Source organism: Musa acuminata, chromosome BXJ3-6 (genome assembly GCF_036884655.1).
Source record: "Musa acuminata AAA Group cultivar baxijiao chromosome BXJ3-6, Cavendish_Baxijiao_AAA, whole genome shotgun sequence".
Taxonomy (NCBI): Eukaryota; Viridiplantae; Streptophyta; class Magnoliopsida; order Zingiberales; family Musaceae; genus Musa; species Musa acuminata.
In genome coordinates this window covers 36021661-36079357 of record NC_088354.1, presented here as the reverse complement: position 1 = coordinate 36079357, position 57697 = coordinate 36021661, and the positions used below count along the sequence as shown (strand labels likewise).

General features: G+C 43.0%; 4 protein-coding genes across 4 annotated transcripts; all 4 read right to left on the bottom strand.

The window, feature by feature from the left end:
• Positions 1–9164: 9164 nt before the first annotated feature.
• On the bottom strand, positions 9165–10364 carry LOC135640332 (probable carboxylesterase 18). Its single transcript, XM_065154656.1, has one exon. It carries the CDS (start codon positions 10317–10319, stop codon positions 9285–9287), a length of 1035 nt encoding a protein of 344 aa, XP_065010728.1. The 5' UTR covers positions 10320–10364; the 3' UTR covers positions 9165–9284.
• A 12805-nt stretch (positions 10365–23169) lies between these two features.
• Positions 23170–23631, bottom strand: LOC135641450 (probable carboxylesterase 18). The gene has a single exon (XM_065156811.1). The coding sequence runs from the start codon at positions 23629–23631 to the stop codon at positions 23170–23172; it is 462 nt and encodes a 153-aa protein (XP_065012883.1).
• An 800-nt stretch (positions 23632–24431) lies between these two features.
• Positions 24432–25533, bottom strand: LOC135640250 (probable carboxylesterase 18). Its single transcript, XM_065154522.1, has one exon. It carries the CDS (start codon positions 25476–25478, stop codon positions 24444–24446), a length of 1035 nt encoding a protein of 344 aa, XP_065010594.1. The 5' UTR covers positions 25479–25533; the 3' UTR covers positions 24432–24443.
• A 4012-nt stretch (positions 25534–29545) lies between these two features.
• On the bottom strand, positions 29546–30800 carry LOC135640098 (probable carboxylesterase 18). Its single transcript, XM_065154232.1, has one exon. It carries the CDS (start codon positions 30746–30748, stop codon positions 29672–29674), a length of 1077 nt encoding a protein of 358 aa, XP_065010304.1. The 5' UTR covers positions 30749–30800; the 3' UTR covers positions 29546–29671.
• Between the last annotated feature and the right edge of the window lie 26897 nt (positions 30801–57697).

Sequence of the window (57697 nt, the reverse complement as noted above, 5' to 3'; positions counted from 1 at the left end):
CAATCAGTCTTAATGTGCCCCATTTTATGACAATATCTGCATTCCAAATTTCTACGTCTGGATTTAGATCTAGATTTAGATCTACTACTGTCAAATTCTCTTTTATCCATTTTACCCCTGACAACCAGACCCTCAGCCTGATTCCCTCTACTTTCCCCAGTGATATTCCTGTCTATCTGCTCCTTAGATTTCAGTGCAGATTTAATTTCTTGATACGAAACTGTTTCTTTTCCATAAATCAAAGTATCACGAAAATGCTTAAAAGATTGGGAAAGAGAACATAAGAGTAACAGGGCCTTATCCGTCAACTACCGCCTCGCGCCGGAGCACCGGTGCCCGGCGCAGTACGAGGACGGGGTTCATGTGCTCCACTTCCTGGACGGCGGCGACCTCTTGTACGCTGACCCCTCCGCTACAGATCTTGCCGACCTATCGAGCTGCTTCCTCGTGGGTGATTCCGCCGACGGAAACATCGTCCACCACGTAGCCCGACACTTGGCAGCGGACGCCGACGGCGGGTGGAAGATGCTCGACTCTGATTCTTCTAGTGAAACCCCTCCAGGAAAATTCAGATTACTAATAGAAATTTATGACTCAACATTTACTTTATTTATTTCAGATCCTATGAATTTTGAGGAAGTAGTTGAAAAAGAGGAATGACGAAATGCAATGAAGGAGGAAATTAAATAAATTGAGAAAAATGAAACTTGAGAGCTAATAGATCTACCGAAAGAAAAAAAAAAAAACTATTGGATTAAAATGGGTGTTCAAAACAAAGTTTAATGTAGATAGAAATATCCAAAAGCATAAGGCTCGATTTATAGCAAAAGGATATTCACAGCAACAAGGTATTGATTTTGATGATACTTTTTCTCCGGATGCTAGATTCGAAATTGTGAGAACTTTTTTGACTTCGCAGCTCACTTGAGTTGGCATGTTTATCAATTTGATGTGAAATTTGTGTTTTTAAACGGAGATTTACATGAAGAGATTTTTGTTACTCAACCTGAAAGTTTTTGGTTAAAGAATATAAAGAAAAGGTGTATAAGCTAAAGAAAGATCTTTATGGGCTTAAACAAGCTCTTAGGGTATGGTATAATAAAATTAATTATTATTTTCATCAAAATGGATTTAAGAGGAGTAATAACGAACCTACTCTTTATCTAAAAAAGGAAGGTAAACATAATATTCTGATGGTTTGCATTTATGTTGATGATATTATATATATGGGTTCATCTAACTCTTTTATAGTAGAATTTAAAATATGCATGATGAATAAGTTTGAAATGTCTGATCTAGGTCTATTACACTATTTTTTTGGGTTGGAAGTGAAGCAAGGATCAAATATAGTTTTTATTTCATGAAGAAAGAATGCAATGGATCTACTCAAAAAATCTAATACGATTAATTGCAAAGTTGGAACAACACCCATGAATGTAAATGAGAAATTGAAACTTGAAGATGATATATGTTTGACAAATTGAAGATACTATAAAAGTTTGGTTGGAGGTTTGATTTATCTAACTCATACTCGACCAGATATTACCTTCTTTGTTGGTGTAGTATCCAAGTTTACGCATAGCCCAAGCAAACATCATCTCAGAGTTGTTAAAATAATTCTACGTTATATTGCTGGAACTACAAATTATGGTATTTGGTATTCTCATAATTTTAAATATAAATTATTTTGTTTCGTTGATAGTGAATAGGTATGAGCTTTAGATGATAGAAAAAGTAATTCAGGTAATATTTTTAGCCTCCAATCAGGAGCTATATCTTGGAGTTCAGAAAAGCAAGTAACAATTACGTTATCAATATTGAAAGCAAAATATGTTACCGCAACATCAGCAGCTTGTCAAGTAATATGACTTATAAGACTTCTGGAAGATCTTCATTAAGAACAAAAAGAAGCAACGAAAATATTTTGTGATAACAAAGCCACAATTGCAATGACGAAGAATCTAACATTTCATGGAAGAACGAAGCATATAAAGATACGCTATCATTTCATCCAGGATCTTATAGTAAATAGAGCCATAGCAATCAAGTATTGTGGAACAGATAAATAAGTTACGGATATCCTCACCAAGCCGCTTCAAATTTAAAAGCATGTTTATTTAATGTCGTAAATTAGTGTATGTAACTATGAATCAAGGGGGAGTGCTGAGAATTGATTCATAGTAGTTATTTAGGTAGTTATTATCTTCTAAATAGTTATAGGCATGTTCTAAATAGTGACCCATGATCTAGAAGCTATAAGGTAGTTCCTTCATTTAACTCAATCATAGGTGATATGATGAAGTGAGGTAGTTACCACTAAACAACTAAATCCAGATGTTCCAGTAAGGATTTCTTTTTTCCTTTTTTTTGCAGTAGCTTAATCCAGATGTCTCTACGTTCGCTAAACAACTAACACAGTACTTCAAAGATGAGAGAGAGAGAGAGAGAGAGAGAGAGAGAGAGAGGGTTAAATACTCACATCTAAGTTGGTAAGATTCTTGTGAGGACCAAATCTGGAGAGGTTACATGTTGGTGAGCTCGTTTCAGTTCTTGTATGTGGTGAGTAAGATGGGAACGAAAGGGAAAGGGGTAGAGGAAAGAGCAAGGTTTCAAACTGATTGATACACACTGGCTCAAAAGAGATGGCTTTCCGTGTATGACTCGAACTCCACTCAACATTTACTTGCGCTAGAAGGACCTTCACGGAACCCACGACAAGTGTTGTTGTTGCTGTATGTGGGATCAGAACCCCTCCATACAAAATAATGGAACGCAAATAAGACAACTCTGAGTCATTCAGATCAAAGAGTTGTCGATGCCAAATCCTATGGACACCAAGTGTGAAGACATCTCATCTGATTTCATGGACCCAAAACCCATCGTGTGATTAATTCGAATAAAATGGTGAAACTACGAAACGAAACGAACCATCCAAAACCTTTTTATGATCGAACAGCGGAATACCTTGTGCGAGCCCTCACTCCGCCACCTTCTGCTTCTGCTTCTTCTTCTTCTTCTTCAACAACTGGTCATCGTCGATGGAAACCAAGAGCTCGGCATCGAAGCAGAGGGGCATTGTGTTGGCGTCCGTGAAAGATCTAAAGGAATCTGATATTCCATCTTGGAAGGAGAGAAATGAAGCGTGGGGGGCAGTCAGTCTGTTTGCGTCGAAGTATCTAATTTAGACAAATTTAGTAAAAGGGGACCGAGTCAGCAAAGACAGAAGAAGCGGGAAGGATCGATGACAGATTTCAGAGGTTGGGTTTGTTAAGAGTCAAAACAGTAATGATAGATTCGAGAGGTTGGGCTCCATATATACTCTGTTTGTTAAGTCAAACCCAAGCAGATAAAGACTTCATAATTTGGGATGAAGGAAGAAGTCGTTTTAAATGTCGATATAAAACCGTTTGGGACAAATCAGAAAGGATGCCGTTGTTGTAATATCATGGATAAATCCCAAGTCAAAAGTCAATATCATGTGCCAATCACATGTAAACTATGTGGTAAGATTTCGGTATCGATCATATAATGGTAAGGTATGACTATATAGTGTTCGGGTGTCATCCTAACAATGTCGATCATATGGTACTAAAGTATTGATCATATGATGCTAAGGTGCCGATCGCTTAATGTTTTGATATGTTCTCTAAATTATATCTATACTAAAATTTGATGAATATATTATTATTATATTTGAACTTAAAAATTTTAGCTTAGTGGTATGTATTAGATATCCTATCACACATCAAAAGAGATGAATGTCCACTAACTAAAGAACTTAATAATTGTGACATTACCTCATGTATATACTTTATTAGTAAGTGGAATGATGCTGACATAACAAAAGCAAGCAAAGGTTTCATTGTGATGTGGCAATCAATTAAAAAAAATCATGAGATTCTAAAATCTATCTTTTTCAAGAATTATTCTAAATTAAATTGATAGTATTAAGACACTCTCTTGTTTTATGTAAATTAACAAAATTTAAAATACTATTTATTATATTATGTGGTCATACGTAAGATATATTATAGATCTAATTAAAATTTGATAATTATTATCTATCAATATAAAGAAAATCTAATTATAATAAGATTTATTAGGAGATAATCTTAATGGAGACTCTCTTAATTATTATAATAAATATTTTGCTGTCATATAACATGACATCTTAAGAATGAATTAACTAATTATTGATATTACAGTTCAATTCTTAATCTTTTTTGGTCCCTAATGCATTACTTTGTTTAGTGAAAGATAAGAACAAAGGATAATGCATCGAAGTATCTAATTTAGACATATTTAGTAAAACGGGACTGAGTCAACAAAGACAGAAGAAGCGTGAAGGATCAATGACAGATTTTAAAGGTTGGGTTTGTTAAGAGTCGAAACAGTAATGATAGATTCAAGAGGTTGGGCTCCATATATACTTGGTTTGTTTAGTCAAACCCAAGCAGATAAAGACTTCATAATTTGGGATGAAGGAAGACATCGTTTTAAATATTGATATAAAACCGTTTGGGACAAATCAGAAAGGATGTTGCTATTGTAATATCATGGATAAATCCCAAGTCAAAAGTCAATATCATGTGCCAATCACATGTAAACTATATTGTAAGGTTTCAGTCACATGATAGGTATCGACCATATAGTGTTCAGGTGTCGTCTTAGCAATATCGATCATGTGGCACTAAAGTATTGATCATATGACGCTAAGGTGTCGATCGCTTAATGTTTTGATATTTTCTCTAAATTATATCTATATTAAAATTTGATGAATATATTATTATATTTGAACTTAAAAATTTTAGCTTAGTGGTATGTATTAGATATCATCAAAAGAGATGAATGTCCACTAACTAAGGAACTTAATAATTGTGACATTATTAAGTTCCTTAGTTAGTATATACTTTGTATATACTTTATTAGTAAGTGGAATGATGTTGACATAAGAAAAGCAAGCAAAAACAAAAGGTTTCATTGTGATGTGGCAATCAATTAAAAAAAAATCATGAGATTCTAAAATCTATCTTTTTCAAGAATTATTCTAAATTAAATTGATAGTATTAAGACACTCTCTTGATTTATGTAAATTAATAAAATTTAAAATACTATTTATTATATTATGTGGTCATACGTAAGATATATTATAGATCTAATTAAAATTTAATAATTATTATCTATCAATATAAAGAAAATCTAATTATAATAGGATTCATTAGAAGATAATTTTAACAGAGGTTCTTTTAATTATTATCCTAATTGTTTTTGCTGTAAAGACATAACATCTTAAGAATGAATTAACTAGTTATTGAGATTACAGATCAATTCTTAATCTTTTTTGGTCCCTAATGCATCACTCAGTTTAGGGAAAGATAAGAACAAAGGATAATGCAAGTCTAATTTTTATTTGTATCGTTGTAACTTTTGGACCGAATGGTGATATGCCTATATATTATATAAGGATTTATTGAATAGTATTGAAAGGTACATATCATAAATTTAATATATTGTTATTTGATTTTGATTCTAAATGTTAAGATTTTTTTGTATAGCAAATATATAATTATAAATTTTATGCCCACTACAATTATTTCATTGAGAATATCTCTAATTAATAAATCAGTATTAAATATTAGAAATCAAGAATCTAGAAATTAGAATATTTTGGCAAAAGTATCTAGTCGATCCTTCAGTTAGTTTCCTTTTAATATAAGGGAAAATAATAATAACTAAATTTAAAATGCATAGAATCTATTTTACTCCAATAATTTGTTGTTTAAAGTGCGTCAATTCTTATAATTTTCAACATAAACTTATGATAAATGATTTTACGTGATTTTCTTGATGCATTAACGAATTAAATTTTATTTTAAGTATTTGATTTGCTTTTAGCATGTTTTACGATAAATATTTGCACTAGAAAATAATAATAAAAAAATACAGTTTAAGATTTTTGTAAAAATCTAAATGAGTTATATGTGTTACTGACAAAACATTTACTGCAGATTAATGAAGAACACTTCAATATGTGTCCCTCTATACTGTAGACTATAATATTATTTAAGCAACATATACATGTAATACTACAATTTTCATAATTAATTCTTGTAGTTATGATTTTACTGCTTAGATATATTTTTTGAATAATATGTGTTAGATCAGAGTTGAAAAATACAGGTTTGCCCAAAACCTCCCAAAACTACCATTTTATGATTATTTTTAGTAAAATAATAAAATGAAACATTATTAATTATTATTCTTTGATATTTATCATATTCTTGGTACATTAAATGCAAGAAATCTTGGCTATTAGTTTATAATTGTTTTATCATTAGCCAGAGTTGTTTTTTTTGGGGGGTAAAATTTAGTTATATTTGTTTGGTAGCATCAATTGTTATAAATTTAATTTGTTTAAATCAATCCAAAGTCCAATCATTACAATCATCAAAGAGTTGAATATTGCCCTCAAGGAGAAAAATAAAACCCCAAATTGGGTTACTCTATAGCGAAAGTCTAAAACAAGTGATTTTCTATTAAATTTTCAAATAAAATATTTTATAAAAAATTATAAAAAAGATCATTATTTATAATATATGAATTAATCTTGAGGAGAAGGAAGAGTTCTTATGTTTTGTCCATTACTAAGATTCGTATAGAAAAGAGTAATTAAAAGTATTTAATTTTTTATTTATAATTTTTATTAAATTTTATTTTTAGTTTTTTTTATCATTAATAATAATTATTTTAATAATTTTAAACAATTAAAAGAAAGAGTAAAAAACTAAGTTATCAAACAACATAGAAGGAGAAGAAATTTGAGATCATAAATGGGGTAACGAGAAAGAGCAATGGCGTCAACCCGACAGAAGTCAACGACGCCCGGTCAAATATGATCAAAACGAACCGAGTTAACGTGTGTCGACATCGATCTCGCCACAACCTCCAACTCGGAGACACACATCGATATCGATCTCGATCCCCGCTTAACGTGTGCTTCACCTCCTCGTACTCAACTCACGCCATATCGACGACGTGGGAGACGAAATAAGGCTCTAATGCAAAGTTGGATTGGTATTGTCGATCGATTGCATACCATTCCATCGCAGTTTTCAGAACACGACTTTGACCGAACGATGCTTAACCAATGGGTGATTGGTTCGGAAGTGGGGCATACGAATACATTGGGGGAGCAGCTTAGCTTACTTGCACTGGTCATGGAATAGAAGTTGCGTGCGTACTAAATCGACTTGGTTTCAAGAGTTAGAATTGTCTCTTACGATGCTTAATGATTGTTGTACACGTTTTGCTAAACCACCTTCCTGTTCAAACTTCTTCACCTGATGATTTGTTCTCGAAAGAGAAAGGATAACGAAGTTTCAACGAGTTTGTGTGTTCCACAACATAATTGATAGATGTGTGAGAGCGAGTAATTCCATATAGTTTATGGGTTGTGATGCGGAGGGCATCTGTTAAAGCCATGGCCTCGGGACCGACGCGGCTTGGTTCGGGGGTCCGGATGTCGAGGATCTCGGGCGACGTCCCTCGGGGTTTCTCGGTGGCCGAGCACGATGGTTCGGGTCGGGGCGTCGGGTCGGGAGGTCGGGTCGGCGGGTCGGGTCGGGAGGAAGCTCCACCGCAGCGCCGGGAAGAGGCGACACTATCTCGCACCTGCAGATAGTGTCGCCTCTGAGTTGCCTCTGAGTGCGTTGTGCCTTTTTTCCCCTCCCCCCTAGTTCGTTTAGAACTTTGTGGTATTTATAGATGAGTTTGATGTTACCTGATGTGGCTGCTTGCAGGAGGCAAGCTGATAGCGTTTGACATGGGGTTGGCGTGGCGTGAAGAACCAACCTTGAGTTAGGTGTTAATGTCGACTTCCTCGGGCAGGGTGTGGTTCATGGCTGACGTCATGGCATGTCACATCGCCATTTTTACCCTTATCAGGTTGGAATTAGATGAGAATGTTCGTGTGTGCATAGTGAGTAGAAATGATTTGAATACAACTCCATCGTCTTGGATTAACAGACCATAGTTCGATTCGAATTGGAATCAAACTAGCTTGATGATTTGAACCGTTTGTATAGAAATCAAAACTATCAGTTTCAAAATCAAGAACAGAAGTAACTTGGCATCTTTATATCAATCAAGCATCATAGGAACAGCACAACATTGGCGAACACACACTTGAGATCACATGCAATGTCAAACCATGCTTCATAGAACGTGAAATGATAGACAACCCTATATGTATCCTCCTGTCATATGATTCGAATGACTAGTGGTCAAAGTGAGATGGTCATTAATATTTCCATCTCTAAAGTTCTGCTTCACCTCTCGTATGCAAATCAAATTAGATCTCCTACGTGAATGTTATCGACATACGTTGGTTAGAGAATGCTGTTTCGTCCTTTTTCTTCGACAGTGTGTGATACATTACTTGAACCCGTCCATCGACGGGAACACACGCCCGCTTTCATGGAACGACTTAACTCACCACGTGTGGTGATATCGGCGTGCGAATACGCTGCTATCCCTTTGTCGTTGGACAAGTCAGCTTCCGGTAAGCTAAATCCTGACTAAAGTCGGGACGTGAACCAGACCTCCTCTATTCATGGATGCATGCCTCCACAAGTCGCACGTTTTACTTGAGGACAAGTTTGGCGGCCATCCGACAATCTTTCTCTCGTGCGGCCCGCGAGAAGAATAAGCTCCTTGCATGTCACGTCTCGCTTAATTTTACTTGCATTTGTAGGTAGACATCTTCAGATAAGTCACCACCAGAATAATAAACCTTGGACGGGTTGGAAGATCATTTGATGTTTCAATATTGCTCTTAAAATTAATATCAACTTCTAACTACGTCTCAAATTAATCCATCGGCTCTACGTCACTTGTATCATCTGCATTTGGATTTTGTCAAACTATGTACTCTTTGAGAAGGAAGCGCCCATATATTTGGAATCCTTTCGTTTCATTTCTATCCCAAACAAAAATGAGATCACAATAATTATATTTGTTTTCAAATTATTTATGTTCAACAACTGGTATAAATAGTCAACTCACATCTTTCTCGTTTCTATCAGAAACAAAAGATGAGATCGCATCAATTATGTTTGCTTCAATAAAAAAAAAGAGCTTTATTTATGATGAATAACTTGTGTAAACAGCCGGCTCATATCTTTTTATACATTAAAAGGAATAATGTGCAATCACAATTACTGTTATATTCACTGAATAAACAACTACCATTCTTCAATATTACTGTGCTTGTCACCACCACCACTTCATTCTCCGTCCTCCTCCTTCCGAGATCGGTGGCTGTCGACGAAGCTCTTGATCTCCTCCATGAGCACTGTGGATTGCTTCAGATCAGGGAAGGCGTAGAAGGAGTGGCAGGCCTCCGGGTACTCCACCAGCCGCGCCGACTTGCCCCTCGCCCTCAGCCCCTTGTAGTACCTCCGCTGCCAGTCCTGCAGCGGGTCGAAGCCCCCTACCACCACCATCGCCGCCGGCAGAGCCTCCTCGAGCTCCCCCACCGCCCGCGGCCCGAACACGTTCGACGCCTCGTGGTCCCGGTCCGCTCCCTCCGGAAGGAACGCCCGCCACAGCCAGTCCGTCCTCTCCACCGACACCAGCGGTGCACCGACCAGCCTCAGCTCAGCCTCTGTGCGCTCCTCGCCACCGAAGTAGGGCTGGATCAGCACCATTCCCGCCAGTCGCAGCCTCTTCCACCCGCCGTCGGCGTCCGCTGCCCAGCGCCGGGCTACGTGGTGGACGATGTTTCCGCCGGCGGAGTCGCCCACGAGGAAGCAGCTGGATAGGTCGGCAAGATCAGCAGCGGAGGGGTCAGCGTACAAGAGACCGCCGCCGTCCAGGAAGCGAAGCACGTGAACCCCGTCCTCGTACTGCGCCGGGCACCGGTGCTCCGGCGCGAGCCGGTAGTTGACGGATACCACGACGGCGTGGACCGTGCGGCAGAACCGGCGGCACACGTCGTCGAAGAGGTAGGAGTCGGGGGACAGGAATGCGAACCCGCCTCCGTGGAAGAAGACGATGACGGGAAGCCGTTCGCCATCAGAAACGGAAGAGGGGACGAAAAGTCGGAACCACAGATCACGGGAGAGGTCAACGGGGACGTCGGCAGTGCGGACGCCACGAAAGGGTTTGGCGGAGGCGGCGACACGGGCGTCGAGGAGCGACACAAGGCGGCGGTTGACGGTGCCGTCGGAGCGGCAAGCGGCGTCGTTGATGGCGGAAACGGCGGCGATGACGAATCGCTTGGTGCGCGAGAGGGGGGGAGCCACTGCGGCGGGCGACATTTCTGCCTTTTAGACGAGCTCGTCTCGGGTGAAGGCCTCCGGAGCCGCGAGAGAGCGAGTTGGAGGAGACGAGAGGATTCGAGCTCGGATATATGGACTGCGACAGAGCACGAATGAGGTGACGTCACGTGGTAGACCAATATGCGAAATCCGACGCTTATTTAGTCAAAATGGTAACAGAACTACAATAAATTCCGTCCCCAACTCTGTCACATCCTCTCTCTCTCTCACAAGTGGGGCCCCCGTGACTTATGTGAACCCTTCCGCTCTGTCCTGGACGTTTCACACGTTACCCGAGTACGAAATCGAGTAACACGCCGTGGACCAAACGTGTCATGCCAATCCGTCACGTGTGCTTGAAGTCTTGCAGTGCCGTATGGATGCAGCACAAGAGAGGAAACACGCATGACCATGTATTCCAATTCGTACAAGTATACGATACTGCATGGCAAGTAGCCACCCAAGTCGGTAAACTACTCGTGTATTGAGGCTTCGTGCATGCATGCATGAGGAAGTTGGACGTCAAAGTTCGGTTGGGGCCGACGATTCCGTATGACGCCATCATAAGATTCAGAACAGAACCCTCCTTGCCAGTTTGACCAAACGACCAGCAAATAAAAACGTGAGATCACTGCAATGCACACGAAAAACGCAACACCAATTTTATGTGAAGGAACAAAAAAGAAGTTGTGTGTTCAAACGTTTTCTCTTCAAAGGTTGTTCTTAGAAAGGCCAACTTCTTGACTTTGCCAAACCATCGCTCCACCATTCTCTCTCGTGTTTTGGTTCCATAAATCTGACCATAAATACGTGTGATTGAATATATCAAGTAGTTAATAAACGAATAACATGCATATAGATTATGCTAAGTCAATGATAAATATTTGTTATATCTTTTAGCTCCCTAGGAAACAATTCATGGGGTTAGCTCACTTTGTTAGAAGCGGCAAACATCATACCGTCAACCCCTACACAGGCAGGCAGAATGTTGGACGATTTTGAATAGATTCACACGAACAGAACAAGTTTGACGAGTACGACTCACATCAACGGACAGCTCAAAACGAGGACTTTTGTATCTTGGGAAGCTGCTACGGCCTCGGTTTGACTGATTAGAACAACATATGTCGAGCTTTCAAGAAGCTTAATTAGGACAGCATTTGAAGAGCAAAGCAAGAACAGTTGAATCGCAGATGATCCATCCACTTACACACAAGCAAACAAACTCACTCGAGAACGCGTGGTAGGCATTACATTGTAATTACAATATGAGAGGCTTCCTATGACGCTTGTTCGATGCCGATGATTGCTATCACGTCATCGCCAGCCCGGTAAGGCGCGGCCGTCGTCTTTCCGAGCCACCGCCGCCGCTCTCAGCCATCAACTTGATTGTCATTTTCCTCTTGGTGCCCGCCTTGGAAGACGACGATGGCGGCGGCAGTCCTATTTGAGCGCAGCCTCTCAGTCTCAGAACGTCATTAGTGTGGAGAGGTTTGATGATGAAATCCTCGGCTCCAATAGCTCGGCACCTAATTTGAACACAAACACATGATCATTTAGTTTTGGAGAAGAAACATATCATCTCTCCCGGCAATAGATGTTGGGGATGGAGGAGCAAGAAAAAACAGAATACTACGATACGAGTAAAAAGAATCCTTTCGACTCAAGAAAACTGATGTAGTATTAAAAGCAGGAGGAACACTTACAAGATACCAAGTGCACACATACTCTCTATCTATCTGTCTCTTTCTCTCTATCTCTTGCTAGATGAACTACGGTCCTATTTATAGGACCTAATGACAACCACCCTATAACTACTAGATCATAAGGTAGTTATTGAAACCACCTTATAACTACTAGATCATGATTGAAGTGGTTATTGAAATCATCATGTAACCACTAGATCATGATAACAATCTAGATAGATAACTATGAATCATATCTCAACACTCCCCCTTGATTCATAGTTGCATACACTAATTCACGACATAAGATAAATATGCTTTCGAAGCGGAAGTGATTTGGTGAGGATATCCGCAACTTGTTCATCCGTTCCATAATACTTCATTGTGATGGCTCCACTTGCCTGAAGTACTTTTTAAAGCTCCTACACAATCACTATCAGTGAAACCAAATAATTTGCATTTAAATTTTGTTTTGAACATCCATTTTAACCCAATCACTTTCTTTTCTTTCGGTAGATCCATTAGCTCCCAAGTTTCATTCTTCTCAGTTGACTTGATTTCCTCTTCATTGCTTTTCTCCATTCCTCTTTTTTAACTGCTTCATCAAAAGTTGTCGGATCTGAAATAAACAAAGCAAATGTTGAGTTATAAATTTCTGTCAGTGATCTGAAATTTCTTGGAGGGGTTTCATCTGAGGAATCCGAATTTAAACTGCTATTGGGTGAGGTTGATGATGAATTTGTTGGAGCAGGATCTGTCACTTGATTCTGCGGAGTGTCTAGTTCTGTTGGAATCTGCATTTGTGTTTCACCTTTATTGGTCTCCCAATTCCAACTTGCCCTTTCATCAAACATAACATTTCTGTTAATAATAACTTTGCCACTAACAGTATTATATAATCGATATACTTTAGATTATAAAGAATAACCAATTAAAATGCATTTCTTTGATTTTTCATCAAGCTTGTGATGATTTTGTGAATTCACCAAAGCATAAGCAATACAACCAAAAATTCTTAGATGTCTAACACTTGGTTTTATACCATACCAAGCCTCAAAAGGAGTTCGATTCATAACAGCCTTTTTGGTGAAATATTCAACAAATAAACTGCTGTTGCAACTGCTTCTGCCCAAAACTGATTTGGAAGATGTTTTCCTTTAAGTAAACTTCTTGCCATTTCAACGACAGTCTGATTCTTACGCTCAGCTACACCATTTTGCTCCGGTGTATATGGTGCTGTCAATTCTCTGTGAATACCATTTTCTTCACAAAAAGAACTAAACTCATTAGATAAAAATTCACCACCTCTATCTGTCTGAAGTGTCTTTATATATCTACCACTTTGTCTTTCTACAAGTGCCTTAAACTTTCAAAAATTATCAAATGTTTCAGATTTCAATTTCAAAAAATATACCCAACTCATGTGACTATAATCATCCGTAAACAATAAAAAATATTGACTTTCACCAAATGATTTTGTATTCATAGGTCCACATAAGTCAGCATGAATTAATTCAAGACAATTAGATGCTCTCCATGCTTTTCCAATAGGAAATGGTTTTCTACTTTGTTTGCCATAAATACATCCTTCACATACATCAAGTGTTTTAATCTTAGGCAATCCAAAAAACATTCCTTTTTGACTTAACAACCTTAAACCTTTAATGTTAAGGTGTCCATATCTTAAATGCCATAGACTAGACTCATTCTTTTGAGTTGTGATAAGCGCATGTCTTTCAATATTTGACACATCAAGTGGAAACATCTTGTTTTGTGTCATGCAAACATTTACTATAATCAAACTAGATTTCTTATCTCTAATAGTGCATGAACCATCATCAAATATTACTGAATATCCATCATTTACTAATTGTCCAATGCTCAACAAGTTATGTGATAAAGTAGGAACAAAGAAAACATTATCAAGGTATTTTACCTTTCCTTGATTTGTCTTCACCTCAATTGTTCCTTTCCCTTCCACTTGGATCTGCTTGTTATCTCCAAGTCTAACATTCAACTTGTGAGTCTCATCAATATCTCTAAATATTGATTTTATGCCTGACATATGATTAGAACATCCACTATCCAGAAACCAAATATCATTTGAGATGTTATGAACATATGAATGAGTCATAAACAACTTACTATTTTCTTTATTTTTCTCCACATAGCTTGCTTGCTTTTCTCTTTTCCAGCAATCTGCCTTCATGTGACCAAACTTTTTACAATAGTGACATTGAATTCCACTTTTGTAATTTTTTTGATCATAATTTGATTGCCCTTGTTCATCATAGTGTCCTCTTCCTCTTCCATTTCTTCTACCACGAAATCCTCCTCTGCCACGTCCTCTTCCTGCTGATTTTTTGTCTTCTTTTGAAGTAGAAGACTCCCCCTTAACCTGAAATGTTTTTTCTTCACTTTTTTCAAGTGACCTGTTCAACATTACTTCATGTGCTTGCAAGGAACCCATTAGTTCATCAAATGAATAAGTAGATAAATCTTTTGATTCCTCAATTGCGGCAACAATATGATCAAATTTCAGAGTTAAACTTCTCAAAACTTTTGCAACAATTATATGATCAAGAAGATGTTCACCATAAGATTTCATTTGACTAACAATTTCAGTCACTCGAGAAAGAAAATCTTACACCGATTCATTGCTTTTCATGAACAAAATTCCAAACTCACGACGGATGGTTTGAAGTTTTACCGTAATCACCCTTGATGAGCCTTGAAATTTATTTTGAAGTATTAACCAGGCTTGCTTTGAGGTTGTCGCTGCTGCAATTCTTGAGAAGATCGTCTCATGTACAGCTTGTTGAATGAAGAACAATGCCTTTGAGTCCTTCTTTCTATTCTCCCTCAGCCTGATTTTGTCATCTGGATCTGCATATCCATTCTCTATTAAGTCCCAAAGATCTTGAGACTTGAATAGAGTCTTCATCTTGATACTCCAAAATTCATAACATTTGCCCGAGAAGATGGGGATAAGGGGTTGAGACACGGAATTACCATTGAAAGCCATAATGCCCAGTTCAGATTGAAACCCGGGCTCTGATACCACAAATGTTGGGGATGGAGGAGCAAGAAAAAACAGAATACTACGATACGAGTAAAAAGAATCCTGTAGTATTAAAAGCAGGAGGAACACTTACAAGATACCAAGTGCACACAGACTCTCTATCTATCTGTCTCTTTCTCTCTATCTCTTGCTAGATGAACTACGGTCATATTTATAGGACCTAATGACAACCACCCTATAACTACTAGATCATAAGTAGTTATTGAAACCACCTTATAACTACTAGATCATGATTGAAGTGGTTATTGAAATCATCATGTAACCACTAGATCATGATAACAATCTAGATAGATAACTATGAATCATATCTCAACAATAGAACGACCACATCTCATTCAGCAATGCACAAACCATTGGTTTCTTTGACCGGGAAAAAGAAAGAAATAGAAGCAAGGCATGAAATATCGGATGGATGCCCACAAGACTAATGTTTGGTTTGTTGACAGCTTAAATGATGATGGTGCAATCAGCAGATTTCATCTTTGCAGTGAACAGCATCGAAAGATTACTGTGGAAGGAAGCTACAAGCCTGTTGATTCCCTGTGGCTCGTTTTCTGATGACATTACAATCACAGGAATGGGTTTTTGGCAGCTCTGTTCCTGAAGTGTAAGATGCAGACATGATTAACAGGAAGATGACGCAGAATGAAGATTGTTCTGCACAGCTTTCATACCTTGACAGCCTTTAGGAGGTCATAACCAGTCATCTCCGGCATGCAGTAGTCTGTGAGGATTATGTCTACCTTCTGGTCTTAGCAACAAACCATATATCCTAATTGAATTCTATCTAACGATAAATGAATTTTTTGGATTTTATATTTTGTCTACATGTGTTTAATCCTAGCAACAAACCATATATCCCATATGTTTTCATTATGTATTATGCATTTCTTTTTTAAGGGAGGGGGGATTGACGAATAACTAAGACTGATATTATTCTTGACTACTGCCCAACAGGAAAAATATGGTGTCGTCAAGCGGTAAGACAGTGGGTTTTGGTCCTCTTGTTGGGAGCTTCGAATCCTTCTATCTCATTTCTATCAGAAACAAAAGATGGGATCACAATAATTGTGTTTGTTTCAATAAAAAAAAATTATTTGTGTTCAACAAGTACTTTAAACAGTTAGCTCATATCTTTCGAATCCTTCCGTCTCATTTCTATCAGAAACAAAAGATGGGATGACAATAATTATGTTTCTTTCAATGTAAAAAAATCTTTATTTGTGTTCAACCACCGATATAAACAGTCAGCCCACATTTTTCTAATCATTTTATCTCGTTTCTATAAAAAATAAAAGATGGGATCACATCAATAATGTTTGTTTCAATAAAAAAAATTATTTATAGTCAACAACGGGTATAAATAGCCCGCTCACATCTTTCAAATCTTTCCAAGAATTGATTGATAGTAGTTATCTAGATAGTTATCATGTTCTAGTTATAGATATATTCTAAGTAGTAATCCATGATCTAGAAGTTATAGGGTAGTTCATATTGAATCTCGGATTTTGATGACGAAATCAATTGGTAAAATATTTGATCAAATCTATATATTGAGAAAAGTGTACAAGATTATCTACGATAGCAATCAAGGCATAAAGCAAAACGAATTGCCGGAGTTAAGATCGAGATTTAGTTGGGAGTTTGAGAGTTCGTCGGAAGTTTGAACGTTCATCGGAAGTTTTGCCAGAATTGACCGAGAAGTCCAGGAGCTTACTAAATAAGCTTGCCGGAACTCGTCAAGGAGATTGTCGTGAAGTCCAGAAGCTTGCCGGGAGTCCGCTAGAACATTGCCGAGAGATCATCTAAAGTTCGTTGGAAGATTGCTGGAAGCTCCCCGGAAGAAACCTAGACTAATCAGACTTGATTTACTTAGTGTATGCCTTAAGAATCGTAGTTAGCACGTAATTAGGATTAGGTTTGGGAGGTAATCCTACTAACTTAGTTAGGGGCCAATTGGGCTCGTAATTTGATTGGTTTAGGCTAGATTCAAGGCCCAACCAGGTTGCTGGACCTTGTCTAGCGATGGAACCGCCAAGGGAATGGTCTCCCAGGTGGTATAGGCGATGATACCGCCGGCAGTTATTACTTGCCAAGCGATGGTACTGCCCTGTTAGGTAGTGGTACCGCCAAAGCTCAGTATCCGAGACTCTATCAAGCGGTGGTACCATTAGACTAGGTGGTGGTATCGCTCAGTGTCAAAGTGTTAGGCGGTGGTACTATCAGTACCCCGAAAATCCGAAATGAGATATTTTTTTACTCCAATTTTGAAGTCATTGGGGCCTATAAATACCCTATCCTTTTCTGCATGAAAGAGTAACAAAGTGCAATCAAAGTGTGAAAAAACTCTAAGTGTTGGGGTGTTAAAAGTATTGTAAAAGTGAGAAGAGTCCTCCTCCTGCCTCTCTTTAACTTTGTAATCATCCAAGAAGAGGTATGAGGCTTGTAAGGGTTATCTCCTAAACCCATGAAAAGGAGAAAGCACTGTAAAGAGTTGGTTAGTCTTCGCATATTAAAGGAAGACCATTAGTGGACGTCGGTGACCTCGATTGAGGAGGAATCGAAAGTGGAGGATGTAGGTCACAACGATCGAACCACTATAAATTCCGGTGTGTTCATTCCTTATTACTTAATTTTTTTACTGCATTCAACTTTACTTCATTACAAACTGTCCAATCCCCTTTTCTCTATTCATTCAAGAAAAATGAAACAGTTTTCGTCGGAATCAAATTTTATCGTATGAAGATTTTCAAATTGATGTAATTTTTCCGCTGCACTAATTCATCTCCCCTCTTAGTGCCACACTTGATCCTAATAGTTCCTATACCTAACTCAATCATGGGTGACATGATGGAGTGAGATAGTTACCACTAGGTCCTATAAATAAGACTATAGTTCATGATGCAAGATAGAGTGTGTGCACTTGGGAATATCTTGTAAGTGTTTTATGTTTTACCTATTATTTAAATACTACATCAATTTTTTTTTATCGAAATGATTCTTTTTAATTGCATCGTAGTATTCTATTTTTTATCGTTTCCTTCCTCCTCCATCCTCAACATTTATAGTATCAGAACTAAGTTTCAATCTGAACTAGGCATTATGGCTTTCAATGGCAATTCCATGTCTCAACCTCTTATTCTCATCTTTTCGGGTAAATGCTATGAATTTTGGAGTATCAAGATGAAGACTCTATTCAAGTCTCAAGATCTTTGGAACTTAATAGAGAATGTATGTGCAAATCCAAATGAAGAAATCAAGCATTGTTCTTCATTCAACAAGATGTACATGAGACAAATCCAAATGAAGAAATCAAGATCTTTGGAACTTAATAGAGAATGTAAGGGAGAATAGAAAGAAGGACTCAAAGGCATTGTTCTTCATTCAACAAGTTGTACATGAGACAATCTTCTTAAGAATTACAATTGCGATAACCTCAAAGCAAGCTTAGTTGATTCTTTAAAATGAATTTCAAGGCTCATCAAAGGTAATTACGGTAAAACTTCAAACCCATCATCGTAAGTTTGAAATTTTATTCATGAAAAGCAATGAATTGTTAGTCAAATGAAATCTTATAGTGTGCATCTTCCCGATCATATAATTGTTGCAAAAGTTTTGAGATGTTTAACTCCAAAATTTGATCATGTTGTTATTGCAATTGAGGAGTTACAAGATTTATCTATATTTTCGTTTGATGAACTAATGGGCTCCTTGCAAGCACATGAAGCAAGGTTAAACAAGTCACTTGAGAAAAGTGAAGCAAAAATATTTCAGGTTAAGGGAGAGTCTTCTACTTCAAAAGAAGACAAAAAAATCATCAAGAAGAGGACATGACTGAGGAGAATTTCGTGGTAGAGGAAATGAAAGAAATAGAGGATATTTTGATAGGCATGATGAACAAAAACAATCAAATTATGATAAAAAAAAATATATAAGAGTGGAATCCAATGTCACTATTGTAAAAAGTTTGGTCACATGAATGCAAATTGCTAGAAAACAGAAAAACAAGCAAGCTATGTGGAGAAAAATGAAGAAAATAGTAAGATGTTTATGACTCATTCACAAGTTAATGATATCTCGAATGATATTTGATTTTTGGATAGCGGATATTCTAATCATATATCAGGTATAATATCAATGTTTAGATATATCGATAAAACTCATAAGTTGAAAGTTAGAATTAGAGATAACAAGAAAATCCAAGTGAAAGGAAAATGAACAATTGAGGTGAAGACAAGTCAAGAGAAGGTAAAATACCTTAATAATATTTTCTTTGTTCCTAGTTTACCACATAACTTGTTGAGTGTTGGCTAATTGATAGATGATGGACATTCAGTTATTTGATGATGGTTCATGCACTATTAAAGATAAAAAAAATCTGATTAGATTATGGTAAATAAAATGTTTCCACTTGATGTTTCAAATATTTAAAAACATGCTCTTGTTGTAACTTAAAATAATGAGTCTAATTTGTGGCATTTAAGATATGGATACATTAACATTAAGGGTTTAAGATTGTTAAATAAAAAAAATAGTTTTTGGATTGTCCAAAATTAATATACTTAGATGTATGTGAAAGATGCATTTATGACAAACAAAATAAAATACCATTTCTTGTTGAAAAAACATTGAGAGTATCTAATTGTCTTAAATTAATTTATATTGACTTATGGGGACTTGTGAATATAAAATCATTTAGTGGAAGTCAATATTTTTTATTGTTTATTGATGATTATAACTGCATGAGTTTGGTATATTTTCTGAAACTGAAATCTGAAACATTTAATAATTTTTAAAAATTCAAAGCACTTGTACAAATGCAAAGACACTTCGGACAGATAGAGGTGGTGAATTTTTATCTAACGAGTTTAATTCTTTTTGTGAAAAAAACGATATTTATAGAGAATTGCTAGCACTATATACACCGGAGTAAAATAGTGTAGTTGAACGTAAAAATCGAACTGTCATTAAAATGGCAAGAAGTTTGCTTTAAGGAAAATATCTTCCAAATCAGTTTTGGACAAAAGTAGTTTCAATAGTAGTTTATTTGTTGAATATTTCACTAACAAAGGCTATTATGAATCAAACTCCTTTTGAGGCTTAGTATGGTATGAAACTAAGTATAAAACATCTAAGAATTTTTTGTTATATTGCTTATGCTTTGGTAAATTCATAAAACTATCACAAGTATGATAAAAAATCTAAAAAATATATTTTAATTATATTGATTGTATAATCATATTAGTGGTAAAGTTATTATTAACCAAAATATTGTATTTGACGAAAGGACGAGTTGGAATTGAGAGACCAATGAAGGTGGAACACAAATTCAGATTCCAGTAGAACTAGATACTTTATAGAATCAAGTGACAAATCATGCTCGAACAAGTTCATCATCAACCTCACATAGTAGTAATTCAAATTCTGATTCTTCTAATGAAACCCCTCCAGGAAAATTCAGATTACTAATAGAAATTTATGACTCAACATTTACTTTATTTATTTCAGATCCTATGAATTTTGAGGAAGCAGTTGAAAAAGAGGAATGACGAAAAGCAATGAAGAAGGAAATTAAATAAATTGATAAGAATGAAACTTGGGAGCTAATAGATCTATCAAAAGAAAAAAAAAACTATTGGATTAAAATGGGTGTTCAAAACAAAGTTTAATGTAGATGGAAGTATCCAAAAGCATAAGGCTCGATTTATAGCAAAAGAATATTCACAGCAAAAAGGTATTGATTTTGATGATACTTTTTCTCCAATTGCTAGATTCGAAACTGTGAGAACCTTTTTGACTTCACTGCTCACTTGAGTTGGCATGTTTATTAATTTGATGTGAAATTTGTATTTTTAAATGGAGATTTATATGAAGAGGTTTTTATTACTCAACCTGAAAGTTTTTTGTTAAAGAATATAAAGAAAAGGTGTATAAGCTAAAGAAAGCTCTTTATGGGCTTAAACAAGCTCTTAGGGTATGGTATAATAAAATTAATTATTATTTTTATCAAAATGGATTTAAGAGGAGTAATAACGAACCTACTCTTTATCTAAAAAAGGAAGGTAAACATAATATTCTGATGGTTTGCCTTTATGTTGATAATATTATATATATGGGTTCATCTAACTCTTTTATAGTAGAATTTAAAATATGTATGATGAATAAGTTTGAAATGTCTGATCTAGGTCTATTACACTATTTTTTTGGGTTGGAAGTGAAGCAAGGATCAAATAGAGTTTTTATTTCATGAAGAAAGAATGCAATGGATCTACTCAAAAAATCTAATATGATTAATTGCAAAGTTGGAACAACACCCATGAATGTAAATGAGAAATTGAAACTTGAAGATGATATATGTTTGACAAATTGAAGATACTATAAAAGTTTGGTTGGAGGTTTGATTTATCTAACTCATACTCGACCAGATATTACCTTCTTTGTTGGTGTAGTATCCAAGTTTACGCATAGCCTAAGCAAACATCATCTCGGAATTGTTAAAAGAATTCTATGTTATATTGCTGGAACTACAGATTATGGTATTTGGTATTCTCATAATTTTAAATATAAATTATTTTGTTTCGTTGATAGTGAATGGGTAGGAGCTTTAGATATAGAAAAAATAATTCAGGCAATATTTTTAGCCTCCATTCATGAGCTATATCTTGGAGTTCAGAAAAGCAAGTAACAATTATGTTATCAATATCGAAAGCAAAATATGTTGCCGCAACATCAGCAGCTTGTCAAGTAATATGACTTATAAGACTTCTGGAAGATCTTCATTAAGAACAAAAAGAAGCAACGAAAATATTTTGTGATAACAAAGCCACAATTGTAATGACAAAGAATATAACATTTCATGGAAGAACGAAGCATATAAAGATACACTATCATTTCATCCATGATTTTATAGTAAATAGAGTCATAGCAATCAAGTATTGTGGAACAGATAAATAAGTTACGGATAGCCTCACCAAGTCGCTTCAAATTTAAAAGCATATTTATTTCATGTCGTAAATTAGTGTATATAACTATGAATCAAGGGGGAGTGCTGAGAATTGATTCATAGTAGTTATCTAGGTAGTTACTATCTTCTAAGTAGTTATAGGCATGTTCTAAGTAGTGACCCATGATCTAGAAGCTATAAGGTAGTTCCTACACTTAACTCAATCATGGGTGATATGATGGAGTGAGGTAGTTACCACTAGGACCTATAAATAAGATGATAATTCATGATGCAAGATAGAGTATGTACACTTGAAAATATTGTTATATGTCTTACCTCTTATTTAATTACTATATCGATTTTTTTAATTGAAATATATTTTTTAATTGCATCGTAGTACTTTATTTTTATCTTTGGATCATAACAATTATGTTTGTTTCAAGAAAAAAAGAAAAAACCTTTATTTCTATTCAACAACGGGTATGAACAGTAAACCCATATCTTTCTAAATCCTTTGGTCTTGTTCTATAAAAAATAAAAAATGAGATCACAACATTAATTATGTTTGTTTCAATAAGAAAAATCTTTTTTTTTTATCAACAACCGGTAGAAATAGTCCACCCACGTCTTTCTAAATCCTTTCGTCTTGTTTCTATAAGAAACAAATGATGCGATCACAACAGCAATTATGTTTGTTTCAATAAGAAAAAGCATAATTATGATTGCTCTAATAAGAAAAATCTCTTTTTTTTTTATTAGCAACTGGTACAAATAGTCAACCCACATCTTTCTAAATCCTTTCTGCCTGTCTTGTTTTTATAAGAAACAAAAGATGATATCACAGCAGCAATTATGATTGCTTCAAGAAAAAAACCTTTTTTTTTCTTTATCGACGACTAATATAAACAGTCGACTCACATCTTTCTGAATCCTTTTATCTCGTTTATATCAAAAACAAAAAAAAGATGATACCAATTATGTTTGTTTCAATAAATAAAATTTTATTTGTGTTCGACAACAACTTGTATAAACAGCCAGCTAATATTTTTTTTGTATATTAAAAAGCATTGTGGGATATGGCACATACAATAACCAAATACTGTGCAATCACAATTACTGTAATCTACACTCAATAAACAACTACCATTCTTCAATATTACTGTGCTTGTCACCACCACCACCACTTCGTTCTGCGTCCTCCTCCTTCCGAGGTCGGTGGCTGTCGACGAAGCTCTTGATCTCCTCCATGAGCACTGTGGATTGCTTCAGGTCAGGGAAGGCGTAGAAGGAGTGGAAGGCCTCCGGGTACTCCACCAGCCGCGCCGACTTGCCCCTCGCCCTCAGCCCCTTGTAGTACCTCCGCTGCCAGTCCTGCAGCGGGTCGAAGCCCCCTACCACCACCATGGCCGGCGGCAGAGCCTCCTCCAGCTCCGCCACCGCCCGCGGCCCGAACACGTTCGACGCCTCGTGGTCCCGTTCCGCTCCCTCCGGAAGGAACGCCCGCCACAGCCAGTCCGTCCTCTCCACCGACACCAGCGGTGCACTGACCAGCGGTACATTACTTGAACCCGTCCATCGACGGGAACACACGCCCGCTTTCATGGAACGATTTAACTCACCACGTGTGGTGATATTGGCGTGCGAATACGCTGCTATCCCTTTGTCGTTGGCCAAGTCAGCTTCCGGTAAGCTAAATCCTGACTAAAGTCGGGGCGTGAACCTGACCTCCTCTATTCATGGACGCATGCGTCCACAAATCGCACGTTTTACTTGAGTACAAGTTTGGCGGCCATCCGACAATCTTTCTCTCGTGCGGCCCGCGAGAAGAATAAGCTCCTTGCATGTCAGTCTCGCTTAATTTTACTTGCATTTGTAGGTAGACATCTTAAGATAAGTCACCACCATAATAATAAACCTTGGACGGGTTGGAAGATCATTTGATATTTCAATATTGCTCTTAAAATTAATATCAACTTCTAACTACGTCTCAAATTAATCCATCGGCTCTACGTCACTTGTATCATCTGCATTTGGATTTTGTCAAACATGTACTCTTTGAGAAGGAAGCGCCCATATATTTGGAATCCTTTCGTTTCATTTCTATCCCAAACAAAAATGAGATCACAATAATTATATTTGTTTTAATAAACAAAATTATTTATGTTCAACAACTGGTATAAATAGTCAACTCACATCTTTCTCGTTTCTATCAGAAACAAAAGATGAGATCGCATCAATTATGTTTGCTTCAATAAAAAAAAAGAGCTTTATTTATGATGAATAACTTGTGTAAACAGCCGGCTCATATCTTTTTATACATTAAAAGGAATAATGTGCAATCACAATTACTGTTATATTCACTGAATAAACAACTACCATTCTTCAATATTACTGTGCTTGTCACCACCACCACTTCATTCTCCGTCCTCCTCCTTCCGAGATCGGTGGCTGTCGACAAAGCTCTTGATCTCCTCCATGAGCACTGTGGATTGCTTCAGATCAGGGAAGGCGTAGAAGGAGTGGCAGGCCTCCGGGTACTCCACCAGCCGCGCCGACTTGCCCCTCGCCCTCAGCCCCTTGTAGTACCTCCGCTGCCAGTCCTGCAGCGGGTCGAAGCCCCCTACCACCACCATCGCCGCCGGCAGAGCCTCCTCCAGCTCCCCCACCGCCCGCGGCCCGAACACGTTCGACGCCTCGTGGTCCCGGTCCGCTCCCTCCGGAAGGAACGCCCGCCACAGCCAGTCCGTCCTCTCCACCGACACCAGCGGTGCACCGACCAGCCTCAGCTCAGCCTCTGTGCGCTCCTCGCCACCGAAGTAGGGCTGGATCAGCACCATTCCCGCCAGTCGCAGCCTCTTCCACCCGCCGTCGGCGTCCGCTGCCCAGCGCCGGGCTACGTGGTGGACGATGTTTCCGCCGGCGGAGTCGCCCACGAGGAAGCAGCTGGATAGGTCGGCAAGATCAGCAGCGGAGGGGTCAGCGTACAAGAGACCGCCGCCGTCCAGGAAGCGAAGCACGTGAACCCCGTCCTCGTACTGCGCCGGGCACCGGTGCTCCGGCGCGAGCCGGTAGTTGACGGATACCACGACGGCGTGGACCGTGCGGCAGATCCGGCGGCACACGTCGTCGAAGAGGTAGGAGTCGGGGGACAGGAATGCGAACCCGCCTCCGTGGAAGAAGACGATGACGGGAAGCCGTTCGCCATCAGAAACGGAAGAGGGGACGAAAAGTCGGAACCACAGATCACGGGAGAGGTCAACGGGGACGTCGGCAGTGCGGACGCCACGAAAGGGTTTGGCGGAGGCGGCGACACGGGCGTCGAGGAGCGACACAAGGCGGCGGTTGACGGTGCCGTCGGAGCGGCAAGCGGCGTCGTTGATGGCGGAAACGGCGGCGATGACGAATCGCTTGGTGCGCGAGAGGGGGGGAGCCACTGCGGCGGGCGACATTTCTGCCGTTTAGAAGAGCTCGTCTCGGGTGAAGGCCTCGGGAGCCGCGAGAGAGCGAGTTGGAGGAGACGAGAGGAATCGAGCTCGGATATATGGACTGCGAGAGAGCACGAATGAGGTGACGTCACGTGGTAGACCAATATACGAAATCCGACGCTTATTTAGTCAAAATGGTAACAGAACTGCAATAAATTCCGTCCCCAACTCTGTCACATCCTCTCTCTCTCACAAGTGGGCCCCCGTGACTTATGCGAACCCTTCCGCTCTGTCCTGGACGTTTCACACGATACCCGAGTACGAAATCGAGTAACACGCCGTGGACCAAACGTGTCATGCCAATCCGTCACGTGTGCTTGAAGTCTTGCAGTGCCGTATGGATGCAGCACAAGAGAGGAAACACGCATGACCATGTATTCCAATTCATACAAGTATACGATACTGCATGGCAAGTAGCCACCCAGTCGGTAAACTACTCGTGTATTGAGGCTTCGTGCATGCATGCATGAGGAAGTTGGACGTCAAAGTTCGGTTGGGGCCGACGATTCCGTATGACGCCATCATAAGATTCAGAACAGAACCCTCCTTGCCAGTTTGACCAAACGACCAGCAAATAAAAACGTGAGATCACTGCAATGCACACGAAAAACGCAACACCAATTTTATGTGAAGGAACAAAAAAGAAGTTGTGTGTTCAAACGTTTTCTCTTCAAAGGTTGTTCTTAGAAAGGCCAACTTCTTGACTTTGCCAAACCATCGCTCCACCATTCTCTCTCGTGTTTTGGTTCCATAAATCTGACCATAAATACGTGTGATTGAATATATCAAGTAGTTAATAAACGAATAACATGCATATAGATTATACTAAGTCAATGATAAATATTTGTTATATCTTTTAGCTCCCTAGGAAACAATTCATGGGGTTAGCTCACTTTGTTAGAAGCGGCAAACATCGTACCGTCAACCCCGACACAGGCAGGCAGAATGTTGGACGATTTAGAATAGATTCACACGAGCAGAACAAGTTTGACGAGTAGGACTCACATCAACGGACAGCCACTCCTTAATCCTCGTCGTCAAAACGAGGACTTTGTATCTTGGGAGGCTACTATGGCCTCGCTTTGATTGATTAGAACAGCATATGTCGAGCTTTCAAGAAGCTTAATTTGAACAGCATTTGAAGAGCAAAGCAAGAACAGTTGAATAGCAGATGATCCATCTACTTGATAACAGATAAAGATTTTTTTCAACTGCACGAGGAAATCTCGTAGGATAGTTAAGGAAAATCCTTCCTTCCCATATGTATAAATAAGCCATTGTACTCAACTATTCATAAGTACTTTTCATCATTACAATACAACTTATCATGGTATCAGAGTCATATTGCCTTAGAACAAGGTTTATCCTTCTTTTTTCACTGACCGCTGCTGTCAAATCTACCGCTCAAGTGCAACGCCACAAACAACTAGCCTTTTAAGCCATAGCTTAGACAGCGAAGCCATTAGATGACCTTCAAAGTCCTCGAGCTCTACCACTGTCGCACCAGCCCCAGAGCTACTGTCAAATCCACCGCTCAGGTGCAGCGCCACCAACAACTAGCCTTTTAAGCCATAGCTTAGACGACCTCCAAAGTTCTCGAGCTCTACCACTGTCGCACCAACTCCAACAAGCAACGACGCCACTCCTCTTCGCCTATCAAGAAACTCAACGTCAACTCTATCTTTCCTCCTACAATATATTGTGATAATATTAGAGCTACATATCTATGTGTCAATCCGGTTTTCCATTCACGCATGAAATATATTATAATCGATTTTTCATTTCGTGCGAGAGTAAGTTGTTAGACATCAACTATGTGTTTCTCACATCCATACGGCTGATCAACTAGCAGACTCACTCATGAAGCCTCTCGCTCGTAAACTATTTTCGTTACATCGTTACAAGATTGGCATCCTTGACAGGAGCTCAATCATGCGGGGGCCATGATAACAGATAAAAATTTCCTCAACTGCATGACGAAATCTCATAGGATAGTTGAGAAAAATCCTCAACTGTATAAATAAATCATTGTACTCAACCATTCATAAGTACTTTTCATCACTATAATACAACTTATCACCACTAACACCACAAGCAAACAAACTCACTCGAGAACGCGTGGTAGGCATTACATAGTAATTACAATATAAGGGTCTTTCGTGTGTGCATCGAATTTTGCATCGGATAAAGCCTTGGTCATCAGCATATGGAGGCTGTATTCCACCAATGGAAAAAGTTCGAATGCAAGTACCAGTGAGTCCCATGGGAGGGACTTGATCATGCAGAGGTATGATCGAAGTAGCTGGAGAGTTAGACTGCTCCAGAGCCCATATTCGCTTAAGGGAGCCCGACAAGTCAGAGGACAAGGTCGAGTAAGCGAACGTTGCTACCAAGGAAGCTAAGGAGAACAGAATCAGTGCAAACCCTATAACGTGATGGCAGAGGCCATGCATGGGAGTTGCAGTCTGTCTTCCCATCGACTAAAGGGATCTGCTTGGAGAACACCGAGGTGTTGAAGCAGGGGGTCGAAAGGGGCGAGAAAGCGACGACAAGTCTAGAGGCACTTAGCTATCCAAAATCAAGCATCAATTAGAATGAAAGTGGACTCAGAGGAGTGCCACAGAGACATATCTACTGATCGTGAAGAAAAAGGATGCAGATGTGAGGCGACGGATAGTAGGGCCATGGGCATGGCAGCACCATGGTACCGCAGAGGTAGGACTTCCGTGAAAGTCATTGATCCCTTGCTCTCATGGAGGGAGAGTGCTTGGTCGTGAAAGGACCGAGGAGGTGGAGCATTCAGAGGCAAACTCCAAGTACCGAGACAAGGCTGAAGGGCAAAGGTCAAGGAACTTCGTAAGACCGGTGTCAACGAACTTCTCATCAAGATAGCCGAAAGTAAAGGACTTCGGGTCAGGCAAGAGTGCATGACCAAGGAACGAAGCAGGCAGTACACGGTGTTGTACCTTTGTTACTCAGTAGAGTAGGCGGCAGGGTTGATGGAGAAGATGGTACAATCCCAGAGGCGACCAAACCTATGAGAGAATTACTCCAAATCGGGATGAAAACTTCCTGCATTCCAGAAGTTCGATGGTATTGAGAATGTGAATCACAGTAACTTACTCAACACAAGGAGTGTAAACACTAAGTGCTTCAGAAGTGTGAGCAAAGAGTAGGCGAGCTTCCGGCGAACACACAAGGGTGCCGCAACTCGCTTGTCATTTTCCTCTTGGTGCCCTCCTTGGAAGACAACGATGGCGGCGGCGGCGGCAGTCCTGTTCTAGCGTAGCTTCTCAGTCTCAGAACGTCATTAGTTTGGAGAGGTTTGATGATGAAATCCTCGGCTCCAATAGCTCGGCACGTAATTTGAACACACACGCATGATCATTTAGTTTTGGAGAAGAAACATATCGTCTCTCCCGGCAATAGAATGGGCACATCTCATTCAGCAATGCACAAATCATTGGTTTCTTTGACCAGGAAAAAGAAAGAAATAGAAGCAAGGCATGAAATATCGGATGGATGCCCAGACAAGACTAATGTTTGGTTTGTTGACAGCTTAAATGATGATGGTGCATTCAGCAGATTTCGTCTTTGCAGTGAACGGCATCCAAAGAAGTGTGGAAGGAAGATACAAACCTGTTGATTCTCTGTGGCTCGTTTTCTGATGACATTACGATCACAGGAATGGGTTTTTGGCAGCTCTGTTCCTGAAGTGTAAGATGTAGACATGATTAGCAGGAAGATGAGGCAGAATGCAGATTGTTCTGCACAGCTTTCATACCATGACAGCCTTTAGGAGGTCATAACCAGTCATCTCCGGCATGCAGTAGTCTGTGAGGATTGTGTCTACCTTCTGGTCCTACAATTATTGTCATTGTTTCAGCAACACAAAATTAAAAACCTTTTTTTTATCTTTATCGACGACTGATACAAACAGTCGACTCACATCTTTCTGAATCCTTTCATCTCGTTTATATCAAAAACAAAAAAAGAGATGGTACCAATTAAGTTTGTTCCAATAAATAAAATTTTATTTTTGTATAAAAAGCCAGCTAATGTTTTTTGTACATATTAAAAAGCATTGTGGGATATGGCACATACAATAACCAAATACTGTGCAATCACAATTACTGTTATCTACACTCAATAAACAACTACCACTCTTCAATATTACTGTGCTTGTCACCACCACCACTTGGTTCTCTGTCCTCCTCCTTCTGAGGTCGGTGGCTGTCGACGAAGCTCTTGATCTCCTCCATGAGCACTGTGGATTGCTTCAGATCAGGGAAGGAGTAGAAGGAGTGGAAGGCCTCCGGGTACTCCACCAGCCGCGCCGACTTGCCCCTCGCCCTCAGCCCCTTGTAGTACCTCCGCTGCCAGTCCTGCAGCGGGTCGAAGCCCCCTACCACCACCATCGCCGCCGGCAGAGCCTCCTCCAGCTCCCCCACCGCCCGCGGCCCGAACACGTTCGACGCCTCGTGGTCCCGGTCCGCTCCCTCCGGAAGGAACGCCCGCCACAGCCAGTCCGTCCTCTCCACCGACACCAGCGGTGCACCGACCAGCCTCAGCTCAGCCTCTGTGCGCTCCTCGCCACCGAAGTAGGGCTGGATCAGCACCATTCCCGCCAGTCGCAGCCTCTTCCACCCGCCGTCGGCGTCCGCTGCCCAGCGCCGGGCTACGTGGTGGACGATGTTTCCGCCGGCGGAATCGCCCACGAGGAAGCAGCTGGATAGGTCGGCAAGATCTGCAGCGGAGGGGTCAGCGTACAAGAGGCCGCCGTCCTCCAGGAAGCGGAGCACGTGAACCCCGTCCTCGTACTGCGCCGGGCACCGGTGCTCCGGCGCGAGGCGGTAGTTGACGGATACCACGACAGCGTGGACCGTGCGGCAGATCCGGCGGCACACGTCGTCGAAGAGGTAGGAGTCGGGGGACAGGAAGGCGAACCCGCCTCCGTGGAAGAAGACGATGACGGGAAGCCGTTCGCCGTCAGAAACGGAAGAGGGGACGAAGAGTCGGAACCACAGATCGCGGGAGAGGTCAACGGGGACGTCGGCAGTGCGGACGCCACGAAAGGGTTTGGCGGAGGCGGCGACCCGGGCGTCGAGAAGCGACACGAGCCGGCGGTTGACGGTGCCGTCGGAGCGGCAAGCGGCGTCGTTGATGGCGGAAACGGCGGCGATGACGAACCGCTTGGTGCGCGAGAGGGGGGGAGCCACTGCGGCGGGCGACATTTCTGCTGTTTAGCCGAGCTCGTCTCGGGTGAAGAGCTCGGGAGCCGCGAGAGAGCGAGTTGGATGAGACGGGAGGAATCGAGCACCGATATATGGACTGCGAGCGAGAGACAGACAGGGAGAGAACGAATGAGGTGACGTCACGACGTCACGTGTTACACGAACGTACGAAATCCGACGCTTATATAGTCAAAATGATAACAGAAGTATAATACATTCCGTCCCCAACACTGTGACATCCTCTCTCTCACGCACACGTGGGGCCCCCGTGAGTAATGTGAACCCGTCCTCTCCGTCTTCGATGTCATACACGTTACCCATGTGGGAAATCTAGTAACACGTGGTGGACCAACCGTGTCATGCCAATCCGTCACTTGTACGTGAAGTCTTTGTAGTGCCATACGTATACAGCACAAGATGTGGAAACGTGCATGACCATGTATTCCAATTCATAGAAACATACGATACTGCACGACAAGTAGCCACCCAAGTCGGTAAACTACTCGTGTACTGCTGCTTCGTTCGTGCATGCATGCGGAGGTGACGTCAAAGTCGACTGCAAAGGTCGGTTTTGGTCGTCGATTCCGTATGACTCCATCACAGCATTCAGAACGGAACCTTCCTCGCCAGTTTGACCAAACGATCAGCAAATGAAACCGTGAGATCACTGCAATGCACACGAAAAACGCAAAACCAATTTTGATGTGAAGGGACAAAAAAGTTGTCTGTTCAAACGTTTTCTTTTCAATGGTTGTTCTTAGAAAGGCCAACTTCTTGACTTTTCCAAACCATCGCTCCACCATTCTCGTGTTTTGGTTTCATAAGTCTGACCATAAATACGCGTGATTAAATGTATCAAGTGGCTAAATAAACGAATAACATGTGTTGGTGTAAACAATTTTATGCCGTGGCCTCGGGGTCGACGCGGCTTGGTTCGGGTCCGAATGTGCGGGGATCTTGCACGGCGTTCCTCGAGACTGCTGAGGTGGCTGATTACGGTGGTCCGGGCGGGACGTTGCATCGGGAGTGAAGCTTTTCCGTAGCGTCGGGAAGATGCAACCCCGCCCTTGTACCTGCACACAGGTCGGGTCGGAAGCTCGGCCCAACCCTTTCGACGATCAAGTTAGACGATGTGGAGGGAGTTTTTAGTGAAGAAGTGTCCTCCCCGTCGTTTAGAACTCGGGGGTATTTATAGGGCAGTTGAGTGTTACCTGATGTGCCTGCCTGCAGGAGGCAGGAACGTACCTCTGATGGCGTCTGACATCGCCATTGACGTTGCGTGGAGAACCGAACTGCCGCAGGGTATGGGCGTGCCTCGGTGGTCGTTCTCCTCTGCCTCGGTCGAGCGCGTTGGGTCAGACAACGATGAAGTCGTTGTCTGAGAGCGAGTGACGTCAGCGCACATCACGTCGGCATTATTGCCCTCTTTCGGGCAGAGTGTCGTCCAGTCATGGCTGACGTCGTAGCGCGTCATGTCGCCATTATTACCCTTATCATATTCCCCCCCGGAAGAAGCTATGCGTCGGTTATTGCAATAGGGGGGAGTCCGAGGCATGGCTTTGTCCTTTGGTGCCGCAGTAGTCTCATGCGACATGAGGTCGAGCACGTCTCGGGCGGGCAGGCCGCGGCGAGGGAGGTGGTCTCGGGGGGTGTGGAGCCGAGGAGCACGACGCAGGCGGGCTGACCGCGCAGGTGTGTCTCGGGGAGCATAGGGCCGAGGAGCACGACACAGGCGGGCTGACCGCGCAGGTGTGTCTCGGGGAGCATAGAGCCGAGGAGCACGACGCATGTGGGCTGACCGCGCAGGTGTGTCTCGGGGAGCATAGGGCCGAGAAGCACGATGCAGGCGAGCTGACCGTGTAGGTGTGTCTTGGGGAGCATAGAGCCGGGGAGGACAACGTAGGTGGGCTGACCGCGCAGGTGTGTCTCGGGTAGCATAGGGCCGAGGAGCACGACGCAAGTGGGCAGGCCGCGCAGGTGTGGTCTCGGGCACCATGCGGCCGAGGAGCACGACGCAGGCGGGTAGGTCGCGTAGGTGTGTCTCGGGGAGCATAGAGCCGAGGAGCACAACGCAGGCAGGTTGACCGCGCAGGTGTGGTCTCGGGGGCATAGACCTGAGGAGCACGACACAAGCGAGCTGGTCGCGCAGGTGTGGTCTCGGGCATCATGCAGCCGAGGGGCACAACATGGTCCGGCGGGCCCGAGAAGCTACTTGTGCTTCTTTCCCTCCTTGCCTACTTAGCAGTAGCAGGAGTCGAAAAGCTACCATATTTGATTTCCTTTCTGAGGGGGAGTCGGTTGCTTTTGCCGCACGCTTTCGGGCATCAAGATCGAGGCGCCAAGGCGTTGCCGCTTCAGCGGGGTTGCCACGTCAGCCTTTCATTAAGGCGGGCCATCTTTTGGCATTTCTGGTGTGACGGTTACGCACGTGCGTGGGTGGGCTGTCGCCCATTCTCGGGAGGCGGGCTGACCGCGCAGGTGTGTCTCGGGGAGCATAGAGCCGAGGAGCACGACGCATGTGGGCTGACCGCGCAGGTGTGTCTCGGGGAGCATAGGGCCGAGAAGCACGATGCAGGCGAGCTGACCGCGCAGGTGTGTCTTGGGGAGCATAGAGCCGGGGAGGACAACGCAGGCAGGCTGACCGCGCAGGTGTGTCTCGGGTAGCATAGGGCCGAGGAGCACGACGCAGGCGGGCAGGCCGCGCAGGTGTGGTCTCGGGCACCATGCGGCCGAGGAGCACGACGCAGGCGGGTAGGTCGCGTAGGTGTGTCTCCGGGAGCATAGAGCCGAGGAGCACAACGCAGGCAGGTTGACCGCGCAGGTGTGGTCTCGGGGGCATAGACCTGAGGAGCACGACACAAGCGAGCTGGCCGCGCAGGTGTGGTCTCGGGCATCATGCAGCCGAGGGGCACAACATGGTCCGGCGGGCCCGAGAAGCTACTTGTGCTTCTTTCCCTCCTTGCCTACTTAGCAGTAGCGGGAGTCGAAAAGCTACCATATTTGATTTCCTTTCTGAGGGGGAGTCGGTTGCTTTTGCCGCACGCTTTCGGGCATCAAGATCGAGGCGCCAAGGCGTTGCCGCTTCAGCGGGGTTGCCACGTCAGCCTTTCATTAAGGCGGGCCATCTTTTGGCATTTCTGGTGTGACGGTTACGCACGTGCGCGGGTGGGCTGTCGCCCATTCTCGGGAGGCGAAGGGGCGCTGGTTCTGGAGGGACATCCCCTTTAAATAGCGAACGCCCAGCTTCGCTTTTATCTTTCGCCGCTGAGTTTCCTTCTTCAAGTCTTGTCATTCCCTTCCCAGTTTTCTTCCTTGCCTCCTGCGTCGTCTTCCCTTTCCCCGTAGCACCTTCCTGTCAAGGTCAGTTAAGATGTCGTCCTCTTCTTCCTCCTCTTCTTCCCCTTCCCACGTAGCTGGAGGGGGATGTCCTCCGACGTCCCCCGTGGAATCCTCAGATGGGGAAGCGGCGCGGGCCCTGGAGGCATTGATGTGGCCGCACGACAATGATTCCACCGTGAGTGGGTCTCTGTTGGGGGGACTCCGGGAGCGCTATAGTATCTTGGAGGACCACATCCTTAGTGCCCCTGAACCGGGACAGCGGGCGTATGACCCGGTCCCGAAGGGTTTCGCGATGACCTTGGACGCCCTGGAGGCGGGTCTGCGTTTTTCCCTTCATCCCCTCATTGTGTCCTGCATATCTTTCTGGCGGATTTCGCCGTCTCAGGTGGTGCCGAACTCCTGGCGCTACCTAGTGGTATTCCTAGGGGAATGCTACTATGCAAATATCACCCCCACCCTCAACCTCTTTCTCTCCTATTATCGCCTCTCCAAGGGTTCGGGGGGTTACTTCCTATCTGCCCGGACGGGCTTTCGAGTCGGGGGGGGCCCTTCTAATAATAAAGGGTGGAAGGGGAGGTTTTTTTACATTTGCCGCGCACAGGATTGGGGTTACGGGGTTCAGTGGTCTGCGAGGGCGATCGACAACACCACCCCACTTTTGGGCGAAGCAGAGCGCCAAGATCTGGGGAGGCTCAAGGAGATTCTCCCCAGGTCCCAGGCCCTCCGGAACATGATCGAGCAGTGGCTGGTCGAGGCGGGTCTCAGCCCGATGCCTCTGGGTACGTTAGTATGTCAGCCCATCCCTGATATTAATACTCTTCTTGTCTCTTGTAGAAATGGTGAACCTCCGGTCGCTCTTGGGGGGTAAGGCGTCGCAAGCTCCTCCCCCAGCACTGCCGGGTGACCTGCGGCCCGGGACGAAGGACGCCCCACTGGAGGTCGAGGCCGGGCGCCCTCAGAAGAATGCGAAGGCGGCACCTTCAAAGGGGGCTGAGGCGGGCCCCCGTCGGGGCGAGGTTGGGCCTAGTCGGTGGGTGGCTGGGAAGGGTCCGCGCCCTCCCTCTGTTCGTGACCTGTGCCGACTGCCAACCGGGGACGAGGAGTCGTTCCTAACGCGGCTAGTGGGCGAAATCCCGATCGGGGAGGCCAGCGACCCCCTGGTAGCCCGCTGGGGAGGCCTGTCCCGGGGGGACAGGGTGTGGGCCGGAGGGGACTCCTCCGCAGCATTCCTCCGAGGCGCACTTCATCCCGACATGGCTCGGGATTTGTACACCTTGCCCTCGGAGGCTCTGCTCAGCAAGTCCGCCCAATCTTTGACCTGGGTAAGTACTCCTCTTCTCTTTCCGTTCGGGGTCATTTGTCTGACGATGACCTTCTTGACTTGTCTTTCTTTTTGCAGGGCCTTCATTATGCGATAGCCCTGATGGACAGGGTGCGTGACGCCGGCCGGGTCATCGGGGGCCTTATTAGCCACAACGTCGAGCTCCACCGCCAGGTCGAGGAGGCCCGAGCCGGGGCCGGCCCGGAGGCTGTGGCGACCGTCGAGAAGCGCGCGGCGGACTCTGAGGCGGAGGCGGCTTGCCTCAAGTCAAAGCTCGAGGCCTCCAAGAAACCAAACGAGGAGCTCCAAAAAACAATAAGGGTGGAGCGGACCGAGCTCCGCCTGTTGAAGACGGAGGCGAGCGCCCTCGGCAAGAAGCTGGAGAAGGCGAAGGCCGAAACGAGGGCGGCCTCGGAAGCGCTGGCGGAGGAGGCCCGTCTTCGACCCGTCAAGGATAAGGAGCTCCTCGAGGCGTATAAGAAGTCCGAGGGGTTCGAACTCGGGCTAACGCAGACGGGGCGAGTGTCTTTTGAATATGGATACCGAATCACCACGTCCCGTTTTCGTGCTCGTCACCCCGGCCTTGAGGTGGAGGAGGACCCCTTCACTCCCCACCCTAAGGATCTGGAGGTAGATATGCCCGAGGACATCCCTTTTGATGACCTCCTGGACGTCCCACTGTAATAAAGAGGGGTCCTGTATGTTTTTGTGAGTTGGGGTCGGATCTTGTGAGTCGGGGTCGAGTCCTGTAATCTTAGTTTTTTAAATAAAATAAAAATTTTCTTCTCTCGTGTGTTTGCCCAGCTTCTTCTTCTTCCCTTAAGTGAAAAGCTTCTTCTTCCTCGGACGAAAAACTTCTTCTTTAGACGAAAAAACTTCTTCTTCTCTTAGGGAAAAAACTTCTTAAGGTTCTGGACATTCCATGTTCTCGGTACAGAAGAAACGTCCATCGTCGCGAGCCGGTATGTACCCGGTCAGATTGTCTCGATGACCCGATAAGGTCCTTCCCATTTAGGGGCTAGCTTCCCCCTCGCTCGAGTCGGGTCGCTGACTTCGGTTTTGCGAAGGACCAGGTCGTTTAACTTGATTGGCAGGGGTCGTACCTTCCAGTTGTACACCTTCACGGCATCTCTCTTATAAGAGAGGGCCTTCAAGTGTGCATCGGCATGCCGTTCTTCGAGCATGTCAAGGCCGGCTCGAAGCCCTTCGTTTGTGGTTCCCTCGTCATAGTTTTTTGTCCGAAGGGTGGGGATAGTTACCTCGGGCGGTAGGATAGCTTCGGTCCCGAACGTGAGGCTGTAGGGGGACTCTCCCATCGCGGTTTTAGGGGTGGTGCGTAATGACCACAAGACGCTCAGGAGTTCATCCGTCCAAGCCGATCGGGCTGCGGACACTCTTCTTTTGAGCCCGTCTAGAATGGACCTATTGGTTACCTCTGCTAGCCCGTTCGTCTGAGGGTAAGCCACCGAGCTGAACCTTAGCTGGATTCCGTGGCTTGCGTAGAACTCGCGGAACCTTCTACCAGCGAACTGGGGCCCATTGTTTGTAATGATGGTTTTGGGCAAGCCAAACTGAGTCACCAGGTTCCTCCACACAAACTTTTCCATTTGCCACTCCGTGATCATCGCCAGTGGTTCGGCCTCGACCCACTTTGTGAAATAATCCACACCCACGACGATATACTTTCGCTATCCCGAGGCTGGGGGGAAAGGTCCGAGCAGGTCCAAACCCCACTGCGCGAACAGCCATGCGCAATCGATGGGGGTGAGCGGGACCGCGGGCTGCCGGGGCGTGCGGGCGTGTTCTTGGCACGAACTGCACCGCTGTACATAAGCCTTCGCGTCGCGGCACATGGTCGGCCAGTAGTAACCTTGGCGAAGTATTTTGTTTGCCAGGGTTCGCCCGCCAATGTGTTCCCCGCAGACTCCCTCATGGACCTCAGCCAGAACCGTCCGAGCTTTGTCGGGCTCCAAGCACCGTAGGAGGGGGTATGTGAAGGACCGCTTATAGAGCCTTCCACTCACCTCGGTATACCACGCATGCGTATGATGTAGGCGCCGAGCCGTAGCCTCGTCAGGAGGAAGGGTCTCGTCCCGCTTGAAGCGTAGCAACTCTTGTACCCATGTGATTGGCGTGCCGCTGCGATTTCGATGGCACGGGCAGGGAGCTCCTCGACCTCGGGCCCGGCTTCGGGGGCTGGCTTTGACGCCAGCTTAGCTAGCGCGTCGGCTCGTTCGTTTTCTCCCTTTGGGACATTAGATAATGTAAAATGAGGGAACTTGGCGGTGAGGTTCTTTACCTGTGCCAGGTACTTCGCCATGATCGGGTCCAGAGCCTCGTATCCCCCGTTGAGTTGCTCGGCTACCAGCTGCGAGTCGGTGAGGATGCATATGGAGATCACCTGCATTTCAAGGGCCAACCTGAGTCCTGCTATGAGCGCCTCGTATTTCGCCTCGTTGTTAGTGGCTTGGAACCCGAAGCGGAGGGAACGCTCGAACGACGCCCGCCGGGAGCTAGCAGCACTAGCCCCGCGCCGGTGCCATTTGAGTTGGCCGATCCGTCGGCGTGCAGGACCTATGCTTCGGGAGGTTGCTCGAGATCCACGTCCTTGATCTGGGTTAATTTTGTGATGAAGTCGGCCACGGACTGGGCTTTGATAGCGGTCCTGGGCACGTATTGTATGTCATGCTCGTCGAGCTCCACCGCCCATTTGAGAAGACGTCTTGCAACATCAAATTTAGACAAGATTTGCTGAAGTGGTTGGTCGGTGATGACCTCCACCGGGTGAGCCTGGAAGTAGGGGCATAGTTTCCGGGCTGATAGCACGAGCGCGAGTGCCAGTTTCTCAATCGGTGGGTATCGTTCCTCAGGCCCGTTCAGGACGTGGCTGACATAGTAGACCGGAAGCTGTTCACCGGAGTTTTCTTTGACCAAAACGGAACTGACTGCGTGCTAGGAGGCAGCCAGGTAGAGGCCTAGCTTCTCCCCAGGAGAGACTAAGGCAAGTCGGGGGAGGCTGGTCAAGTGTTGCTTCATTTGTTTGAAGGCTTCCTCGCATTCCGCCGTCCATTGAAAATTTTTCGGATTCCTCAGTGCCCTGAAGAAGGGGAGGCAGCGATCACCCGATCGGGCAAGGAAATGGGACATGGCGACGAGCCTCCCATTAAGGCGTTGCAGGTCTTTGATTGTCCGAGGTGACTGCATATTGATGATCGCCTGGACTTTCTCCGGGTTGGCGTCAATTCCTCTTTCGTGTATGATAAACCTGAGGAACTTTCCTAAGGTGACGCCGAAGGCACACTTCGCGGGGTTGAGTCGCATGCCGAACTTGCATAGTGTGGCGAATGCCTCGGCCAAATCGGCAAGGTGAGCTCCTGCCTCTTGGCTTTTTACAATCATGTCGTCAACGTAAACTTCCATGTTCCGCCCGATCTGGTGGGCGAACATCTTGTTCACTGTTCTCTGGTATGTAGCCCCGGCATTCTTCAATCTGAAAGGCATGACTTTATAAAAGTAAACCCCTTGATCGGTGAGAAAGGCCGTATGCTCTTGGTCTTCGGGTGCCATTCTGATCTGGTTGTATCCCGAGAAGGCGTCCATGAATGAGAGGCGGGCGTGTCCGGCCGTTGCGTCGACCAACTGGTCGACCTTTGGGAAGGGGTAGCAATCCTTTGGGCATGCATTGCTGAGACTAGTGTAATCAACGCACATCCTCCAACTTCCATTAGGTTTCTTGACGAGACTACATTGGATAGCCATCGTGGGTATCTGGCTTCTTCTATGAAGCCTGCCACTAAAAGTAGATCCACTTCTTCTCGTATGGCGAGCTGCCGATCAGGGGCCTGCCGTCTGGGTTTTTGCTTCACCGGGCGAGCGTCGAGTGAAATATTGAGGTGATGTTGTGCGACCTCCGGGTCGACGCCCGTCATGTCAGATGGCGACCAGGCGAAGACATCGGCATTTTCCTGTAAGAAGCCGACGAGCTGCCTTCGTTCTTGCTCGGGTAGCTCCGACCGATTTTGATCGTTTGGTCTGGCCAACCCTCTAGCAGTGGCAAGTCGATGGTGGACCCCCTCGGCTCAGGATGGGGGGCTGGCTTCTTCGCCTCCCGGGGATCCGCCAATGGTGGTTCGACCCTTGCTCTCTTGTGTAACGAGACGACGGTCAGGTAGCAGCGCCTGGATTCTTGGGGGCTTCCCGTGACCTCTTCGGTCCCGGCATGGGTCGGGAACTTCACAGTTTGGTAGTAAGTTGAGACGACGGCTCTGACTTTGTTGAGGGTCGGTCGGCCGAGAATAGCGTTGTATGCAGTGGGGAGGTCAACCACTAAGAAGGTGGTCATCACTGTCTTTGACCTCGGCGGGGCTCCTAGGGTCAATGGCAAAGTGATTGCCCCCAGCGGTGAGATCGAATCACCGGTGAATTCGATGAGCGCCGAGCACATTGGCTTCATGTTGTCTCTGGATAAGTCGAGCTTTTGGAAGGCGTCGAAGTAGAGTATGTCGGCTGAGCTCCCGGTATCAACCATGATCCTTCTTACTTGCGCATTGGTGATCCTGGTTGATATCATGAGCGCATCGTCGTGCTCGGATTGTTCGGATGCTCAGGCCGGGAAAGTGACCTCGGGCTCGGGCCCATGCCTGGGAGCTTCGGCCGGGGCAGCTCAGGCGTATGCCTTTCTTCTGGTCATGGAATCCCCGCCAGATGCGGGGCCGCCAGCTATCACGTCGATGTGTCGTTCGATGGGACCCTCCGGGCGCGGCGAAAGTTCCTTGTCCGGCCGAAGGTACTGGCCGAGATGCCCTCTACGAATGAGCTCCTCGATCTGCCTCTTCAACTCCCGACACTATTCAGTGTCATGCCCATGCTGCCGGTGGAAGCGGTAGTACTTCGATCGGTCTGCCAGCTCTCGCGGACTCCTCATCGGGTAGGGATCTTTGAGCAGTCCCTTCTCCCTTATGTGGAGAAATATTTTTGTTTGGGACGATCTCAAGGCGGGGAGAGGGGGCCTCAGTGCCGGCGGGTCGGATCTGTCCAACCTACACCATGATGCAACGGGTTGCTGCTGCCGGGGCGGCTCCGGCTTGACCCTCTTGTGCTCTTCGCGCCTCCCGGCCATCCATGTCTCTGCGGCGATGAACTGGCTTGCTCGCTGGAGCATCTCGGGTACCATCGTGGGGGGTCGCTCCACCAGAGACCAGAAGAACCTGGAAGGCCGCAGGCCTATCATGAATGCCTGCATCAACAGAGAGGGGTGAGCGTCTGAGAGCCCTCGGATCTGCGTCGTAAAATGGTTCACAAAATGGGAGAGGGGCTCGTCCTCCCTTTGGTTGAGTCCGAGGAGCAACGCCACAGATGGCTTTGGTCGGGCGTAGGCCAGGAAGTTGAGCTCAAAGTCTTTGACGAGTTGATCGAAGGAAGTGATGGTCCCGGTCTTCAGGTTGCTGTACCATGCGCGGGCCGACCCCCTCAAAGTCGTTGGGAACGCCCTGCACATCAAGGCGTCATAAGTCCCATATAGCGCCATTTGGGTGCGAAAGGCGGCTATGTGGTCCGCGGGGTCAGTGGCGCCGTCATAGGCGTCAAGCGAAGGGAGCCGGAAGTGTGGTGGAATCACTTGATCTTATATTTCAGGCGCAAATGGGGACCCTTGGTGTCCGTCCGCTCCGAGCTCTCCTTTTGACCTGCGAACCTCCTGCTGTACTTCATCGAGGCGTTGACTAACGAGACGCAACTGGGCTTGCAGGGCGTTCGTCGAGTCCGCGGATAGCACCTAAGGCTCTGGGCGACTCGACGTGTCTTCCGCCTCTCGGTTCCTAGGCTGAGCTGTTCGGTTCCGAGGCGAAGCAGAGAGCACGGGAAGTGGTGCATGAGTCCGGGTGGGGGGCTCCCACTGTTGCAGAGGCTGGGTTATATGCGGGGGCGTCGATTGGGAAACGAGCGGGATGATAGTTTGCACCACTCCCGCCAGTGCTCGGACTTGATGAGCGAGATCGTGGAAGGCTTCGGGCTATACAGGCGACGGGCCGACGGGGGCGTCGGGTGGCGATAAACCCAGGTCGCTGAACAACCGCCAGTAGCGCTCCGATGTAGTGGTGGGGCGTTCGTCTCAGGGTTCATCACGCAGGGGATGTTCTTCCGGGGTGTTGACCGGACGCAACCCCATAGCTGCGGGTTCGCCAGAGTGGATCTGCAGATCGCTCGACATTCGAAGCCCTCCTTCTAGCGCCAATCTGTTGGTGTAAACAACTTTTGTTAGTCATAGGTGCCCAGCAAGCCAATCACGTGAGTGATGGCACGTGTGACTTGATACAGAATCTTTTTGCTTATTATATTTTGGCGTATATCACTTTATAACTATTGCATAAATGCATATATATATATATTGTGATGTCCTTGGATTTGTGCAATGGGAATCGGATCGTGATGAGATCACGATAATGAGATCGATTAACCTTTAAACACATATCCTAAATAATCCCGGTCATAGGTTACTCGAGAGGGACATCGTGATAACCGGATAGACTGGTGTGCTGTATACCCGTCCATATGATGGATGCAGCTGGTCTCATAGCTGCTCGTGTAGGGACACTAGGGATACAGTACAGGTGCTCATTGGAGAATGAGTTCACTGATTGATCCGCTTACGGAATGCTGGATGGTTGATGTTGCCTTATTGTCAGACAGTGATTCCGTAGTCCTAGTGGTGTATCTGGTCTTTAGACTTGAGACACCAAGGATGTCCTGTATGAGTGCTCCACTCTTTGATACCAGACTTATAGGTTTGGCTATCCCCAGATCTAGTACAACTGGTCATTGGGAGTGGTAGTCGATCTTACGAGGGCTATTGAGTGTCAATAGAGGATCATCCACTCTCGGCGTCATGAGAGGAATATCCTATGTGTTCTTGCTCAGACAAATCCCTGGCCAGGGTCATTCGGGGTGAGAGAGAAAGAGTTCTCCGGGAGAATCCGATTAGAGCGAGACTCGAGTAGAAACCATATGGGTCTGACAGCACCATGCTCGATATACGGTCTCTGGGATATTAGATGGATGAGGGACTATAGGTACATGGTAACTGAGGACAGACAAGTCCAATGGATTGGATTCCCCTGTATCGTCTGGGGACTACGGCGTAGTGGCCTAGTACGTCCGTAGTCGATGAGTCGAGTGAATTATTACAGAGATAATAATTCACTGAGTTAGAAGGAGTTCTGACAGGTATGACTCACGGCCAGCTCGATATTGGGCCTAGAGGGTCATACACATATGATAGGCATTGCGATGAGTAGAGGTTTGGATATGAGATATCCGACGGAGCCCTTGTCTTATTGGATGCAGATCCAATACCCACTAGGGAAGGACCCATTAGGGTTTGACACGGGATCTCTATAAATAGGAGGGATTCACAGCCTCATAGGCTAGACTCTTTGCTTGCCTTTCCTATTCTCCTCTCCCTCTCCACCTCAGAGTAGGCCTGGAGTTTTGAGGAGCGTCGTCGCAACCCTGCTGTGTGGATCACCGCTAGAGAGGAGGACGCTTGACCTCCTTCACCCTCTCCTAAGGATCTGCAAGGAAACAGGGATATACGATCTCCCTAGGTAACACAATCTCTATATGCAGTTTTGTGTTTTGCGGATTTTTGCGCACCAATCTTCGCACGACGACGAACATCTTTTTGGGAATCGGGGATTTTTGTTTTCTTGTTCTTCCGCTGCGCATATGATGTCGCCCCCCAATGATTTCCCAACAGTGGTATCAGAGCCAGGCTGTTCGTGCGAATGATTGGTTTTGAACTGCGTGTGTTGTGTTTAGCGAGAAAGGGCAGCAACAGTTGTTGCCCTCGATCTGCGTGCGTGAAGCACAGCCGAAGGCGGGCAGCGTAGGGGCTGCATCTGCAGCAGCCGGCCGGCGGCCTGCTTGCAGCAGGCTTGCTGCCGGCGGGGCTGGGAACCCACGGGCATAGGCTCCGCAGGGCAGCGGCACATGCCGCCGAAAGGAAGCGGCGCCTGCTGCCGCAGGGCAGCGACGCGCGACGCCTGTTGCCGCAGGGCAGCGACGCGCGACGCCTGTCGCCGCTGCTCCCGCGGGCGAAACCCCCCCACAGGGGCGGCCGCCCGGCGGGACAGCACCGCCTGCGGAGGCAGCGGCGCCCAAAGGGGGAGCCCACCCGCAGCGGCATCGCCGCCAGCGGGCGTGCCGCCCGCAGGCGAGGGCAGCGCCCCGCCCCTCGCCGCACAGGCCGCCGCCGGCAGGGTGGCGGCGGCGGCAGCAGCGAAAGGGGGAAAGGGCATTAGGGTTTTCTGGGAAAAAGACAATTTTGCCCCTCGGAATTTGAGAAATTCCAGTTTCTGTCTTTTGTCAAAATTATGAAAATACCCTTAGGAATTGAGAAATTCCCTATATGTCCCTGATTTCAGAAAATTATTAATTAATTAAAAGGTTTAGTTGATTATTATTTTTATTATTATCTAGTAGTCCTACATGATGATGATTATTTATACATGTGATGTATGATGTGTGGACGGATGATCATGGACCGTGTGATGTGTGTATTTGTAATTATTATTATTGAGGTCTGCGAACCTCTATTATATTTTTCGTTTATTGTCGGGCCTACGTGCCTATGATTAAGTTGTAATCATATGAGGAGGCGCAGCGGGAGTGTGGATGCGATAGCGGGACCCACGAGACGGACGATCGTGATGCATGGAGATGCATCAAGATGTCGACGAAACCGACGAGGACGAGATGGACGATCATAGGGCATGGAGATGCACCGTTGCACACATAGATCTTGATGTGAGTGATTAGGCCTACTGGCTCGGGCCTAATCATATTAGGTTGTGGTCCATGATCATCTGATGTGATTGCTTATACACATACTAGATATGTATATATATTTGCATGCGATGTAGATATATATTAAATATGTATATGTGTGACATGTCATATTAGGAGACCAAATTATAGAAACATCTCTCGATAATATTAAGTCGGTAAACGTGAGGCAATTAGATTGACCCACGTGGCCTTCCATCGTTATGAGTAGGAACCGATTCCCGGTGTAGGTTGAGTTGGTCGAGTCCCTCGAGACTCACCTATATCGCGATTCGCTATCTTGCTTATGGCATAGAGATGTCACCGGTGACCTGAGGGCATGGTATGCTTGGTCGAGTCCCTCGAGGGTATATCATCAAATCAGACTCATCTTGTAACGAAGGTGTTGACTTAACCGAGCATCATGGTTGGTCGAGTCCCTCGAGGCCATGGTGATTCGGAGGCCGAACATGACGGGAATCACAAGGAGTTGTGATCGGCAAGAGTTGCCTACCTTTTAGGCTTAGTGTGATTAGTCGAGTCCCTCGAGGTTACACTAAGACGTTGATTGGATCCTGATCCCCACTAGAAGTCTGCCGGAGACTTCCGTTTCACGTGCTGAGGGTGTCGCGTGACTCGTTAGTAAAATAGTGGGAGCATATTAAGATAGAAGTCCATATCTTGATAGTTTATTTCTTGCAAAATCTGCATGTTATTTATTTCTGCTACATCTTTATTTTCAGAAAATGTCGCTTTCAAATCCCTTACGTGGCATACTTGATGTCAACCACCTCACTGGTCCAAATTATACGGATTGGCTCCGTAACTTGAGAATTGTTCTCACAGCGGAGAAAATCGTGTACGTCCTTGATACAGTGATGCCTACGCCCGAAGAAGGGGCAAGCGAGGATGATATCGCTCGCTACGTGAAGTACATTTGTAATATCCCGCATTTTTAAAAATTTAATAAATGCTTATTTGTAAATATGAGGATTATTTAATAATTTTTTTATATTAAATAATATTATAATAGAAGTTTAATATGATTTATGAAAGTTTCAGATTTAAGTTATAAAAAAAAAAAAAATTAGTGGACATGTGTCACTAGCTAGCCTAATGGTGCCACCTAAGTTTGCTCTAAGGATGACACCTAGCACTTTTCATGCATGCTTGCCACCTTGAAACTTTGCAACTCTTGTGTTAACAAAAAGTAATTAAGTAAGAGATTAAAGGAGAAACTAAATGTAACCTTCAGATGCTGCATCCAACGTGAGTTTAAGAAGAGAAGAGAAGGGAAGAAGAAGAAGAAGAGGAATTGAAGAAGAAGATTTGATTGAGGTTTTGCATCAACTCCCCCCATTTGGGAATCAAATTTGTTTAAGGCAAGTGTTCTAACCTCTTCCTACAGAATTCCTAATCTTTGTTTTCCTTTTAATTCTTCATAATGCAAAATATTTCAGCTTAGTACCAAACCGTTCTTTCCTTTTGATACAAATCCATGAATCTGAAATTTTTCGGTAATCTGACCTCTATTCAATGTTTCGGTCATAACATTTTGTAATAAACTCTGATTTAGACAAAACCTATTCCATTTGAAATTAGACTCAAATATCTTTATTTTGACACTAAGATTGAATGATTCAGAGTTTAAATGCCTACTAAGACTTCTGTTTCAATTAACCCTATAGATTCTACAAAATAGGGACTGAAATTTTTGACCTTCTGTTACTAAATTGCTCATAACTCTCTAGAGAAAATTCTGAACTAAGCAAAACTTAGTTCTTTGGAAACTAGATTCGTGTATCTTTCTTTTGACACCTAGTTGGAAATTTTGAAGTATGTTTGCCTTCTGAAACTTCTGTTTAAATCGATTCTATCAAGTCTGCAAAACAGGGATGATCATTTCTGACCTTCCTTTACTCTATTTGGTGTAACTTCCTGTTAAGAAATCAAAAAATTATAAATCTGAGTTCATCAGAAAATAGATTGATACAGCTTTCCAATGACACCTATTTTTAGTGATTTAGAGCATATTTGGTCACTCAAACAATTCAGAAACTATACCATTCAAATCCTGTCATAATTGAAAACTTTGTTGGGATTTGCCTATTCAATTTTCATCCTATTGGAAAATTGATTTCTGCTAAATTCTTCTTCAATTGAGCTTTATATTAGTCCTTTGAAGTTCTTGTATTGTTCATCCTGAAATTATTGTATAACTGAAATTTATTATGTAATGCTTTGTTTGCATTTCCTTGTTTGATAAGGCACATGCATATCTTCGTTGTTCCGCATGTGTTTCTGATATGTGTCAATGTTATTGTTCATACTACCCTTTTGTACTCTGGTGTCTTGTGGGATATTGTGAACCTTTGCCAGAAATGGTAAAGGGAGTTATGCTTAGAGCTCGCGATTGCTTTGCCGGCCCCATTGACTTCACTCAGACGTGGGTGGATGGAGCTCCCAGACGTGGGAGACTTATGCTTGGTGGTCATCCAGAAATGGATGAATCACATTATGTATGTGGTCCCACAGCGCCATCTATGCTCATTGATATGATATCCAAAGTTTTGTTTATGAGTTCATATTATGCTTTGGATAAAAATGGAATGCATGCTACATCAAGAATGACATACAAGCTTGTGTTTATTATTCGGTTCACTTGTTATACTTTGAAGTGTTTCGTTTGTCATTATTATGCCCCCAAACACTCTTATACCTTTGGATATGCACCTAAATACTTCATGTGCCATTTGATACATGCCTAAATGCTTCCTTTGCCAATGAAATGCTCTAATTTCCTTTCTCCTATTGTTATGTCTAATGCCTGTTTTTTAACGAGGTAAACCTTTGTGATTTTATATCAAAAGAGATGACTTCAAATGAACACTTGTATTTCTACTTTTGTATCTTGATACTAAGCTTGCTTGAACTTCTCCTATCGCCATGGATATGTTAGACGCTTGCTGAGCTCTTTATGCTCACCCCGTTGCTATATAAATTTTTCAGGGTAGCTTGTCACGCACTGAAAAGCTAGAATTGGGTTAAAGCAGTGAAAGGCTAGAAGATTTTTAAGCTAATCTTTGTTGGATGATGGTTTTTGTTGTATAGTAAACTTTACTTCTGATGTAATGTTAAGGATCTGTTGATACTTATGTGTTGTAAAATGTCAAAGGACCGCTCATGTGTATGGAATGATAAGTTTAAGATGTGTAAGGATAAGAACTCATGGTAAATAATTATCTTTTTGTGATTGTATATACTTCTATGATTATGGATTTGTGTTGTGGTTGATGTTTAGTTGACTTGTCTTTGGATTTTGTGAATCTCTAAGTGAAGTGGATTATGATTCATGTAATGTACATGTTTATGAATTGTGAATATTGATTTTTGAATGATTCTTAGTATCCTCAAATTGTTAGATTGGATCCTGGATTGAATTGATGATCAATTATAATATTATTGATCTTTAGACAGGGTCACACTTCCTGAATGCGATAATTCAGGGGGGCGTGACATAGTTTGTATCAGAGCATGATTTGAGGATTTCTAAGAATTTTGATATGCTAGATGTGTAATAAATTTTGAGGTTTAGTGATTTTTATTTAGAGACTGATCAAAAGTTTTTTTTTTGTTATTTTTAGGAAGCAAGGATGACAAGGTCATCTGGTTCTCCTGTTGCATCTACTTCTGATCAATTGAGTGGAATTATGAAAACTCTAGAGGCGATGACACAAGTAATGCAACAACAAGTCCGACAGGGAAGAAATGATGAAGGTGGGAATTCAAACCAGACTGGGTTGGGAATTGAACAGTTTAAAAAGCTTAGTCCTCCCAGTTTTGGTGGTGAGCCTGATCCAATGGTAGCAGAACAATGGATGATGCGGATGGAGAAAATATTTGATGTTTTAAATTGCCCAGATGATAAGAAGGTTTCTCTTGCTACCTTCATGCTAGAAGGAGAGGCTGAGCACTGGTGGCGAACTATGAAGAGGATTTCTGAAGCTCGACAGGAGCCAATCACTTGGAAGGTATTTACAGAGAAGTTCAATGATAAATATTTTCCAGATTGTATCAGAGAGCAGAAAGAATTGGAATTCCTGAATCTCATCCAGGGAAATTTGACAGTAGCCAAATATGAGTCTAAATTCACCGAGCTCTCTAGATTTGCCACACATATGATTGATGATGAATATAGGAAAGCAAGAAGATTTGAAAGAGGATTAAGGCCGGCAATAAGAAGCCGGATATCAGTTTTAAAACTCCAAGTATACACTGATGTAGTAGAAAGAGCTTTCATACTTGAAAAAGACTTGGAGGAGATCCAAGAAATCAGGGACAAGAATAGCAAGGATAAGTTTGTTGGTAAAAGTAAGAGAGGAAATGAAGCAGAAAGAAGTAACAAGAAGGTAAAGGTACCTAGATTTGAGGAAGGAACTTCATCGCAAAGAACTCTATCGTGTACAAAATGTGGACGTAATCATGAAACAAGTGAGTGTTTTCGGGTGACTGGAGCCTGTTTTGCTTGTGGAAAGTTAGATCATAAAGTCAGAGACTGCCCACTAAACAAGAAGAAAGAGCCGCTACTCCCTAAGCCGACAGCCCATGCTAGAGTATATGCTATCACAGAACAAGATTCCAGAGCCTCTAAATCAGTGGTTGAAGGTATTCTACATGTTTCTAATAGAAATGCAAAAGTTTTGTTTGATCCTGGCTCCAACTTGTCTTTTGTTTCACAATATTTTGCTTGTTACTTGGGCATTCAACCTAAACCACTAGATTATTTGCTACACGTAACTACTGCTGTTGGGGATTCCTTGACTACAAATCTGGTTTATCCATCTTGTTTGATTTCTATTGGAGAACATGAACTCCTTGCCGATTTGATACTCCTAGAAATCCAAGGTTTTGATATTATACTTGGCATGGATTGGCTATCTTCCTATCATGCTAGTATTGATTGCTATACAAAAATAATTACTTTCTGCATACCAGATCAGCCTATATTTTACTTTGAGGGTATTAGGCATGATTTGCCTCCTTGCTTGATATCAACACTTCAAGCTTATCGTCTTATGCAGAAGGGTTGTTTTTGTTACATTGTGTATGTAAAGGAGCATTCAAATCAAGAAACTCACCTAAATGAAATTACAGTGGTCAAAGAGTTCCCTGATGTATTTCCAGATGAATTGCCTGGTTTACCTCCAGATAGCGAGGGAGAATTTGCTATTAATTTGGTCCCTGGGACAGCCCCAATATCTAAGCCACCCTACAGAATGGCACCACTCGAGCTCGAGGAATTGAAGAAGCAAATACAAGAATTGTTAGATAAGGGTTTCATTCGACCCAGCGTCTCACCGTGGGGTGCTCCAGTGCTATTAGTTAAGAAGAAGGATGGGACGTTGAGGCTTTGTATTGATTATAGACAGTTGAATCAAGTGACCATAAAAAACAAGTATCCCCTACCCAGGATTGATGACTTGTTTGATCAATTGCAGGGTGCACAAGTATTCTCCAAGATTGATCTAAGATCAGGTTACTATCAGTTGAAGGTCAAGAAGGAGGATATTCCAAAAACAGCCTTTAGGACTCGATATGGTCACTACGAATTTTTAGTTATGCCTTTTGGCTTGACTAATGCTCCTGCAGCTTTTATGGAACTGATGAATAGAATATTTCAGCCACTCTTAGATGATTGTGTAATTGTATTCATTGATGACATATTAGTATATTCAAGAAGTAATCAAGAGCATGATAAACACTTGAGAGATGTATTATCTATACTAAGAGAAAAGAAGCTGTATGCAAAGTTCAGCAAATGTGAATTTTGGTTGAAGGAAATTGCTTTCTTAGGCCACGTGATTTCAGGAAGGGGCATATCTGTTGATCCAAAGAAGGTGGAAGCAGTAGTTAATTGGGAAGTGCCAACAAATGTAACAGAAATTAGAAGTTTCTTGGGCATGGCAGGTTATTACAGGAGATTTGTGGAGGGATTTTCTCAAATTGCTCATCCCCTTACCAAACTGACTCAAAAGAATGCGAAATTTGAATGGAGTGGTGATTGTGAGCAAAGTTTCCAAGAATTAAAAAGAAGATTAACTAGTGCCCCTATTCTCACTATTCCAAGTGGTAATGAAGGATTTGTAGTTTATACTGATGCTTCAAGAAAAGACCTTGGAAGTGTTTTGATGCAAGAAGGGAAAGTAATTGCTTATGCTTCAAGGCAGCTAAAGAATTATGAATTGAATTATCCGACTCATGATTTGGAATTGGCAGCAATCATCTTTGCTCTAAAGATTTGGAGACATTACTTGTATGGGCGGACATTTAATATCTTCACTGATCACAAGAGTTTAAAGTATATTTTTACACAGAAGGAGTTAAATATGAGGCAGCGAAGATGGATAGAACTTCTGAAGGATTATGATTGTACCATCCGTTATCACCCAGGTAAAGCAAATGTTGTAGCTGATGCACTTAGTAGAAAATCTACAAGTTTTATGGCTAGTCTAGTTGTGAAGCAATGGAAGCTATTAGAAAGAAATTATGATTCAAATGTAATAAGGAAAGGGCAAGACTCAATAATGTTGATGGCCTCTATCCAGGTGCAAACTGATCTCATTCAACAAATTAAAGAAGGACAACTACGAGATCCACATTTAATATACTTGAGGAATGAAGTTGAAAAGGGATTGAAGTTGAATTTTCAAATTTCAGATGATGGCCTATTGAGATTTGGGGATAGAATATGTGTTCCAAATGACTCAGATATCAAGAACCAAATTTTGAACGAAGGCCACAATTCAAAGTACACTATGCATCCTGGTAGCACAAAAATGTACAGAGATCTCCAAAGTCATTATTGGTGGAAAGGCATGAAGAAGGAGATTGCAATATATGTTTCAAGGTGTTTGACTTGTCAGCAAATCAAAGCAGAACACTAGAGACCTGGAGGTTTGTTACAGCCCTTAGATATTCCTGAATGGAAATGGGAATGCATTACTATGGACTTTGTTTCAGGACTACCCAGAACCTCTAGAAAGCACGATGCTATTTGGGTCATTGTTGATAGGTTAACCAAATCTGCACATTTCTTACCAATCAATATAACTTATTCTCTTGATAAGCTTGCAGATTTGTATGTTGATGAAATAGTAAGACTTCATGGTGTCCCGAAGGAGATTATCTCAGATAGAGACTCCAGATTTCTTTCTAGATTGTGGAGGAGATTACAAGATTCTATGGGCACCAAAGTAAAGTTTAGCATTGCCTATCACCCTCAGACCGATGGTCAATCTGAAAGAACAATTCAAGTACTTGAGGATTTGCTTAGAGCCTATGTTATGGATTGGAGAGGTGAATGGGATAAAGATATTTCTCTTATTGAGTTCACTTACAATAATAGTTACCATTCGAGTATTCAGATGGCTCCTTATGAGGCATTGTATGGGCGAAAATGCAGAACGCCTATATGTTGGGAAGAAGTTGGTGATAGGAAGTTGTTAGCACCAGATAAAGTACAAGAGACTACTGAAAAGATTCAGGTTATCATAAAAAGGCTAAAGGCTGCTCAGAGTCGGCAAAAGAGCTATGCTGATAACAGAAGACGAGATATCGAGTTCCAAGTAGGGGATTTTGTATTCCTAAAGGTCTCCCCTTCCAAAGGCGTTGCAAGATTTGGAAAGAAAGGAAAGTTAAACCCAAGGTTCATTGGACCTTTTGAGATCCTTGAAAGAATTGGCTCTGTCGCTTACAAGATTGCCTTACCACCATCGATGTGTCATATTCATGATATATTTCATGTGTCAATGCTCAGAAAGTATATACCTGATCCCTCTCATGTCATTGAGTATGAGCCGATTGTGATTGAGAAAGACTTATTTTACAAGGAAGAGCCCATTCGGATTATTGATAAAAAAGAGAAGATCTTAAGAAATAGAATCATTACTCTGGTTAAAGTAATTTGGAAGCATCATTCTACAAATGAAACGACCTGGGAGCTAGAGGAAGAAATGAAGAAAGCTTATCCTCATCTTTTCGCTGAATGAGGTATGATAAATTTAGAGGACTAAATTTTCTTTTAAGGAGGGGAGAGTGTAATATCCGCCATTTTTAAAAATTTAATAAATGCTTATTTGTAAATATGAGGATTATTTAATAATTTTTTTTATATTAAATAATATTATAATAGAAGTTTAATATGATTTATGAAAGTTTCAGATTTAAGTTATTAAAAAAAAAAAATTAGTGGACATGTGTCACTAGCTAGCCTAATGGTGCCACCTAAGTTTGCTCTAAGGATGACACCTAGCACTTTTCATGCATGCTTGCCACCTTGAAACTTTGCAACTCTTGTGTTAACAAAAAGTAATTAAGTAAGAGATTAAAGGAGAAACTAAATGTAACCTTCAGATGCTGCATCCAACGTGAGTTTAAGAAGAGAAGAGAAGGGAAGAAGAAGAAGAAGAGGAATTGAAGAAGAAGATTTGATTGAGGTTTTGCATCAACTCCCCCCATTTGGGAATCAAATTTGTTTAAGGCAAGTGTTCTAATCTCTTCCTACAGAATTCCTAATCTTTGTTTTCCTTTTAATTCTTCATAATGCAAAAGATTTCAGCTTAGTACCAAACCGTTCTTTCCTTTTGATACAAATCCATGAATCTGAAATTTTTCGGTAATCTGACCTCTATTCAATGTTTCGGTCATAACATTTTGTAATAAACTCTGATTTAGACAAAACCTATTCCATTTGAAAGTAGACTCAAATATCTTTATTTTGACACTAAGATTGAATGATTCGGAGTTTAAATGCCTACTAAGACTTCTGTTTCAATTAACCCTATAGATTCTACAAAATAGGGACTGAAATTTTTGACCTTCTGTTACTAAATTGCTCATAACTCTCTAGAGAAAATTCTGAACTAAGCAAAACTTAGTTCTTTGGAAACTAGATTCGTGTATCTTTCTTTTGACACCTAGTTGGAAATTTTGAAGTATGTTTGCCTTCTGAAACTTCTGTTTAAATCGATTCTATCAAGTCTGCAAAACAGGGATGATCATTTCTGACCTTCCTTTACTCTATTTGGTGTAACTTCCTGTTAAGAAATCAAAAAATTATAAATCTGAGTTCATCGGAAAATAGATTGATACAGATTTCCAATGACACCTATTTTTAGTGATTTAGAGCATATTTGGTCACTCAAACAATTCAGAAACTATACCATTCAAATCCTGTCATAATTGAAAACTTTGTTGGGATTTGCCTATTCAATTTTCATCCTATTGGAAAATTGATTTCTGCTAAATTCTTCTTCAATTGAGCTTTATATTAGTCCTTTGAAGTTCTTGTATTGTTCATCCTGAAATTATTGTATAACTGAAATTTATTATGTAATGCTTTGTTTGCATTTCCTTGTTTGATAAGGCACATGCATATCTTCGTTGTTCCGCATGTGTTTCTGATATGTGTCAATGTTATTGTTCATACTACCCTTTTGTACTCTGGTGTCTTGTGGGATATTGTGAACCTTTGCCAGAAATGGTAAAGGGAGTTATGCTTAGAGCCCGCGATTGCTCTGCCGGCCCCATTGACTTCACTCAGACGTGGGTGGATGGAGCTCCCAGACGTGGGAGACTTATGCTTGGTGGTCATCCAGAAATGGATGAATCACATTATGTATGTGGTCCCACAGCGCCATCTATGCTCATTGATATGATATCCAAAGTTTTGTTTATGAGTTCATATTATGCTTTGGATAAAAATGGAATGCATGCTACATCAAGAATGACATACAAGCTTGTGTTTATTATTCGGTTCACTTGTTATACTTTGAAGTGTTTCGTTTGTCATTATTATGCCCCCAAACACTCTTATACCTTTGGATATGCACCTAAATACTTCATGTGCCATTTGATACATGCCTAAATGCTTCCTTTGCCAATGAAATGCTCTAATTTCCTTTCTCCTATTGTTATGTCTAATGCCTGTTTTTTAACAAGGTAAACCTTTGTGATTTTATATCAAAAGAGATGACTTCAAATGAACACTTGTATTTCTACTTTTGTATCTTGATACTAAGCTTGCTTGAACTTCTCCTATCGCCATGGATATGTTAGACGCTTGCTGAGCTCTTTATGCTCACCCCGTTGCTATATAAATTTTTCAGGGTAGCTTGTCACGCACTGAAAAGCTAGAATTGGGTTAAAGCAGTGAAAGGCTAGAAGATTTTTAAGCTAATCTTTGTTGGATGATGGTTTTTGTTGTATAGTAAACTTTACTTCTGATGTAATGTTAAGGATCTGTTGATACTTATGTGTTGTAAAATGTCAAAGGACCGCTCATGTGTATGGAATGATAAGTTTAAGATGTGTAAGGATAAGAACTCATGGTAAATAATTATCTTTTTGTGATTGTATATACTTCTATGATTATGGATTTGTGTTGTGGTTGATGTTTAGTTGACTTGTCTTTGGATTTTGTGAATCTCTAAGTGAAGTGGATTATGATTCATGTAATGTACATGTTTATGAATTGTGAATATTGATTTTTGAATGATTCTTAGTATCCTCAAATTGTTAGATTGGATCCTGGATTGAATTGATGATCAATTATAATATTATTGATCTTTAGACAGGGTCACACTTCCTGAATGCGATAATTCAGGGGGGCGTGACAACATTGATGACTCCATTCTTGCTCAGTGCTATATGTTGGGCTCTATGACTCCAGAGTTACAGAGACAACATGAAAATATGGATGCCAGATCCATTCTCCTACATGTCCGCAAATTGTTTGAGGAACAGGGAAGGACTCAACGATATGAGATATCCAAGAGTCTTTTCCGCGCTAGGATGACTGAGGGGACACCGGTTCAGAACCATGTCCTAAAGATGATTGAGTGGATAGAGAAACTCACAGGTCTAGGAATGGTCCTAGAGGATAACTTGTGTGTGGACATTGTGCTTCAGTCCCTACCAGATTCCTTTTCACAGTTCATAATGAATTTTAATATGAACAAGCTTGAGGTGACTCTCCCAGAGCTCCTCAATATGTTGAGGGAGGCAGAGAGTACTATTAAGAAAGAGAAGCCAGTTCTCTACACTGGTGAGACCAGAAAGAAAAGGAAAGCAGAAAGGTCCCTTAAGAAGGGAAAGGGCAAGGGCAAACAAGGTAAAGCAAAGGTTGCTAAGAAAGACCCAGCAAAGGACAAAGGCCAGTGCTTCCACTGTGGTAAAGATGGGCATTGGAAGAGAAACTGCAAAGAGTACCTTGCAGAAAGGGCGAAACAAAAGCTTGATGAAGCTTCAGGTACATTCATGATCAGTCTCCATTTGTCAGACTCTTATGATAACACATGGGTATTGGATACCGGTAGTGCTTATCATATATGCAATTCGTTGCAGGTTCTGGCAAGGCCTAGGAGACTAGAGAGAGGCGAGATGGACCTCAAGATGGGTAATGGAGCAAAAGTTGCTGTATTAGCTGTTGGCGAGGTTGCCCTACATCTGCCTAGTGGAGCTTTTATTGCATTAGATGCATGTTATTTTGTTCCTTCTATTATCAAAAATATTATCTCAATTTCATGTTTAACAGTTAGTGGATATAAATTTGTTTTTGAGAACAATGGTTGTTCGATATTATTAGATGATAAGATCATCACGAAAGGAACATTGCATAATGGTTTATTTATGTTAGACACCACTCCACATATCATGAATGTAAATGTGTCCAAAAGGAAACGAGATGAGTTGAACAGTGCATACCTGTGGCATTGTAGACTAGGTCACATCCATGAAAGAAGGATTCAAAAGTTGCTAAATTATGGATATCTAGATCCATTCGACTATGTGTCATATGCAACTTGTGAGCCTTGCATTCGTGGAAAACTGACCAAATCTCCATTTAGTAGAACTGGAGAGAGAGCCACTGAGTTGTTGGAACTCATACATAGTGATGTATATGGACCCATGTCAACTCATGCCATTGGAGGTTACTCCTACTTCATTACATTTACTGATGATTTCTCAAGGTATGGATATGTGTATTTAATGAAGTACAAGTCCGAGGCCTTTGAGAAATTCAGAGAGTATAAGAATGAGGTGGAGAACCAGACTGGAAAGAGTATCAAAACTCTTCGATCAGATCGAGGAGGTGAATACTTAAGTACAGAGTTTACTCAGTTCCTCAAGGACCATGGTATATTATCCCAATGGACACCTCCTTACACACCTCAGCTCAATGGTGTCTCTGAAAGGAGAAATCGTACTTTATTAGATATGGTACGGTCCATGATGAGTTTCGCTGACCTACACATCTCATTCTGGGGATATGCCCTAGAAACCACAGCTTACCTTCTGAACAGAATTCCAACTAAGTCGGTAGTGTCTACACCATATGAGATATGGAAAGGGAAGAAGCCTGATCTTAAGGTTGTTAAGATTTGGGGCTGCCCTGCCCACGTTAAAAGACACAACCCCGATAAGTTAGAATCAAGGACAGAGCGATGCATATTTGTGGGATACCCCAAGGAAACTTGTGGGTATTACTTCTATCATCCCGAGGACAAAAGGGTCTTTGTAGCTAAGAGAGCAGTGTTCCTTGAGAAGGAACACATTCTTGACGGAGACAGTGGGAGAATGATAGAATTGAGCGAGGTTGGAGAACCAAGCTCAAGCACCACTCTACAGCCCGAGTCTGTTCAGGTACCTAATACACAAGTTTCAACTTTACGCAGGTCTGATAGAGTATCTCATCCTCCTAAGAGATATGTGGGACATATTAGAGGAGAGGATGCTAAGGATATTGATCCTCAGACCTACGAGGAGGCTATTATGAGTATAGACTCCAGGAAGTGGCAAGAAGCCATGAATTCTGAGATGGATTCTATGTACTCCAATAAGGTTTGGAACCTAGTTGATGCGCCCGAAGGTATTGTACCCATCGGTTGCAAGTGGATCTTTAAGAAAAAAGATCGGAGTAGATGGAAAGGTAGAGACCTATAAAGCAAGGCTAGTGGCTAAAGGGTATCGTCAAAGGCAAGGTGTTGACTACGACGAAACCTTCTCACCCGTAGCAATGTTAAAATCCATCAGAATTCTATTGGCTATTGCAGCACACTATGATTATGAGATCTGGCAGATGGATGTGAAAACCGCATTCCTCAATGGGAACCTCGAGGAGGAAGTGTATATGATGCAACCTGAGGGATTCGTGTCCAAGAACTGCCCAGATAAGGTGTGTAGGTTGCTTAGATCCATTTATGGACTAAAGCAAGCTTCCCGAAGTTGGAACATAAGATTTGATGAGGCAATCAGATCTTATGACTTCGTTAAGAACGAAGATGAGCCTTGTGTATACAGGAAGGTAAGTGGGAGCGCTATCACCTTTTTGGTGTTATATGTGGATGACATCCTCATCATTGGGAATGATGTAGGAATGCAATCCATAGTAAAGACTTGGTTATCTAAAC

Excerpts from the sequence above, each read along its gene's own strand:
- LOC135640332 (XM_065154656.1), bottom strand. The coding sequence starts at position 10,319 with ATGTCGCCCGCCGCAGTGGCTCCCCCCCTCTCGCGCACCAAGCGATTC.
- LOC135641450 (XM_065156811.1), bottom strand. The coding sequence starts at position 23,631 with ATGAAAGCGGGCGTGTGTTCCCGTCGATGGACGGGTTCAAGTAATGTA.
- LOC135640250 (XM_065154522.1), bottom strand. The coding sequence starts at position 25,478 with ATGTCGCCCGCCGCAGTGGCTCCCCCCCTCTCGCGCACCAAGCGATTC.
- LOC135640098 (XM_065154232.1), bottom strand. The coding sequence starts at position 30,748 with ATGTCGCCCGCCGCAGTGGCTCCCCCCCTCTCGCGCACCAAGCGGTTC.